Genomic DNA, 72089 nt, shown 5'->3' with positions numbered 1-72089 from the left:
CACTTGACTCATGAGCAGGTAAGTCAGGACTGTGGCCACAAAGAATTGAATAAAGTAAGATAGTGGACAAACAAAGCAGTTTTGCTGAAGCAGTGTATTTAGGAAAAGTCTTACATTCACATTAACAAGCAGTATAGATAGGATCCTTGTGATGGGACAACCCCTTTAACATCATATATAACTTGCCACATAGGGGTTGTTAATCTGTCTTGGGTGTGGACATAGTATGTGACAATCAAAGGTCACCAACCTAAGGTTGCTCAATGGAGAAGTTGGCTTTCACCCCTCTACAGTTGTGGCAGTACATACATTTATTGCTCTAGAAAATTTGCCAAACTGTGTACCTAATAGAGTTAGACACAAAAATTACTGTTGGTTCTATAGTAAATATGTCTAGAAGAAAGACAAGCGATGGCCTTCCCCACTTTGAGATGGAAAATCAAAAGTGTTGAGTGTGTCAGACAGGATTTACTACTGTTGTGCATGATTTAGTGTTAGACATGTTTATTAATGGTTTGTGCCAAAAAGAATCTCATCGAAGAACTTGACACTTTTGGTTTACCATCTCGAAAGTGGGCATGGTCATCACTTGTCTATCTTTTACCATTGGTTAAGCTCCTGCAGAATATGGACACAAACACTATGCTTTTTTTGTAATCATTTTTGCATTGGAATCATTTTCAACACTGCAATCTGCTATGTCAAAACTTAGAAGTTTATATAGAAAAATAAAGCTCATCATATCAGTACATTAAAGAAGACTATCCCATTTAGAACTGAAGCTTACATGGCTCGAATGATCCTTCCTGAATCCTCACCATAGCTGTTGTCTCCATGGGAAGATACTTTTGGCCTGATAAAGTACCCTTAAATGACAGTCAGTCAAATGAATAGTGGTTTATGTAATTTATGGAGAAGCCAATGAGGGATCCCCGTCTATCATGTCCATACGCAGTAATGGGGCACATAGGCCAGGGCTATCTTCATGGGAAAACCACTGTTAACGTCTCAGTATTCAGCGCCATAATTGTAAGTTATTATTATACATTTCTATTCTTGGTTGCACACTTGGACAATCAATTAGCATAACAAAGAACAAACAAGAGCTAACTGTAAGTAATTACAGGGCACACCTACCTTAAGTATACTATACCTGCATATATTAGACAGGAGTTGACTTTGATGTCTATCTTATTGGATTGGATCACCAGTTATTCCAGTTTTATGCCTCTTACACATGGCCATATTACAGCTCCTTACAAACTCCAAGATCTGTAATATATCAACTGAAGAGGTCTATGGGGATGATGTGGCCCTTCATATGACCTTCACACACAAAAAATATGACTTGTTCTGTTGGATTCAGTATTATGGAAATACAATATGAAATCACTCTTGTTTCTAGGGTTGGGTATCCCCACAATACAGTAATTAAGGTAATAGGGTTGTGACAAATCAGATTTCCACCAATCTAATATCAGTTACCAATCTTAAGGAGAGCTCATCATTATAAAAGTCCTAGAAAACTGCTTTAAAGGGGGTCTATTCACTATATGATGGGCTTAAAAATAAGATTCCCTGCACCGTGAAATGGGAACTACACAAGCTTTCTGACCCAGTCTTTCCCACAAGATGAAGGTGTCAACAGAGCTGGCAACGTAGTTGTGTCTTATTGGCAATGATTTTAGACAAAGTGAGACCCTTGGCAAACTTGAAAGTGGGGCTCCAAATTGTAAAAACAGGGCACCTACAGTAAAATTCACAAGTCAGTGTACAAAGCTTTGCAGCGCTGACCTCTAGCACTTCCAGGTGTTGTTCTAGTACTAAAAGAATAATGCTAGTATTATCAATAATACCATTATACTATACCCAAATGATGGCACCACACCATGACCACTACCACCACCAAAAAAACAATATTACCAATAACACCACTATACACAACCCGAAACAATCACCACATTGTGACCAGTGACTTTAACCAGTCAATAGTGACTCAATAATATTACCTCCATACTATTACTGAATAAAAACCAAAATATGAGGCTAGGTTCACACCTACCGTGGGCTGTCCATCATTCGAGTTTGCAGGGGAACCTAAACAATGGAGATCCAACCCTCTATAACAGTGGTCACCCGTGGACACCAGTGGACCTTATAGACTATAATGGGGTCTGCAGGGTGTCCGTCGGGTTTCCTCTGTTTTAATACTGACACCGGCAGAGAGAAAAGTCCTCTGTGAAGGTCCTTTCTCTTTTCCAATTCTTGGCGGTTTCTGGGGAAGATATGAACCTAACCTTACCCTACAGTGACAATACAGGCTTCAACTATATCAGTATGTGGAGGAAGATGAAAAAGTTGAATATGGTGGAGCATTACTTATCGTGTGTGGGGCCAGTCAGGGAACATTATACTATGTGGTCGGGATTTGACAGGAATGGGCAGAGTTAAAGGGTCCATTGAAAGTAAGGAGGTAATGTCTAGATAGTGGTGACGGGGGTAGAGCTCTTTATAGGAGGTCTGAGCTTTATGGTGTATATAGTCTTCCTCCTCATCATCTTGACTGCTGAGCAGTATTACATTGCACAGCAGCTGCTTCCATTGGTAGCAAACAACTGACAAAGGACTTTTTGGGGGAGGGGGCTCTGGTCAGTTTCCTCATTTGTACATAAGGCTTATTTTAGTCTGCTTATATTGTATATATGTCTTATAAGATACCATGGGTTATTGGAGTCTGATCACAATTGGTACCTGGCTATTACAGACATACTCCACAGGATTAGCTCATTGTTTTATCTCAATAGGTCTGTGACAACGGCATCAATAAAATGGACCGTGAAAAAAGTGTACGTGAATAGACGCATTGAGTTCACTGTGTTCTCAAAATGGCCTTGTGACGGACCTTGCAAAAATAGCCTTCACATAGCCCAATCATAGACCTCATCTGTGACCCAAGGATGAGTGACATTACCCAGGATGCCAGAAGTGCCCGTGGAAGGACCGCCAGGAGGATTCCCAGCAGAAGTGAGGCAAGGTGAGGATAGGTGTCTGTAATGTTGCAAAACCTCTCCTGGGCCTCCACTTATTATATTCTGGAGCCTGAAAAGATGACAGCATATAAAAGCAGTTCATGAGAGATGAACCCCAAAAGTTTCCACTTTGGGTCACGCCCTAGAAAATCAGGGTTAAATCTAAGTTGATCCAAAGCAGCTTGCTCAACTCTATCAAGCACATGCAGGCTACCAGTGACTAAGGGCCGCATTGTGCAAATGCTGCATTTTTGGCTGCTGCAAAAATGTGGTGGAAAAAAAAAGAAGTGCTTTTTATAGTATCAACAATGTGAATGAGATTTAATTTGATCTCATGCACACAGTGCAGAAAAACTAAGAGATTCCACATGTAAAAGTAACATACTGTGTTTTTCAAAAACTTTTCTCCAGCATCTTTTCCAGCAGTGTGTGCATGAAATTAAATGAAATCTAATTCGCTTTGCTGCTATTTTTCCACTATGTTTCTGCAACAGCCAAAAATGCAGCACTCCCACAATATGTGACCTCAGACTAGCACACTGACCCATTCATTACTATGGTCCCCATACACATGGCGGTGTATATTCACAGGGCCGTTTATGGGGCCTTGAGCTAGGGGTAAAACTCAGGATAGGTCCTGTTACTGTCCATTCTGCAGGTTACACCAGCTTACACAGTAAACTGGTATAAGCGGCCATTTTCTTTTGGGCATGCACAGTCGGCTCTGCCCGAGGCCTAGATAATTGAAAACCCAGGACGGAAGAGGATGCACAGAGAGGCGGGTTCCCGAAAAAGATGGAGGCGTCGCTGGAGAGTTCTCTCGCAGCATTGGAGACGCCCCCAGTGCTGCGAGAGAACTCATTTGCATACTGAAGAAAACCTGGTTTTCTACTGAACAGCGACGCCTAGAAGACATCTAAAGGTAGGAGAAGAATAGCCTTTCTTAAGGCTATTCCGACGTGTTATCGAGAAAAAAAGAGTATGCAATGATAGGATCCATTTAATAACCCTATTTAGGGAGAAACTATCGCCTGTGAGAAGTTCCCAATTCATGATATATGGCTTTGATGGGAAAGGGGTAAAAGCTACCTAGATTGTAAGCTCTCACTCATCACTCCTATTCTGTGCATTGATTTATTACTCTGTAATGTGTCATTTTGTCTGTACTTTAACCCTATGATTTGTAAAGTGCTGCGGAATATGTTGGCACCACATAAATAAAATGTATTATTATTATTATTATTATTATTATAGAATTACTGCATGTTCCTTGGCCAAAAACGAGACCACAATTTTTTACCCTGTTACCTGTTACTATAGGAGGTGATATGTAACATCTGGTGATATGTAACATATGAACTAAATTGCTGGTTTATTGCCTGGTTTTATTGTCCTCCTTGCAGAGGTGTTCCAGTTCATATCCCCTTTTTATCCCCTGTTCAGCAGATAGTAAATCATTATTGAACTCCTTCCATGAAGACATGCCTGCCTTACTGGTAAAGATCGCTGTGTGACATAATGATTTTACACATCACCTGACATTTCATTGCTTTGGTGAGTCATTGACAGCAGATCACCAGAGGCACAGTAGGTTTTCAGCATCAGTCATACGTGTTAGCAGGAAACAGAGCATTGCATGTGACAATGTAACAATGACCTCTACGCTGCTACTTTGTATCACATAAGGCGATATAAGAGTAAATCATTCTGTATTACATAGTAATTCTCTAACCAGTTTAAATATGTAAAGCAGGATTCCCCATTCGGTGGCCCTGGAGTCTGGTCACTGTATCTGCCGGGCTCTGTGCAGTTGTAGAGGTCGGTACGGTGAACGTAGGAGATTACAAACAGAAAAAAACGCGGCAATAATGATATTTTGCAATCTCACCTTATAAAAAATGCTATAAAACGTGATTAAAAAGTCATATGTTCCCCAAAACAGTACTAAAAAATGCATTTTACACCCACATGTGGGGTATTTCTGTGCCCGGGAGAAATTGCATAACAAACCGTGAGCTGCATTTTCTCCTTTAACCCTTTGTGAATGTGTATAATTTTAGGGATAAATGAATAATGGATAAAAATGAAACGTCTACATTTCACCTCCATATTCTTTAAACTCCTGTGAAATGCTTAAAGAGTTAACAAACTTCCCAAATGATGTTTTGAATTATATGAGGGGTGCAGTTTTGAAATGTGGTGCTTTATGGGGGTTTCTAATATATAGGCCTTTATAATCCTCTTCAGAACTGAAGTGGTCCCTAAAAAATGAGATTGGGAAATTTTCTTGTAAATCTGGAAAATTGCTCTTACCCTTCGTTCACATCTGCATTTGGTATTCCGTTTGGGGAGTCTGCATGGGGACCCCCCGAACAGAAAACAGAATGCAACTGCAAGTGGTGTGCAGTGAAAGTACATGGACCCCATAAACTATAATGATAATGGGGTCCGTGTTGTGCTGCCCGCACACTGCCTACATGAGTCATGTGGGCAGGAAAGTAGATTGCAAACTACTTTCCTGTCCGCACGATCCCTGAGGAGATCTGGCGGCAAGTACACAGACCCCATTATAGTCTATGGGGTCCATTTGCTTTCACTGGCACACCTCTTGCAGTTGCATTTGGTATTCCATTCGGGGGGGTTCTCAGGCGGACTCCCCGGATGGAATACCAACGCAGATGTTAACAGGGCACAACACTTCAAAGCCTTCTAACATCCCAAAAAAATTAAAGGACAATTAAAAGATGATGCCAATATAAAGCAGAGATATGGGAGATAATATTTATTCATGTATTTGAGAGGCATGACTATTTGCCTGAAAAGCAGAGCATTTCATATTTTGAAAATCAATTTTTTTTTCCAAATTTCCATTAGATTTCAAAATTTTTATAAATAAATACAAAAATTTTGATCAATGTTTACCACTAACATGAAGTACAATGTGTCATGAAAAAACAATCTCAAAATCACTTGTGTAAGTTATAGCGTCTCAAAGTTATTGCTGTATATAGTGACATATGTCACATTTGAAACATGAGGTCTGGTCCTTAAAGGGATCCTATCTTTTAAACACAATTTTTTCTCCCTAACATGTTGGAATAGACTTTAGAAAAACTATTCGTCTCCTCCCTTTCCTTTTCTTCTCCGCGCCGCTGTTTGCCTTCAATCCCGTTTTTTCTCGGTATGTAAATGAGCTCTCTTGCAGCAATGGGGGAGGGCCCCAGCGCTCAACCAGCCCTGGGGGCATCCTCAATGCTGCCAGAGAGCTCTCCAGCGCCGCCTCCATCTTCTTCTGCAACAAGGTCTTCACCGCATCTACTTCTGGCGGCGTTGTCTTACTTCTAGGCCTTGGGCCTTGGTCAAACTGACTGCACATGCCCGCCGGCCACGAGAAAATGGCTGCTTGCAATACTGTGGAAGCGGCCAATTTTCTTGTGGCAGTCAGCTTACCCTAAGCCCGAGGCCTAGAAGTAAGAAGACGCTGCCGGAAGAAGACACGGTGAAGACCTCTTGGCAGAAGAAGATGGAGGTGGCGCTGGAGAGTTCTCCGGCAGCATTGGGGACGCCCCCAGTGCTGTTTGAGCCCTGGGGCCCTCCCCCAGTGCTGCGAGAGAGCTCATTTACATACCGAGGAAAACCGGGATTGAAGGCAAACGGCGGCGCAGAGAAGAAAAGGAAAGGGAGGAGACGAATAGCCTTTCTTAAGGCTATTCCGACATGTTAGGGAGAAAAAAATTGTGTTTAAAAGATAGTATCCATTTAATGCTCTTTTAGACCTGGTCCTTAACTGGTTAAATGTTAAGTTTAATTTTGCTACATCGGTAATTGTGTCTCTTAAATGGCAGATTGGTCTGTATAGCAGTCTACCATTAAAGACATCAGACGGACAGGGAGTTATGATCAGCTCCCTCTCAAAGTGCCCAAAGTGGGTCCTGTTATTTGCAATGGGACTACATTTGTCGGATTTGGGATGTTGCCTTGGAAATCTGTGAGTATTCAGGGGCCTTCAGCTGTAACATAGAGGAGATGTGCATTCTGGGAGGACAAGATCTGTGTCCTCTCAGGATCTAACCAGCATTGCAGTCACTATAACCATTGTCTGTATACAGTTCTGTTAACTTTATGCTAGACACAACATGGACACATATAATAATATGTCCGTATCACATACTGTTTGTACCTGTAACCAGTTTTGGTTGCTCTAGCTCTGCCCCTACTTCGTCTTGTGCCTGTAATAAAAATTTCTGTACGTGGGAACTTTGCACTGACGTACAGATCCCATATACCAGTTAATGGCAGGAGGCATACTAGAAATGGTGACCTTTGTTCTTGGACGATATAGCATTGATGTAGGATGAGCAAAGTGCGATCATTAGGTATTCTTACACATGGGAAAGTGCGGGGACTATACTGTAACTTCAGTGTATTTGGTTAAACTAAACCTGTTAAATGATCATTTCGGTACCTAAAATTGAGTTTCTAAAAAAGTTTAAAAGTGACACCAACTATGGATGGGATTTAGATTTGCTTTTTCTTCATTCACTTTTTCCAGATTGACAAAAATAAACTCGTAACACTTTTATTTGTGAAAGGATTCTCACTTTGCAGCATTTTTCCACACTTGGTCTTGAAAGGGTTACGATTTATGATATGACTTGATGACCCGCGCTTATAAACCTTTACATAGTTCTACATAAGCCGTTTTTATTTTACACGTAGTAAAGTTGGGCGGACACTATAAAAATGTATCCGATGTTATATTATAGATGTAGATTTAGTGACCTCTAGTGGTTGTGGGAATTACAGCGAATCTTTAGAGAAGACGACATTGGCCTTGGCTGCTGTTGAACGCAGTGGTTAGTCAGCTCAGGCGCAGGCATCTTTTGCCAGGTGAAGAGGAGGCGGCGTGGGAGCAGTGGTGGCAAGGGATTGCAAAGGTACGTAAGTAAATACCTGCTCATGGCTGCCCCCAGCTTCGCCTTGCTGCTATAGGACGTGTGGGGCGGCTGTGAACAGGCCCGGGCCGGGATCCCCTAACTACTGCATTATTATACTGAGTGGTCTTTTCAGACACTGGAGTATAATAATCGCAACTCCAGGGGAGGTGTGGGAACATAATAAATACTGTTACTCACCTCTCGTGTTAATCCTAGCAGGCTTTGGGCCTGTATGGTAATGTCCCAGATCACGTGCCTTCTGGGAAATGACCATACAGGCCCGAAGCCTGTGCTAGTAGTAACCATATCTCATCCTAAGTCTGGGGAAGGGGGGTATCTATTGATTGTTCGCCTCAGGCAGCAGAGGGGCTATGTTCACCACTGCAGACACTATAAACACAAGTGCTGGAAGATCCCTTTAATAAAGCCCAAATACCACCTTAATTAAATTAATTGTCCCCTTATATTATGCCCTTGAATACCCTGACATAAATACTGTGCCCCTAATGACCCCTTACATAAATGATGCTCACTTCTATTCATAATGCCCCCTAATAAACCCGTATAGAAATGATTGCCCCCTTATGTTCAAAATGCTCCCTAATGCCACTTATATAAATGACACCCCTTTTGTACATAATGTCCCCTAATGGCCCTTTATATAAATGACTGCCTTCCATATGCTCATAATGCTCCTTAATGGCCCCTTATATAAATTCAATCCGCAATATGTTTTATAAAATTACATTTTCGTGTATGTTTTATAAATATTTTAATATTTTCATTTATTATGAATGGTAACAATATAGGAATATTCAACTTTTACTGTAAATGTTCTGTAAACTGTCAGTAAGATGGTCAACTTTAATTTGTATATACATTAAGTATACTTTAATGAGATTTTTTTTTATTTTCTTGATTTCTTTGTCAGTGTTAGTCAAGATGTTCATATAGGGAAGACACAATCTGCGCCTGTCTTGCATTTCCTTATTTGCAGACCAATGGCTAACTTCCATAGAACTGCCAGCTATTCGTACGTAATGGAGGGAAAGTGAGATACAAATCATGTTCTCCCCGCATGGAAAGATAATAAATAGGTGATATAAAATTGATTCAAAGTCTCTACACATAAAGAATATTTGGTCTCATATTTGGCCAAACAGAAAACAACATTTATTTTCGCACCGCAGAAACACAAACTGAGGTCTGATGGTTACTGAAGGGAAGATATATCAACGTATCCCTTAATAAAAGTGCTTCTTATGCAGCACCCTGTAATTTTTTTGTTCAGTTCAATAAATAAAATGGTGGGTAAAAATAAAAACTTCTAAAAATAAAAATTAAAACCTGGAAACTGGACTAGAAACCTGGCAGTCAGTTTTCAAAGCCATTTACTTGATTGGGTTTGCAGAGGTGACTTTCTTAATCGTCCGACTTCGTGTCCAGTTACAAAAAACGGTTTCACCGTGTAAAGGCACAAGACGCTCACGGACGGTCACTTTGCAAACCCATTCAAGTGAATGGCTTTGAAAACTGATTGCCGGGTTTCCGTCCCCTGTCCAGTTTCTCGGGGCAGAAGACGGAAACCTGAAAGTGGAGATTGGGTGCAGGTGTAAACCCGCCCTCACAGAGTATGCCTAGAGAGCTCTTCCATAGAAGTCAATGGTCTCTGCAGCTCCATAGGCTGCCATATAGTGCTCTGTGTGCCTTCTGTATCATGGTGATATAGTTGGTCTATAATACCTTGTCTAATGGAGCATTCAATGATTTTTCGCTATCTGGTTATTCATGGTATTCCAGCTCTACCAATTCATCTTTTATTTGCATAAAATAAATCCTGAACATCAGACATCAGTACATTATATTCTTTTTCACAGAAAACTTAGCATCTATACAATCTTATTCTGCTTCTTTAATTCAAACATTCTTAAATCAGAATATATATACATGTAAATGAAAGGAAATGGCTAGTAGTTTGCATAAATTTGTAAAAAAAATGATAACTACTGTACAAGGGACTGAACATACTCATAGGAAATGATGGAGACACTTTGAGGTTATTCTCATTTCCATGATTGCCTGGTGCTAGTAAAAGACACTTAAGAAGAGGGCTCGGAATTTAGTTCATACCAGGTGATTGCTAGTTAAGTTATACTTGTCTTATTTATCTCCACTTTTCCATCTGGCGATGGCACATACAGTGTTGGCCAAAAGTATTGGCACCCCTGCAATTCTGTCAGATAATACTCATTTTCTTCCAAAAAATGATTGCAATCACAAATTCTTTGGTATTATTATCTTCATTTCATTCTTCAATGGAAAACCACAAAAAGAATTCTCAAAAAGCCAAATTGGATATAATTCCACACCAAACATAAAAAAGGGGGTGGACAAAAGTGTTAGCACTGTTTGAAAAATCATGTGATGCTACTCTAATTTGTGTAATTAACAGCACCTGTTACTGACCTGAGGCACCTAACAGGTGGTGGCAATAACTAAATCACACTTTCAGCCAGTTGAAATGGATTAAAGTTGACTCATCCTCTGTCCTGTGTCCTTGTGTGTACCACATTGAGCATGGAGAAAAGAAAGAAGACCAAAGAACTGTCTGAGGACTTGAGAAGCAAAATTGTGAGGAAGTATGAGCAATCTCAAGGCTACAAGTCCATCTCCAAAGACCTAAATGTTCCTGTGTCTACCGTGTCATCAAGAAGTGTAAAGCCCAGAGCACTGTGGCTAACCTCCCTAGATGTGGACAGAAAAGAAAAATTGATGAGAGATTTCAATGCAAGATTGTCTGGATGGTGAATAAAGAACCTCGACTAACATCCAAACAAGTTCAAGCTGCCCTGCAATCCGAGGGTACAACAGTGTCAACCCGTACTATCCGTCGGTGTCTGAATGAAAAGGGACTGAATGGTAGGAGACCCAGGAAGACAACACTTCTTACCCAGAGACATAAAAAAGCCAGGCTAGAGTTTGCCAAAACTTACTTGAGAAAGCCAAAAACGTTTTGGAAGAATGTTCTCTGGTCAGATGAGACAAAAGTAGGAAAAGGCATCAACATAGAGTTTACAGGAAAAAAAGAGGCCTTCAAAGAAAAGAACACGGCCCCTACAGTCAAACATGGCGGAGGTTCCCTGATGTTTTGGGGTTGCTTTGCTGCCTCTGGCACTGGAATGCTTGACCGTGTGCATGGCATTATGAACTCTGAAGACGACCAACACATTGTGCAGCATAATGTAGGGCCCAGTGTGAGAAAGCTGGGTCTCCCTCAGAGGTCATGGGTCTTCCAGCAGGACAATGACCCAAAACACACTTCAAAAAGCACTAGAAAATGGTTTGAGAGAAAGCACTGGAGACTTGTAAAGTGGCAGCAATGAGTCCAGACCTGAATCCCATAGAAAACCTGTGGAGAGATCTCTTGATGGCAGTTTGGAGAAGGCCCCCTTCACATCTCAGGGACCTGGAGCAGTTTGCCAAAGTAGAATGGTCTAAAATTCCAGCAGAGCCTTGTAAGAAACTCATTAATAGTTACCGGAAGTGGTTGTGCGCAGTTATTGTGTCTAAAGGTTGTGCTACCAAGTATTAGGCTGAGGGCGCCAATACTTCTGTCCGGCCCATTTTTGGAGTTTTGTGTAAAATGATCAATGATTTGACTTTTTTTTTCATTCTCTTTTGTGTTTTTTCATTGCAAGCAAAATAAATGAAGATATTAATACCAAAGAGTTTGTGCTTGCTATCGTTTTCTGGGAGTGATACGAGAGGAGGAGGAGGAGGAGAAGTGTAAGTGTATTTCTGCAGAGTCTGTGTTATCCCTGGCAACCCTCCTATGTCCAAGGCATTGGGAATTGAACTGTGTCTGTAACCAATCTGCAAGCTGCTGGTGAAACTGTTGATGCTTTTAATAAAAAGTTCTTTGGTTTACCCTGCAACACTGGACTCCTGAATCGTTTGCTGCACCACCACACCAGCTCAGCTCGGAGAGGTCCCCTATTCCAACTAGGAGTGCCCCGTGGGGAATAATGCCACTACCATTGGGTATTGCTGTAGGACCCCCCTCAGCTGTGTACAGCCCTAGAGTGGGATTGGAGTGTGTGAGGAGTGGCCCCAGCCTAGCAGGTGACACAGACAGTGTCACCACGACTCCAATCCTCCGATCTCCTCCACTGGGTTGATGCACCTTTACTGGCCTCCACACAGTATTTTGCTCCCCATACTGCATTTTGCATACTTTTTTGGCCCCTATACAGTATATTGCCCCCTTTTTACTCTCCACACACGCTATATCCCCTGTTTTGGCCTCTACAACCTTTCTTATGACTCCACACTGTGACATTTTGATCATCATCGGGATGTATTGTGCTGTGCCCCTTGGGATGAGTAAAATATTGGCACTACCAGTTGGAATAATCCAAGAGGAAGTGGCCAATTAGAAAAAAAGGCAATAACGCAACCCATCTAATTTTTACTTAATGGCAGTTCACAAGTGAGCCTGCGCAGTAGCACTGCGGAGGGAAGCGCTACTACGCAGGCGTGGAATTTGAAGACAAGAAGACGGAAGAAGACACTGAACCAGAGGGAGTCACTACAAGAAGACAGAAGAGGTAGGCGTACCAGAAGCTGACGTTTCACCGTGCATCCCCGCCCATGGTGCACTTTCAGGTACGATTAGCATATATGTTTTAATACTTTTATTTAAAAACGGGACTGGGGTTTAATATAACATTTACGGTGCCTGAATAGCCTTTTTAAAGGCTATTCACGCATATGTGGGGCTCTATTAGTATAATTTTGCTGATAGAGCCCCTTTCAGTGATTCCAACTGAGCTTTTTTCTTCTTAAATATGAATTCATAGGATGACCTCTTTAAAGGGGTTGTCCCATAGCAAGGATCCTATCTATACTGCTAGTTTATCTGGATTTAAGACTTTTCCTAAATACATTGCTTTATCAAAACTGCTTTGTTTGGCCGCTATTTTAATTTATTCACTTCATTGTTGACACTGCGTTTCTATGGCCACTGGGCTTATCTGCTCATTTTCCAAGTGACATAGCTGCCTGCTCTCAGGGGGGGAGGGAGAGGCAGAGTGCTGCTTCTGTCTAACAAGTAACAGAGCTCCTTAGATAGGGTAGGGGGAGGTGAGAGCTCCAGGATTTCTTAACTCTATCTTCAGCTCTTCCACTTATCAGCCGCTTTAATTGAATTTGGCTGATAAGGGCTGAGATAGGGAGTTCGGTACCTCTGTATGTAATGCAAGTTGACTCAAATCCAGCTCTGCTACATCAGCCTCTACATCAGCTTCATACCGTGGTAATGCATTTACAACCAATCCCTCATTACTAACTCATTGCAAACATAGCAGATAGCAGAGCAAGTGAAACCCCACCCACCAATGTGCCCAGAAAACCAGGAAGTGAACAGAGCACAGAGCCTGCAGGTTGGTGAACAAGAGTTATGGGAATACCCCTTTAAGCATAAATTACTTTTATTATAGGCATATGTGTTGGCTGACAAGAGACTTGTGTTGCGCTTGACTTTCTCTTTTATCCTCTTAGATGTGAGCACTATTGTTGTCTTGTTGCTGTTTTTCTCGATTTGTCAGCTCTCTTTGTTCACCGTGTCATGACTTCATCAGTGGATCGAGTCTATAACATTCATTAGTTGTACTTGTTACTGTAGCAACTTTAGTGACATGTCATGTATGTGAGCCGCCTACTGCAATGTGAATTTACAATGGCAAAAGTCAATGTGCAAAATGATTTTTTATAATATAATATTTATACTATGCAATAATAGTTCAGTGTGTAGCTGCTCAGTATTCTGTCTTCTGTCTACTTAATTATACTTTTTGGCAACTAGTGTGGATAAAACTTTATTACAATGTGAAATGTTAGCGTATGTTCACGTCAAGTGTCCTTTAACTCATACAGTACCTTATCACTAGCAAAAATGATGCAATGTATTATTATTATTATGGTGTGACCTGGAGGAGGCCAACTACACCTAAATCCAAGTCTATGCAAAAGAACAATATTTTATAACCATTGAAATGGAACCTACCATCCAATTGTAATGTAAACCTAGTCTAAGTGTATTTTTTGGGGGGATTTATTGGTAAAGTATCAAGGATTAACAGAGTTTTTCAGGACTATGATATTGATGACATGTAATTAGAATAGACCATCAATATGAGTTCAATATGGGACATCCGCCAGGAGACAGCCACTAATTCCTTTCTTAGGTGGGAATGCCATCATCTCACATCTTTAAAGAAGGGAATTCTTAAAGGTCAAGTCTTGCGTGTACACGTGTACACAGGAATTGTTCCTCTGAGACTGATTTCCTGAGTCAGAGCCAGACATTAGAATCTCGCTTTTTCAAATGTGGATATCCCAGAGAGATCTTGAGGACATCTAGAGTTCCACGTACCAGGGGGAATCAGGATAATTTGGTTACACTCATTGGTACGTATGATCAACATTCAGATGCCATTTATCAGTTGGTACGGATTTTTGGGATATTCTAAAACAGAATCCAGATATAGGTGCAAATAGTTTTTACAATCCGTCCAACAAGACTTAGTTATCTGCATCCTATAAGATAAAATGTCAAGATCTCCTGGCTAGGGAGATCCTTACCGATGGGCACCTTCAATTGTGGATCATATTGGGCTTGCGCGTATATTAAGAAAGGGAGGGACTTTAGATCGGCCTCTACTTGCTTTGTCTATTCTACATGCAACTTCATTAACTGCCTGAAGGAATGGGTGGTATACTTGGCATCATGTCCCTGTCCGTTCAATTATGTAGGGAAGACCAAGAAACAGTTTAGGAGAGGTGCGTTGGAACACGTAGGCTATATCAGCTGTCGGGAAGATAGACGACTATCTACACATGTCTGGCAATGCCATGGTGGTGATCCTTTTGCTATTTCTTTTCTCTAGTGTTATGCAAAAATCTGAGCGGAGAAGACTGGGATAGTGCCATCTTACAGAAAGACACCTAGTGGATGGATGACTGCACTTTAATCATAACCTAGAGGGTTAAAACTCTATTATGGTTGTCCGTGGGTGTGTCAGTGGGTGCGGCTAGTGTTATATATAGCCGGGATTTTCCAGTGTGCAGCGTTGGCCATTGCAAGTATCAGAGCCCACCATCAGGGTACAAGAGCTGCAGTTTTTACTGCATATATTTGCATTGGGATTTATTTATTATGTACATACACTTGAGAAACCCCTGGTGGTGACACAGGGGTAAAACGCGTAGAGTAGGAGTCCCTTTTATGAGCAGTGATTGGTATATGCCATATAGGCTGTATGTGCTGTTTTTTCACACTCAGCAGTGAAGTTTTAGTTGCACCTTGATACAGTGGATGGACTATGCTATAATAGCGTTTCCTACATTAAGTGCAGATTTTGTACAGGATACACCTTGATTTGCAAATGATATTTCTCACAGCACAGGGGGCGTCCACAATGCTGCTTGAAAAATCTCCAGTGCCGCCTCAACTTCTTCAGGAACACCTCTCCGCCACATCTTCTTCCTGACTGGTCTTTAAAATCCTAGGCATGCACAGTCAGCTCTTCCATCGGGCTGTGTATGTCTGCGGCCTTTTTGTTTGTGGTCGCTTACACGAGCGTACTATGAGAGCTGCTATCATTTTGACAGACTTGAACTGTCTTTGTATTACATAGACGGCAGCTATATATTATTGCATTTTTCTTGCTACTGCAGTAGAAATATCTGCCAACCTGTGGTTTCTCCTGGCCAGGTCAGCTGTTGTTGGGGATGCTGGGCACGGAACTTCAAGGTGCCTTTGTTTTGAAGGGGTTGAGCCTCCTAAGCCTTTATATTCAGGTTTTTTTGTCTCACCCATTACAGTTGAGTCTCGAATAGGGTTGAGCGATCGGGATCGGAAAAGATCGGATTACGATCGGCGATCGAGTAAATTTCACGATCGAGATCGGAATTCCGACCCGATCTTTTCCAGTGGGATCGAGATCGGAGGTTATCTCAAGATCGGCTCAACCCTAAAAGTGACTTTTCCCATAGAAAAGCATTGACTAGGGTTGAAGATGGGGATCGGAAAAGATCGGATTCCAATCGGCGATCACGATCGAGATCGGATGGAAAATGATCGGAAATCGGATTTTATAATCTCAAGATCAGCTCAACCCGAGTCTCGAACAGTTTTTCGAGGATTGGTACATCTACTGGGCGATCTAAAGGTATGATTTGATATTGAATTTCCTGGTAAAAGACCTTTAAAGTCTATAAATTTAGGCGCAACAATAGCAGAAGTACCAAGTATTAAAATAGAGTACAACAAGTGCCTGGTTCATTGAGTTACAGTAGTGGTGTGACTTACCGACACCAGTACCAGCTTCTATGGACGTCATATTAGTGTGAGTACATGTAGCCTTGGGAGATGTTGGAACTTAGATGACCTAGATCAGCTGTTATTGTACAACATAAATCACTTTCTGCAAGATGCAGCAGAGCAGAAAAGAAATGGTAGTAGAAGAAACATTTATTGTGTGTTATTGTGTCTATTCTGACCTTTTGGGGACTCATTTAGAAATATAGAGACTTCATAAAAAAAGAGCATTCTTAAAAGAAATAACATGTGAAAGTCATGTTACCATAAGGTGCCAAAAATGTAATTTTATAGCCTTACTATAACTAAATATAAAGTGTTCCTTCAATTATACAAGAACTTCCCATAAATGTATAGTCCAGGTAAATCTAAGAAACTTTGTAATATGCTTGTTCCTCCAAAGAGCTCATTTGCATATTGACAAAAAGAGCAATATCCTGGCAATAGTCATCGATCCACAAGGTAAGACACTGATTCATATGAATAACAATATATCTGGGGACTGAGTTGATATACTGGTTCCCTTTAAAGGGGTTGTTTAGTTTCAGAAAAAAGTGGCTACAGGCCAGGGATTTGTTCAAATAACAAACCAAGTGGTTCCACCTGAATCCCCCAACACTTCCATGACCCATACTGGTGTTTGTTGATGAGGCGGCAGTGGTGCCTGCTGTAGCTGATCATTGCTGTTTATCATCCAGTGCAAAGAGAAAAATGGAAACTAAGCTACGGTGACTTGGCCACTACACAGAGAATGGAGCTGTGCTTCTGGCTTCATTCTCTATTTTAGTTCCAATGGTTGCTATGAACACATAAAAACTGGCATACAAAGCATGATAAATTTCCTCCATTGTGTGCATCAGAGGAGCAGAGACAAGGTCAATGCTCCAGAAGAGAGCACATAACTTAACAATAAAGTTTTCAGTAAGTTATTCAGTGACATTGCACTACACATAAGGTTATTATTAAATTAAAGAAACCAAAATAACCTTTTATTGTAGTTCTTCTTTTCGTTGTTTATTCTCCCATTCATACAATATGATAACTCTTGACATTTGGTTTTATTAACAATACATGTTTTTCAACACCATTATACAAACACAAATTCTTGAAAAATATTGACTTTATTGAGGGAAAACATGACAATTCACAAAACACAGTTGGAGTGTTCAGATATTGTGTATTTACAGTGTTTTCAATGGCAATTTTGTTTTCTTAAGATAAAGAGCTGAATATAAAAACTATACATTGGGAGGCTCCACAGTAGTGGTGACGGTGAACACAGCATCAAGTACTAAGCTCAAGCATCAAGTTCTATATTAGTTTCATCATAAACTACTGTACGATTTGTTCTGCCATGGCGGGAATGCTTTACATTTAGAACATCACCCATTTTATCCAGCTCGTCCACAACCTAGAAAGTATGTAGAGAGCAAAACACCAAATAAGCTCACATAGGTATTAAATTCACATAGTAGTAAAATGCCCTTTGGTTAAAGGTAGAGATGAGCGAGTAGTACTCGATCGAGTAGGTATTCGATCAAATACTATGGTATTCGAAATACTCGTACTCGATCGAGTACCACTTGCTATACGAATGGAAAAGTTTGATGCAGAACCAGCTTTGATTGGCCGAATGCTATACAGTCGGCCAATCAACGCTGGTTCTTCTCCTACCTTTAGAAGTCTTCTCCATGGCGTCTTCCGGCTCTTCATTCACTCTGCCAGGCATCGGGCCTGGGCAGAGCCGACTGCGCATGTCCGCTTGTAGTGCGGGCATGTGCAGTCAGCTCTGCCCAGGCCCGATACCTGGCAGAGTGAATTCAGAGCTGGAAGATGCCGCGGGGACGCTGCACGGAGAAGACTTCTCGGAGGATCCAGCCTGACCCTCACTTGTGGACTTGGTAAGTATAATTTGGTCGAATGTTGCCTACCCCTGAAACGAGCATTTTCCCCCCATAGAGTATAACAGGGTTCGATAATCGATTTGAGTAGTCGAATATTGAGGGGCTACTCGAAACGAATATCGAACCTCGAACATTTTACTGTTCGCTCATCTCTATTTAAAGGGTGTCTGTCTCCAGAACCCAACATTTCAACCAAGCCGAGCAGATAGATAAGTTATCACGTCATCACATTGACCCCATGCGACTGCTGCGACCAATAATCTTAACAAATCATGCAATACAAGGAGAAAAATGGAAACTCAGCTACCGTGTCTGGGCTTGGCTGACTACATACTAAACAACTGCTTCATTTTAGCATTGAAAGGTTACTTTTCTCCTTTCTGACAGTGAAAGTCTGTGTATTGTAAATTCTCCCTGCCCCACTCCAGTGCACCAGAGAGCAGGAGTATAAGTTGCTGATCAGTGGGTGTCCTACCACTGGGACTCCCACCAATCTCAAAAACTGGGGTTGTTTTGCACCTCGGTTTTTAATGGAGTGGCTGCTCGCCCAATGGGTGCTGCTCCATTCATTTGAAAGGGGACCACCAGGGAGGTAGCCGAGTGCTTACTCAGCTGTCTCTGGCAGTCTCCATTCAAATGAATGTAGAGGCACAAGCTGTGCAACCAGCTGCTTCACGGAGATGCAACATCCCTCTTTTCAAGATTGGTGGGAGTCACACTGTTGGAACTCCTGCTGATCAGCAAGTTACCCCCTATCCTTTGTATAGGGGGTAATTTGTTTAACTGGAATACGCCTTTACGCATCAATAGTGTGGTAAGGATGACCAGTAGGCCCCCCTCTCGCCTTTGGGCCCTGTCCTAGCTGCAACTATTGCAACCCCTATAGATAAACCAGTGTTTCCTGTCCTTCTTTTTTCACAATTTTTTTTAAACATAGTAACTCCAGTTACTACCTCCAATATGAGGACTGACTGCAATTCATTTTAATCCCCCACTTCAAGGATCTCCAACTGAGCCCTGATGTACCAATTTTATACTCAAAGGTTTGTATTATGGATTCTGCAATGGTAATAAATAACTACTGTGGCATGCTTTGTATCATGCTCTATTACAGATATATATTCCTCTAAAGGTATTGCTTCCATATGGTGTCTTACTAAGGCATGATACATGGCAGCCGCAGGTCTGTGCGTCATACGGGTTCCGGCTCACAGCATAAAGGTGAAATAAAATTGCAGAAAATAGTATCAAATATGAGAATGAAATAACACACCTTGTCCAACATCTCTTTCGTATGTGCGGCTGACATGCAGAATCTCACTCTAGCCTCAGCCATAGGAGTTGCTGGGAAACCAACTATAACAACACCAATTTTCTTCTTCAGCATATGCCGTGAAAAAGCCCTATGGATAGAAAACAGGAACTGAAATTTCAGATGTCAGTGCTGTCAGAAGAACAATTCGTTCTTCTCTTGCATCATTATTAAATGTAATAAGGAGGCCAAATTTCGCTTACTGAACCTTCTGTAGTACAGATATTACCCCTTGTAATTCAATACTGAACATGACAGCCAAAGCGCAATTCTAAAGATGCCAATGGTAGTCAGAATGCACAGACAGAAATATAAGAAAAATAACCTTAAAAATGGGGTAATACAGCAAGCTGGGGGTATAATGCATGGGGGAAATGGGCCACTTGACTGGGGGAATTGTTTTGGTCTATAAGAGGCCATGAACATGAAAAGTGGACGTTTGTTAGACGTTATTTTCATAACATGTTTGTTTTGAGGACAATAAAAGTCAATGGGAACATATACCTGTCTATTTGATTTATAAAGGCCACACGTAGCAGGTTGCAGCAAAAAAAAGCGCTGCGGGAAAAAGAGTGGCGGCAATGCATCACGCCTTTTTCCTGCTGAGCTTTACACAGAAAGTCGGCTGTAGCGATTTTGTAGCCGAGTGTTCGTGGCATATCCAAGGACCACAAATTATGAAACGTGTCCTATGTCTGCCCACATTTGTGGCACAGGCAAGTATAGTGGATCATACAAGTCTTTTTGCATATCTGGGTTTGTGGATGACATACTGACATGTTCTTTTGCAGACTTCGGATCTTTATTTGCAAATGTAAAAGCTAGAGATGAGCGAGTAGGTATTCGATCGAATACTACGGTATTCGAAATACTCGTACTCGATCGAGTACCACTCGCTGTTCGAATGTAAAAGTTCGATGCAGAACCAGCATTGATTGGCCGAATGCTATACAGTCGGCCAATCAATGCTGGTTCTTCTCCTACCTTTAGAAGTCTTCTCCGTGCAGCGTCCCCGCGGTGTCTTCCGGCTCTGAATTCACTCTGCCAGGCATCGGGCCTGGGCAGAGCCGACTGCGCATGTCCACTTGTAATGCGGACATGCGCAGTCGGCTCTGCCCAGGCCCGATGCCTGGCAGAGTGAATGAAGAGCCGGAAGACGCCGCGGGGACGCTGCAAGAAGTCTTCTCGGAGGATCCAGCCCGACCCTCACTTGTGGACTTGGTAAGTATAATTTGATCGAATGTTGCCTACCCCTGAAACGAGCATTTTCCCCCCATAGACTATAATAGGTTTCGATATTCGATTCGAGTAGTCGAATATTGAGGGGCTACTCGAAACGAATATCGAACCTCGAACATTTTACTGTTCGCTCATCTCTAGTAAAAACCAATACAGTCATAGGTAGGAGGCCTTAGGCTAAAGCCCCATTTTACATTGCGTTTTTACTGTGTTTTTCTTCCCTTATCAATTTTATCTGTGTTTCCGCATCTAAAGTTAAGATGCTATATTCTAAAGAAAAACACATGCATTTTTGAAGACACAGTTTTTCCGTAGAATTTGTCTTCTGCAATGTGTGGACGACAGTAACCAAAATTGAGACTATGACTAAGGAATGGAAAGGTACCAAAACGCGGCAGTCTAACCCATTGACTGTTTTTTGAACAGGCAAATAACCTTGTTTTTTCATGCATCAACATTAATAGTTAAGTTTTAACCCTTAATGGATTCCTCCTTGATTGCTGAACCCGGTGTTTTGCTTTTTTCCTTACAACATTGCCCGAGCCGAGGGGTTAGGATCCTGCACAAGAGGGTTTCCAGGAACAATTGAAGATTGTTGTCCATATATGTGAGTTGAGTTGTGTTCACATTTAGCTTATTTTTATCCAAAATCTAATTGACTTTGCAGCTACTGTAAAATGCAGCATTTATTTCCACTGCATTTCCACAACGTGGAGCCTTTGGGGTTATATATGTTACCATTGTTAATGTCTGTTGCTGTCTTCCATCATAGGATGACAACAACGGACATTAAACTGTTGCAGAGAACGGTCACAGGCTGATTCTCTGTCCCTGCCATTGTCACTAATGCAAACAACACGATGGAAGCGATCTTGTGTCATGTTTGCTTTATCTTTGTAAAAGTCTTGTATGCACAACTTTATCTTCCGTTACAAAAGTAAACCAACATGACGGAAGACAGCTTTAATAGTGACATGTTGTGTAGTTAATAAGTTTACAGTGAACCTGACATGATGAAAGTGCAAGGCAGCCAGCGGGCATCATAGAGTACATGGATATATAGATTTATCAGAAAAGATTGTGTATTATTTGTATGCTATTTATTTCTATTTAACGTCAGTTTGGGCTTATCATTCCAGCAGGGGGCGTTATTAGTCATTGACAGCCTTCTTTGTATAACTGTGTATAGCGATAGCTTCAACCACTGAGTAAGAGACTCCAAATGGCTCCTAATATATTGCTCATTTTTCTCTATATCATTACATCTGCAAATTAGACTGTATTTTCACCAAGCTAAATGTGTTATACAGTGCCTACAAGTAGTATTCAACCCCCTGCAGATTTAGCAGGTTTACACATTCGGAAGTAACTTGGCATTGTGACATTTGGACTGTAGATCAGCCTGGAAGTGTGAAATGCTCTGCAGCAAAAAAGAATGTTATTTCTTTGTTTAATTTTTTTTAAAATTGTGAAAAGTTTATTCAGAGGGTCATTTATTATTCAACCCCTCAAACCACCAGAATTCTGTTTGGTTCCCCTAAAGTATTAAGAAGTAGTTCAGGCACAAAGAACAATGAGCTTCACATGTTTGGATTAATTATCTCTTTTTCCAGCCTTTTCTGACTATTTAAGACCCTCCCCAAACTTGTGAACAGCACTCATACATGGGCAACATGGGAAAGACAAAGGAGCATTCCAAGGCCATCAGAGACAAGATCGTGGAGGGTCACAAGGCTGGCAAGGGGTACAAAACCCTTTCCAAGGAGTTGGGCCTACCTGTCTCCACTGTTGGAAGCATCATCCGGAAGTGGCAGGCTTATGGAACTACTGTTAGCCTTCCACGGCCTGGACAGCCTTTGAAAGTTTCCTCCCGTGCCGAGGCCAGGCTTGTCCGAAGAGTCAAGGCTAACCCAAGGACAACAAGGAAGAAGCTCTGGGAAGATCTCATGGCAGTGGGGACATTGGTTTCAGTCAATACCATAAGTAACGTACTCCACCGCAATGGTCTCCGTTCCAGACGAGCCCGTAAGGTACCTTTACTTTCAAAGCGTCATGTCAAGGCTTGTCTACAGTTTGCTCATGATCACTTGGAGGACTCTGAGACAGACTGGTTCAAGGTTCTCTGGTCTGATGAGACCAAGATCGAGATCTTTGGTGCCAACCACACACGTGACGTTTGGAGACTGGATGACACTGCATACGACCCCAAGAATACCATCCCTACAGTCAAGCATGGTGGTTGCAGCATCATGCTGTGGGGCTGCTTCTCAGCCAAGGGGCCTGGCCATCTGGTCCGCATCCATGGGAAGATGGATAGCACGGCCTACCTGGAGATTTTGGCCAAGAACCTCCGCTCCTCCATCAAGGATCTTAAGATGGGTTGTCATTCCATCTTCCAACAAGACAACGACCCAAAGCACACAGCCAAGAAAACCAAGGCCTGGTTCAAGAGGGAAAAAATCAAGGTGTTGCAGTGGCCTAGTCAGTCTCCTGACCATAACCCAATTGAAAACTTGTGGAAGGAGCTCAAGATTAAGGTCCACATGAGACACCCAAAGAACCTAGATAACCTGGAGAAGATCTGCATGGAGGAGTGGGCCAAGATAACTCCAGAGACCTGTGCCGGCCTGATCAGGTCTTATAAAAGACGATTATTAGCTGTAATTGCAAACAAGGGTTATTCCACAAAATATTAAACCTAGGGGTTGAATAATAATTGACCCACACTTTTATGTTTAAAATTTATTAAAATTTAACTGAGCAACATAACTTTTTGGTTTGTAAGATTTATGCATCTGTTAATAAATCCTGCTCTTGTTTGAAGTTTGAAGGCTCTAACTTATTTGCATCTTATCAAAGCTGCTAAATCGTCAGGGAGTTGAATACTACTTGTAGGCACTGTATATTACTGCAATATGAATTCATGTAATGCTAATCTCCATATCCTGGTGGGAAAATGCCTATAGCCCTGAATTACTTAGTGCACACAATATACAAGTGTCTTTGTAAGAGAACCATATAAATTATTCCTATACCAACATCATAACTACAGAAGAAAATGATAATTTTCTCCATCCCTACACCCCTCACTTGAATGTCTTTAACTGGATCAGCCTTCATTCGGTATCTCGTGATCTGTCTCACCCATCATAAGGAAAAGGCCTTAAAGGGATTGTCCGGGATAAAACTAGTCACACAGTCTTCTCGCATTCATGTGCGTGGGATGACAGAAATGAATGGGTCAGTGTGCTATCCGGGTGAGAACTCATATCATACTGAACTACCGTGTTTCCCCGAAAATAAGACAGTGTCTTATATTAAATTTTATGTTATATAAATATGTTATGTCTTATTTTCAGGGGATGTCTAATTTTATTTTTGTGTGCTGCTACCACCACTGCGCTACGCTGAGATGTGCTTGCTGCGCAAAGACTGGATGAAGAAAAACATTGCAGCCAGCTGAATGCTGTGTGCGGTGCTCCGTGTGCACAGGAAAGTCGGCTGCTGCTGTGATACCGTACGTTGTATCCACTGTTCCTGTTGCTGTGGGATGACCTGGGAGAGTGGACTCTCCACCGCATACGATACTTAGTGTATACACAGCGGGTATCTCCCAGCTCATCCTACAGCAGCAGGAATAGTGGATACAAATAGAGATGAGCGAGTACTGTTCGGATCAGCCGATCCGAACAGCACGCACGCATTGAAATGAATGGAAGCACCTGGTACTTCCGCTTTGACGCCGGCCGCTTAACTCCCCGCGTGCCGGCTACGTCCATTCATTTCAATGCATGTGTGCTGTTCGGATCGGCTGATCTGAACAGTACTCGCTCATCTCTAGAAACAACGTATCGCAGCGGCGTCAGCAGCCACCATACCTGTGCACACGGAACATCGCACACAGTGTTCAACCAGCTGCAATGTTTTTATTCATACAATTTTTGCGTAGAAAGATTATTATTATTGGGGGATGTCTTACTTTTGGGAGGTGCCTTGTATTAGGCAATTCAATAAAACTTCTGCTATGTCTTACTTTCGGGGTATGACATATTTTCGGGGAAACAGGGTAGCACATAGTTTTCTGCAAGCGGCCTTAGGGCAGGTTCATACCTGCATCCGATCTCCGCTTTCGGATTTCCGTCTTCTGCCGAGAGAAACTGGACAGGAGATGTAAACCCAACAGTCAGTTTTCAGACCCATTCACTTGAATAGGTCTGCAGAGTGACCTCCCTTGAGCGTTTTGTACCTCTCCGCGGGGAAACCATTTATTTTAACCGGACACAAAGTCGGACAAAAAAATGGAGAGGCAGAAGACGCTCACGGGCGGTCACTATGCAAACCCATTCAAGTGAATGGGTCTAAAAACTGACCGCCGTCCCCTGTCCAGTTTCTTTCGGCAGAAGACGGAAACCCAAAAGCGGAGACCAGGCACAGGTGTGAATCCACCCTTACTGGTAGATAAAAAATTCTGGAATGCTTCTTTAATCCTTAAATATTATGCCCAATATTATGTGAGCTGTTGCATTTCTACTTTCTCAAAGCCTACAATCCATGCAGCGCCGCTCTTCTCAGGGAGCCCTGGTTATGAGTTATTACGCCCCAGGAGGAGCCGGTCCTTGGAAGTTTAGCTTTATTATTATGTGAAGTACTTACGCTACTTTGCTTGGCATGTACATGAGCACAGGGACGACCGGAGAGTCTTCATTTCCATATGTAATTAAATTCAAGTCATACAATTTCTGTCTGAAGTATCTCGTGTTCTCTGCGAGTTGATTGACTCTTTGCTGGCCTAAGAGATTTATAGTCGGGAGGATTATATAAATAAATAAAAAATGAATAAAACAAGATGCCTTTTCTACTTACACTCTAATGGCTGACATGTTACTAACAGATTATTATGTTTTATAGCATATCTAATATATATATACTAAGTGTTACTTGCAATAAGCAGTGTTATCACGGACTGTCAAAATATAGGTCATGTCCTATTTTTGGCCATTTTCACAGATCCCTCCATACACTCAGATGTATAGGGGTCTGTGCAAACTGGTGCCTCTCGGGTGCAAAAGGGTTATGAAAAATTTAGAAAACTGTGAGGAATTGATACAGAAAATATATATGGAAATTGTATAACTTTTATCTACAAACAATAACATTTGTCTCACAATATGGGGCTGAAATTGGACAACCCCTGTAAGTAGGTTAGACTGACGCAGTCTGTCACTTATCACAGCATGTCGTTTATACTGACGGAATCGCCGATGGTTTCCGTATAAGTATGATTGAAGCAGAAAACTTCTATTGTGGTTTTTCCTGCAGTGCTTTTTTCGCTGCAGCCCAATACATGGGGTCTTAGCCTTAGTTTATGAGCCTCAGTAGAGACACATGCCGATATGATGGGGTTTTCCAGAATAATGCAGTACCGTACCCTTCAGTGTCCCGTCACGTCCCATGATGCACTTCATGACCTTTATGATCTGCTCAGCTACAGGTGGAGACATGGAGGCTGCGTAAAATGCGCTATGTGAGTGGTTTCTCAAATAATCCACAAGATCCTACAGATGAAATTCAATTCACAGAATACATATTTAGTATTAATGTTCCTGCCATTATAGTATGAATACGCAATAACATGCAGTACAGGCATCATCTACATCTAGGGGAGAAGAAGGATTATTCTACATCACCATCATCATCATCATCCCTGTAGAAGAGGATTCTTTACTGTAAGGGCTCGTTCACACGGAGTAAACGCGGCACGCAATGTGCCCCGTGTACGGGACGTTTGCACCGCGATTTTTACGGTGCAGGTTTGCGGTCGCGTTAGCAAACGTGCACCGTCAAAATCGCAGCGCAAACGTCCCGTACACGCGGCACATTGCGTGCCGCAATTACTCTGTGTGAACGAGCCCTAAGAGCAGTAAGACTCTGGAAGCCACAATATATTGTCGCAGATCATCAGCTCAGTTCTTAAGCATGTTTTTTGGTTCTTTTATTTTAGGTATCCCATTGAAATTTGAAGCATTTTTTTCTGCCTTAAGATTGGGCAGGACACTTCTTTTATAGTGCTAGCAGACTTCTAATGAAATCAATGGGAATTTTCATCTGGTTTTGAAGCTGTTTTCAGGAATAAGAGGCTTAAAAACAGATCTAAAAGAAGCAGCGTGAACTCACCCTTTAGTTCAAACTTTCGGCCCTATCTTGGGGCAGAAACAAATGCTCCAAACCCCCCCTTTTCCCATTACAAAACAGCCTTGAAAAATGGATGTTTTTCATGCCCATTTTGCACTTTGGGGGTATTCACACAATGTAACGCGGCGTTGATTCTGACACGATAACTCGTGTAAGAATCGGCGCTGCAAAACAGAATCCCATTGACTTTAATGAACATAACACATTGAAATCAATGGGTTAAAAGCCTCCCATTGATTTCAATGTGTTATGGGCGTTAAACAGAACCCATTGAAGTCAATGGGATTCTGTTTTGCAGCGCTGATTCTTACACAAGTTATTGTGCAAGAATCAGTGCCGCATTACATCGTGTGAATGCCCACTTAGGCTAGGTTCACATCTGCGTTCAGGTTTCCCCAAGCGGACCCCCCAAATGGAAACCTAATCCGCATAAAAAGTGGTTACTTTAGGAAACCCATGGACCCCATAGACTATAAAGGGGTCTGTGTGGTTTCCGCCCAAAAAGGGCAAAAAATGCGGAGAGGGGAACGGAATCTCCGAATGTAGTGTAAGCGCTGGTGTGACTCCACACGACAGGGAATAATGGCCATGCGGCTGCTGTTTTTGAAATTTCCATCACGTGGCCGTTATAGAACCCATAAATTTCAAAGGGTCAATTCACATGGCTCTATGTCCATTTGATGGACTAAGATAGAGCATTTCACGTTTTGGGTTTTTTACAGCTGTGAAAAACTAACGTAAAAGAAAACAAACCTGCCATGTGAATAGACATTGAATTCAATGTGTTCTCAAAAAATGGACTACCCTTAGGCGGCATTCACACGGAGTAACGCCGGGCGTGTATTACAGCCGTACACGCCGGCGCTACGGCAGGCTGCCGAACACTTCCCATTCACTTCAATGGGAGCGCTCATAACAGCGGCGTTTACGAGCACTCCCATTGAAGTGAATGGGAAGTGTTCGGCAGCCTGCCGTAGTGCTGGCATGTACGGCTGTGATACACACCCGGAGTTACTCCGTGTGTATGCCCCCTTAAAAGGATATTCCCATCTCTGAGTTTATGGCCATAAATGTACAGCCATTGAGGATGCTATAAATGTCTAAAATATATAGATTTTACCTCCTTGCACTGCTAGATGATACAATTGGGTCCCACCACCCAGTTTGACTATTTTTGGAGGTCTCATAGTAGTGAATACTCATTGCAGCTACAAGACAATGGTCAGGGCCTGCATTATTTAGATATATGTGGTTCCAGGGTATCCATATCCTGATTATCACTCTACAATGTTCCAGATATTCTAGAATACTAATCATGGGGTCTAACATTTTTTTATTATATAAGAAATCTCATTGATGAAAAGTACAGAAAACTCCTCTAAGCCCAATGGATTGTTACTGGTAAAAACAGACTATATTCCATTGGACAAGCACAGTAATGGACATGTAATACATGTTAGTTGAAGGGATCCTTGTAGTGCAAACAATGAAAAAAATGGGAGACACATTCAGGGGTGGTATCTGCCCCAAATCTGCAAATTTGTTACCATACCCTAATTTTGACAATTATACTAGATTTTTGCAATTTTTCAACCAACAAATCCACTTACCCTTTTTCCAGCAATATATCCTCCAATAGCGCCAAAGCTTTTGGTAAACGTTCCCATCATCACATCGACATCTGCAGGATCCATTCCAAAGTATTCCACCACGCCTCGTCCTGTAGACCCCACCGCTCCGATACTGTGCGCTTCATCCATATATAAGTAAGCTTTGTACTTCTTTTTTAATGCTATGATCTCTGGAAGGCGGACAATAGATCCTTCCATACTGGAACAATTGACTTTATTATGTTTATTATAACAGTCTAGAATGATCTTATAGTCATAGTACTATACATACTACAAATTATATAGTGGCCATACTATACTATCAAATATAATATCTATAATGGGTACGAGGATAACATACAGGATGTAACCACTGGGAAGAAGCTGTCCAAGCTTGCACAAATGAAAGGAGATTGGGGGCAACAAAAAATGTGTTGGATAACTTTCAGTTGGACTGTAATATAATGTGGAGGGGGCTTTAAGCAAGAATTTGGCATACAAAAGTTGCAAATTTTGGTTGAAGCCTAATTTCTTCATAAATTTGTGATTTTTGGATGCCTTTCTACTGCTCTAGACACTTGGTTTTAAAACCCCTCCGGGTTTTAAAACTGACCGCCGGGAAGACGTCTCCTACCCAGTTTCTCTGTGGAAGAGGACAGAGACCCAGTGGGCGGACATGGGCGCAAGTGTGAACGCCCCCTTATTCAGACATATACTGTAAACTACAAACATGATTTTTGCCAAATATTTTACCTGTAAATTCCTTCAACAAGAATGAGAATTTTTTTCCAGGCTCGGTGGGTACGCGGCTGACCTCTCACTACTGCATCTCGCAACAATTTTTCCAGGTTTCCCATATCTTAACATGTAAAAAAACAACAACATGTGATTGGAAAGGAAACAAAGACTGGTGGATCATCAAGGTCTCCCCATATTGAAATTATTTGTGTCCATCACATGACACACCAATCATAATGGGCTCTGTATACATCTTAATTTTCCGTAAAGTTACTCAATACTCATTAATAGGACTTCGACCAATGCAACCATTCTGTTAATAGTTCTTTCTGAAAGTGGGTTGTCCAAGACAGACAGTTACCCTCGATACAGCCCCAACCATATTGACTTAGGAAGCACTTTGATCACAATTATATACCCTAGTTTGGTATAATATTGGTCTCCATTAGAGATGAGCGAGTACTGTTCGGATCAGCCAATCCGAACAGCACGCTTGCATAGAAATGAATGGACGTAGCCGGCACGCGGGGGGTTAAGCGGCCGGCCGCCGTCAAAGCGGAAGTACCAGGTACATCCATTCATTTCTATGGAGCGTGCTGTTCGGATCGGCTGATCCCAACAGTACTCGCTCATCTCTAGTCTCCATATTCAACTGTTTGCGTATAATCCACTCAATGAAGAAAAAGCATTAGTTTTGATAGTAATCATGTTTTCTATTACTTTTGGCTAAATGTGGCCATATAGCTTCTATAGAATTAGTTCTTCCAACAGCTATTCGGTCTGATCCCCCCAATACACGTGCATGCTTGTTTTTTCTTGGCAATAGAGATAGGTGAACCACTCAGGATTCTTTTCGGTTTGGCAGCTTGGGTCCAAGATTTGTTTCGAGTCAAAATGGCTTAAAACATAAGTGTTTGACAATGCCAGATCTCCTAGGAGCCCATCTATCCAATGTCCAGCTCTGTAAGCCAAACACAGCCAAAGTTATGTCAATGTGAACGTTACATTATGATTTTCTGAGGTCTTTTCAGTCCTCAGAGTGTAATAGGTGGAGGTCCAGGTAAGGTGTAGAAAAAATGTAAAAAAAACCTCATTGATATTCATCTTCCATTACCTTTTTGGGCACTCTGTCTTTGTCTCTTTTTTGACGCCTGGTGCTCTGCTGTGATGTCATGCACTGGGGTCACCACTGAGGCCTGTGATTAGGCAGCCAGCGGTCACATGGGCTTGCTGAGTGTCATGACATCAAAACACATCAGAAGCGGTAAGGAAAGATGAGTATGAATGTTTTTTATTTTTGTCATCTACCCTAGTCTCTGATGAGACCCCAGTGTCTGATGTAATAGTCATTTTAGTTCGTCCGAGACAAATCTCCATCTTGGAACCCAGCTTGGTATGAGTTGGTTTGCCCATCTCTACTTACCATATATGTATTCCCAATAGGGATATGGAAATAGTCCTCTGCTAGACACCAATGGCAGTGGCTTATCTCTCTTGATAATAGCATGCCTGACCCTTCTTTCTACCTACATGAGGCATCAGGTGAGAGTCGGGGTCCCCCCCATACATATTAGACAGTTTGCCTACACTATTTTTCGTCTACCTTCAGACATCAGACAATTTTTGTAACCACTCGGTAACTAGTATACAGTGCAGAGCTCCACCATGAGAAAAGCTACTCACCGAGAAGACTTAGTGCAGGTCTCTCGGCACTGTACAGAAGTTACAGCTCTGACCTCTCCTCTGTCCTACACTTACTGTTGTGCTGGAATACTCGAATGGTAGCTCCAGAGAGTCTTGCTCCAAGAATCAGAGAAGTGTGGTTTAATTCATCACTAAGAATCAGACAGCCCTGTAAATATATAAATCATAATAGAAACAATTAATTCATCTCATTGGACTTAGAGGAGTTTCCAAGGGTTTCAAAATGGTTGTCTAGTTTCAGAAAATCTTAATGTTGGAAGAATGAAAAGTTTTACAATTTTCCAATATATTTTCTGTCTCAATTCTTGAGAATTCTTCTAGATTTCTGCTTGCTGTCATTCTTTGTTTACTTCCAATCTATAAAAATCAGTCTATGGTCATGTGACCAAGACCCTTACAAGGTCTAATTACTAGGCCGTAACGGTAACGAGCTGTGCGCTATTTATTGTACAAACAATTTGCTGAAACTGGAAAACCCCTTTAATATGAATGACCTATTTTTAGGGTAGGCCATCAATAGTATCAATGGCAGCAGGGTTCCACACCTTACATTCATCAGTTAGTAGGGTTGAGCCGATCTTGACTTTTCAGGATCGATTTTAAAATCCGATTTTCGATCATTTTTCATTCGAACCCGATCTCGATCCCAATTCCGATCCCAATGTAAGTCGATGGGATTTTTTTATTAATCGGAGATCGGATTTTAAAAGCAATCCTACCCCCTGGTGTCCACTTACCTCCAGAGATGGCTGCTCCTGTGTCCCGTGCCTTCATTCTTCGCCTTGCTGCTGCTCCACGCTGCTCTTCTCTCTTCGCTACCCCCTCCCTGCCAGGTTAGGAGAGTGTGGGCGGGTACTGGGAGGGGAGACGTCATGTCTCCCCGCCCTATACCCGCCCACACTCTAAGCCACAAGCCCCGCCTACCTAGCGCTTTAAACACTAACCTGGGAGGTGGGGCAGCGAGGCAAGAAGAAGGAGGGCACTGCAGCAGCCATCTCTAGAGGTAAGTAGCTGCTAGAGATTTACTTTAGCCTTCCATTCGAATGAATGGAGGCAGCCGGCGCGCAGGGGGTTAAGGCTGTGTGCCGGCTGCTTCCATTCATTCCTATGGAACTGCAGCGGAGCCTTCACACTGAATATACGTCGTATATTCAGTGTGAAGGCTAAGCAATGCATTGTGGGAAAAATCACCGATCTCGATCCCACATAAAAAGATCGTGTTCGGAATTCCGATGGCGATCGTGAAATTTTTTCGATCGCCGATCGGAATCCGATCTTTTCTGAACACGATCGCTCAACCCTACCAGTTAGCCAATAAGCTAAGCTTTCATTCACTTGAATATAAGCTACACTGTAGTAATCAGGAATGGCCACTACTGCGAAAGATCTGATATTGATGTAATCAATATTAAAATCCCAGAGCACCTGCTTAAAGGGGACCTTTCAAAACTTCCACCAACGCAATCTCTTCATTCTGTATTAGATACCCGTCCATTGATTCTGGCACAGTTGGAATTTTTTCTCTACCCCACCCCTTCCAGAGCAATCAGTGCAGTTACTTTTGGTGCCTGATAGGCTAACTAGACTAATGTCAAATGAGTGGTATCAGACAGAAGCAGGTAAGGGGGCAAGACTCAGAGCTCTTAGGGTAAGTTCACACAATGTAACGAGAGCGTAATCTGGCATGTATACACGCGCCGGCAGATGACGCGCTCAAAATGCTCCCATTCATTTCACTTGGAGTTAGGAGCGTATACGCCACGCTATTTTGCGCAAAAATAAAGAAAAATAAACATAAAAACAGAAGGCATTCCTATGTCATAATATGCCAACCAATCTATACAATATAAATTTATTTATCCCATCCAGTGAACTCCCAAGGGAGAAAACAAATTGAAAACCCTGAATCCTCATTATTTTACGGTTTTGCATCAAAATTTGAATAAAAAGTCATCTAAATGACAACCATTGCTCAATATGATCTGAATAAAAACGACATCTTGCCCTGCTAAATGCACATTATACAGCTCCTTAAACAAAAATAGAACAATCTTATGGGTATCACAATTTGTTGACAATTTTTTTTCTTTAAAGTTATTTTTTTTTTAAAAAACGTATCAAAATAAAAAAAAAAACTTAATAAATTTAGTATCATCGTGATCATGCTGATCCACAGAATATTGGAAACACCATTTTTACGGCATGATTAATTCTGGATTAAATCTGAATACTGTATACTATTAATGGACTTAGTAATAGCTAATCTGAATGTCGCAACCTTTCCAACTAGAGCTGGGATGTTTGTTGAATTTGTGGTAAAACCCATACTGCAAACCATTGCTGCTTCTACGTCAAGGAACTCCGCAACCAAATCTTCTAGTTCTTGGAGTTTATCTGTTTGTCCTGAAAAAGAACGAAAATTAATTCTCAATCACAAATACAGTCCTATGAAAAAGTTTGGGCACCCCTATTAATCTTAATCATTTTTAGTTCTAAATATTTTGGTGTTTGCAGCAGCCATTTCAGTTTGATATATCTAATAACTGATGGACACAGTAATATTTCAGGATTGAAATGAGGTTTATTGTACTAACAGAAAATGCGCAATATGCATTAAACCAAAATTTGACCGGTGCAAAAGTATGGGCACCCTTATCATTTTATTGATTTGAATACTCCTAACTACTTTTTACTGACTTACTGAAGCACAAAATTGGTTTTGTAACCTCAGTGAGCTTTGAACTTCATAGCCAGATGTATCCAATCATGAGAAAAGGTATTTAAGGTGGCCAATTGCAAGTTGATCTCCTATTTGAATCTCCTCTGAAGAGTGGCATCATGGGCTACTCAAAACGACTCTCAAATGATCTGAAAACAAAGATTGTTCAACATAGTTGTTCAGCGGAAGGATACAAAAAGCTGTCTCAGAGATTTAACCTGTCAGTTTCCACTGTGAGGAACATAGTAAGGAAATGGAAGACCACAGGGACAGTTCTTGTTAAGCCCAGAAGTGGCAGGCCAAGAAAAATATCAGAAAGGCAGAGAAGAAGAATGGTGAGAACAGTCAAGGACAATCCACAGACCACCTCCAAAGAGCTGCAGCATCATCTTGCTGCAGATGGTGTCACTGTGCATCGGTCAACTATACAGCGCACTTTGCACAAATAGAAGCTGTATGGGAGAGTGATGAGAAAGAAGCCGTTTCTGCACATACGCCACAAATAGAGTTGCCTGAGGTATGAAAAAGCACATTTGGACAAGGCAGCTTCATTTTGGAAACAAAAATTGAGTTGTTTGGTTATAAAAAAAGGCGTTATGCATGGCGTCCAAAAAGAAACAGCATTCCAAGAAAAACACATGCTACCCACTGTAAAATTTGGTGGAGGTTCCATCATGCTTTGGGGCTGTGTGGCCAATGCCGGCATCGGGAATCTTGTTAAAGTTGAGGGTCGCATGGATTCCACTCAGTATCAGCAGATTCTTGAGAATAATGTTCAAGAATCAGTGACGAAGTTGAAGTTACGACGGGGATGGATATTTCAGCAAGACAATGATCCAAAACACCGCTCCAAATCCTCAGGCATTCATGCAGAGGAACAATTACAATGCTCGGCGACCATCTAACTTAACTGAACTTGAATTGTTTGTCCAAAATACCTTTATCCAGGATCCAGGAACTGATTAAAAGCTACAGGAAGCGACTAGAGGCTGTTATCTTTGCAAAAGGAGGATGTACTAAATATTAATGTCACTTTTCTGTTGAGGTGCCCATACTTTTGCACCGGTCAAATTTTGGTTTAATGCATATTGCGCATTTTCTGTTAGTACAATAAACCTCATTTCAATCCTGAAATATTACTGTGTCCATCAGTTATTAGATATATCAAACTGTTGCAAATACCAAAATATTTAGAACTAAAAATGATTAAGATTAATAGGGGTGCCCAAACTTTTTCATAGGACTGTATAAAGAAGTGTGTATGTAAAAAAAGTAAAATACTGATTCCTCTGGTCTAGTATCTGCATTTAGCCTTAAATCACATCTGCGTTTGGTAATCCGTTCGGGGAGTCCGCATGGGGACCCCCGAACGGACTACCAAGCGCACTGGCAAGTGGTGTGCAGTGAAAGCACACGGACCCCATAAACTATAATGGTATCTGTGTGTTTTCCATACGAATCATGACATGAAGTAGATCACGAAGTACTTTTCTGTCTGCATGTTCCGTGCGGAGAGCACACAGACCCCATTATAGTCTATGGAGGTCCGTGCGCTTTCACTGTACACCACTTGGCAGTGCGTTTGGTATTCTACATGGGGACCCCCCGAACAGATTACCAACACCAGATGTGAACGAGGCCTTACTACATTTAAGTCAAGTAAATACTTGACAAAAATCAAGGTCCTCCAACCAAAACAAGAAAGAGTACAGCTTCTTCTTAACAAATCTGGATGATAGTCAGGGACTGGTGAAGATTTCTGGTGTATCTCAGGAGAAGTTGCAATTTTTGCAAAAAAAACTTTATACATTTACTCATAAAAAAGTTGAAACTTTTCATGCCTTGACAAAAAAAAATAACAGAAAATTGGCACCCATGGAATGATGTCCTATTGAGTTTTTGGTGAAGATTTTTCTGTGTTTTTTTCAAGCCCAAGCCAGGAATGGATTCAGTAGGAATCCTTCCTTTTTATCTCCCATTCCTTTATAGGCTACTGCTGATTTTGTTTCAAAAAAATCTGTCCAACAGACTCATGACGTGTTTTAAGCCTCAGGGGTGTTGGCATTTAAATGTATAATTACATGTGTCATCGGTACAAAGAATGAAGACATATAATTTATTCTTTCTTAAGACTACACGGGATCAGGGGATCATTCAGTTTAGACATGAATATGGGAAAGGCTTCTTCGAGAGCAGCATGGTGCTTCAGGGGTTAGCACTGTCGTTTTGCAGAGCTGGAGTTCAAGAATCAAGGACAACATCTGCAAAGAGTTTGTACAGTATGTTCTCCCTGTGTCTGCTTCGGTTTTCTCCAGGTACACTGGTTTCCTACCACTTGCCAAAAATATACCAGTAAATCGGTTCCCTGGAAAACTGACCCTTGTGGGCATTGGAGATGACCGTCTCTATGGCTATACCACTAACTCCTCTACTCCACATTGTTCCCTGTACTTTGAGTCTTAAGAAAATTGTTATTCATTGAAGTTGTATCTAAACTACACTAAGGGTCAATTCACATGGATGAAAATGGCGCTTAATTTTCAGTGCAGAAAAAACCTCCCATTGATACCATTTTCTTCCGTGTGAATGGAACCTAAGAGGTAGTAATGGTACATGCTAAGGCCAGCATCTCTAAAAGTACCCTGCGCTTACCTGATAACAATTGGCATTGAGGATTATAATACATTTAAAGAGGACCTTTCATCACCTCCATCAACTCCAATTCTTTGCTTACTGATTCTAACGCAATTGGAATTTTATATGGTTCCAACGCAATCCTTTCTAAGGCCGGGACCCCATGGGCCGCGATTTGCCCGTGGCGAAAATGCCGCAGTACTTGCAAAGTGGATGGGATTCATGCGAATCCCATTCCCACTTTGCAGTAAAAACCGCAGTGCGGACACGCTGCGATTTACAAAACTGGTTTTGGAAATCGCAGCCGGTCAATTATATCTACGGAAACGCTGGTGGCTTTCCTGTAGATATAATGGTAACAGAAAGTCCGTGGCCCTTTAGCGCTGTAGATTGTCCCATGGGGATTAACACAATTACGATCTCTATTGTCAGGCGAGTGGTTCCCAGACTATTTTCTCCAGCCTACCTGACAGTAAAAAGTCTAATGAACATTGGGTGCTGAAACTAGCGGCACTGATTGATATGTGACAAAATGTTGAGAAAAAGACATGGACATTATATAGAGGTCATGATGGAATGGTTAGTGGGCTTATACGCCTTGATCAATATGTATACTAAGAGCCTTGTGTTCTGCTTTGTAGATTTTGCTTAGAAGCATAAGATCAATGTATAATGCCGGGACTATGCGCGGTCCATGTCTTTTTTCCAAAATTTTGGTGGACAGTAGTTCTGTTTTTTCCATGTTTTTGTTTTTCCATGGTACCAGCACTCCTTCCATTTGGCCTAAGGGAGCTTTCTACTGGTTGAGTCCTCTGACTTAGACCATATGGGAGGTGATTATTTTAAGATCTGTTCGCATAGTGTGGTTCTGTGTAGTGTATGCCGTAGCTGTGGTGTGATGTGGCCCAGACCCTGGGGGCTTAGCCTGGCAACAGTGGTTTTGGTGGGCGGCTAGGTTCATCTCACTGTGAGCATTGTGCACCCATTAGAGTAGTTTTGTAGATTTTGCTGATAAGCATAAGATCAATGTATAATGCAGGGTAGTGTGGCCCACTTTTTTTCTAAAATTTTGGTGCGTAACTAAACCGATTTCTCAGGAATGGTAGGTGCTTGCAGAAAAAAAATCCAACTGCATCAGAATCAGTGGAGAAGCATCTATTGAAGGTTGGTGGAGGTGGCAAAAGGTCCTTTTTATAATTAATGATGAATAATTGACCAGGAAAGTGGAATTTGATGAACTGACTTTTTTCATCCTAAATAATGAAAGAACCCCCCCCACCACCATCAAAGAACCTGCTGTAACTAGGGTTGAGCGATCGGGATCGGAAAAGATCGGATTACGATCGGTGATTGAGTAAATTTCACGATCGCGATCGGAATTCCGACCCGATCTTTTCCAGTGGGATCAAGATCGGAGGTTATCTCAAGATCGGCTCAACCCCAAAAGTGACTTTTCCCATAGAAAAGCATTGACTAGGGTTGAGGATCGGGATCGGAAAGGATCGGATTCCGATCGGCGATCGAGCAAATTTCACAATCGAGATCGGCTGGAAAATGATCGGAAATCGGATTTTAAAATCGATCTTGAAATCTCAAGATCGGCTCAACCCTAGCTGTAACCATCAACATTTCCAGCATGATAGCTCTTCAACTTGACTCTACTTACCCATTTCATGCCTGGTACTGCACACTCCAACACCATATCTCTCCAAAACCTTCTTCACTTTCTGCAAAGATTCTTCATTATTCTCTGCAAACCCCAAATAGTTGTATGAGCCCATATTTATCACATCCTTAATGACTTTTCCAGTGTGCCTGTAAGCAAACCAGAAGACAACGTTCAGTCGAGCTCACCTCTTGGTTGGACAAACGTTCTCACTGGTACGTTAACTACATTTCCATAAACTTTTAATGGCGTATTACAAACATGTAAATCCATCAAGCATGTACAGATTTCAGGGTCACCGCTAAAACCTTAGTCATAGCATAGTGATACGAAATCTATGATCGGCATGATAGGAGTTCAGCACTGCAATGGTCGGCCACTTTGGACCTGCATGCTCTGTCCTTACAACTTTGGGTTGCCAGTTGAGTGTAGAAAGTAATAGAAACTAAATGTTTTTTTTTTGTTTTTTTTCGTATTTATTTTTTAGTAGTCATTTTTGGGATCTACAAGGAGAGGAGAGAAATGGAAGGAGAACCAGAAGCTTCTGCCACTTATTACTGGGAGAAATATTAGAATTGTCACCTGTAAGTCCAGTTGTAGTCATCAGTCATTCGTTCCATCAGATCAAAGAGCGGTCCTGGTACACTGCATATGGGTCTATTGAAATTATCACGGATGCGCATGTAAATATTTCTGGTGTAGAAATTTTCAAAGTCTTGGTAAAGGGGCACAAAATCCTTCAAAACATGAGGATGACGGAATGTTTAAACATTTTATACGTCAGAACTTTTTAAAACTTTGTTGAAAGGACAGTCCAAAAGGTTTTTTTTTCACTCTATGACATTACATGATCTATCCAAGTACATTCAGTGATGGTGCTGGATCATCCCAATTTTATAGTAACTAAGAACAATATGCTCTCAACACTACTGATATAGGGAGTGTGGGTGGTCTGCAAAAACATCATATATTCTTAATGGGGTTGTCTAGTTTTTAAAAAAAATATGGGCCAAATAACAGGATGCATCTATATAAAACAGTTACTAATATATATCCTGTATAAATTCAGCACCGTTTATCTGGTATATTTTTGGGTCATTGACCACAGCTGTGACGTTTCCTTTGCAAGCTCAATGACTCTCCCTGTGAGCAGTTCAGCCAGCAAATGAAACATCACAGTAGTACAGTATGTGTCCTCTTTGCCCCTTGAAGGCACAAAAAGACCTTATAGCAAGGGGGACATTTGTACACAGGGAAGAGTGGAGAATGAAGAGGTACATGGAGTGAGAGCAGGCAGATGAATCATGGGAAATGTAGTTTTTCTACAGATTCGATGCATGTAAATAACACTGAAAGTAAAATAAAGTCAAGCAAAGGTTGTAGAAGGTAGTAGTGAGTATTTAGCACTACTATGGATGTATTTGCAGTTAATTTTTGGTAGCTGGATAACCCCTTAAAGGCTCATGGGACCTGGTGCAAAAGTTCAGCTCGGGCCTGCAATTTATCCTCATATCCGTTAGTCACATCCCATCTGTAGGTTTTAGCAGCATACATTTCCCTTTACTTCTATATCTGTGCCAAGACTGCAGTGAAGACTTTTTCACAAGTTCCTTTCATTCCCATCCCCTGGGATCTAAAACATTTATCCATCCTTAGTTTGTTGAAGGTGACCTGTGGGGTCCCCTGGTTTCTCTGCCAAATCACAGCTGCGACCCCTAGAATTACGCCAGTGATGTTCTTTAAGAGTGACATATTATAGGGTAAGAAAATGAAATGGCAGGGGCTCAGTGGAGTCCTGGGTTCAAATCCTACCAAGGACAACATCTGCATGGAGTTTGTACTGTATGTTCTCCTTGTGTTTATGTGGATTTCCTCCCATACCCCTATATAGGGCTCACAATCTATATTAAAAAGGATGAAATGGAAAAATTGGCTAAAGAATTGGAGAATTACATTTCAAGGTTTAGATCATCTATAGTTTATACATTTTCTATTATAGTTTCAATGTTCTTACTCTTTGCTCTTCTCTTTCTTCGGCAATGTGACACTTTTCTAGTCCCCACCTTCTCATGAAATCACGTAGGTAGCCAAATAAGATTAAGATTCCATAACCAAGGTAGGTAAGCACAGGGATGTACAATGGGGCTTCTTCAAAAGACTCCTTATATTCTCTCTTGTATAGGGTGCCATTGGCTGATCCATTTTGCTGTTTTAGGGTAAAAAATGCAGATATCATCCATTGAATTACATGAGAGAACATAGCAGCGTGCTTGTAATGTATCATTTATAAGAAGTAATGATATATCTTTCCTGACTGTAACAGCAAATAGCATACACAATGAAGTAGCAGGGTACCAGGAGCCTACAGAGACTCCAATGCTCTTGATTTTTTAATTGAATATTCTATGGCAATGGATAATACATGGCTTAGGTATGCTTCCTATAGAAAGCGTGAAATAAAGAAGATAATTTTGAGTTGTTGAGATGAGATGACAATAGTACTGCCCCATAGTGCGTAAAATATCAACTGCCATAAACATTAGAAATGAGTGAACAGTAAAATGTTCGAGGTTCGATATTCGTTTCGAGTAGCCCCTCAATATTCGACTACTCAAATCGAATATCAAACCCTATTATAGTCTATGGGGGGGAAAATGCTCGTTTCAGGGGTAGGCAATGTTCGATCAAATTATACTTACCAAGTCCACGAGTGAGGGTCGGGCTGGATCCTCCGAGAAGTCTTCTCCGTGCAGCTTCCCCGCGGCGTCTTCCGGCTCTGAATTCACTCTGCCAGGCATCGGGCCTGGGCAGAGCCGACTGCGCATGCCCGCACTACAAGCGGACATGCGCAGTCGGCTCTGCCCAGGCCCGATGCCTGGCAGAGTGAATGAAGAGCCGGAAGACACCGCGGGGAAGCTGCACGGAGAAGACTTCTAAAGGTAGGAGAAGAACCAGCGTTGATTGGCCGACTGTATAGCATTCGGCCAATCAATGCTGGTTCTGCATCGAACCTTTCCATTCGAATAGCGAGTGGTACTCGATCGAGTACGAGTATTTCGAATACCGTAGTATTCGATCGAATACCTACTCGATCGAGTACTACTCGCTCATCTCTAATAAACATATCTAAAGTACCTACATACCTTCAAGCTCTGGTCCAGCACTGCTGTCCTCAATGAAACTTATTACTTCAGTCTTAGGACAATAATGATATAGTTTGATATCCATGGTGACATCAAGCCTAAAATGCTCTGGGGCATTGCTTTATTATGGATATAGCTCACTACTCTCCTACAACCCTTGTAAAGTACACTGCACTTCTAGTGATAACATAGAACATCACAGTGTTCTTACATCCATCTACAATCATGGTCGTAAGTGTTGGCATCCCTGAAATGTTTCCATAAAAATAAGTATTTTTCCCAGAAAATGACTGCAATTACATATGTTTTCTTATACAACTGTTTATTTCCTGTGTGTGTATTGGAACAAACAAAAAAAAAAAACTGAGAAAAAAGGCAAATTGGACATAATTTCATGGAAAAATTCAAAAATGGGCTTGCTCATTCAAACTCACCTATGGCAAGTAACAGGTGTGGGCAATATAAAAATCAAACCTGAACCCAGATAAAAAGGAGAGAAGTTAACTCAGTCTTTGCATTGTGAGTCTGTGTGTATCACATTAAGCATGGAGAAGAGAAAAAGGAGAAGAGAGCTTTCTAAGAATGAATCCACAGATCTTGATGTTCCTTTGTCCAACAACTTTGTGCACAACAGAACCAAGAAATTTACAACCCATGGCACTGTAGCTAATGTCCCTGGACATGGATGGAAGAGTAAAATTGATGAAAGGTTGCAACGCAGGATAGTCCAGATGGTGAATAAGCAGCCCCAATCAAGTTCTTAAGAAATTTAGGCTGAACTGGAGGTTCAAGGTGCATCAGTGTCAGTGCCAACTATCCGTTGCCATTTTAATGAAATGAAATGCTATGGCAGGTTACCTTGGAAAACTCCACTGCTAACAAAGAAGTGTAGAAAAGCATACTTCAGTTATGTGAGCCAAAATCCTACTGGAAAAACATCTTGTGGACAGAACAGACCAAGATAGAGCTTTTAGATAAAACACATCATTCTACTGTTTACTGAAAATGGAATGAGGCCTACCAAGAAAACATCTCAGTACCAGCAGTCACCTATGGTGGAGGCTCAAAGATGTTTAGGGGTTGTTTTGTTGTTTCTGGCACTGGGTACCTTGACTGTGTGCAAGGCATCATGAAATCTGAAGATCATCAAAGGATTTTTGTTTCTCAATGGACGGCCCAGTGTCAGAAAGTTGGATTTGTGTTCTAAGTCATGGATCTTGCATATTGAGTTGAGAGTCCCAGGAATTTTGTCCAGCCCATTTTTGGAGTTTTGTGTAAAATTATATAATTTTTGGCTTTTTTTCCTCTGTTTTTTTTGTGTTGTTCCAATACACACAAAGGAGCTAAACATGAGTATAACAAAACATGTGCAATAATTTTCTGGGAAAAATACTTCATTTTTTGGAAAAATTGCAGCGGTGCCGACACTTACGGCCATGACTGTATGTGCTACCTGTATGAAAGTTTTCAAATAATTTCAGTGTTTAGTCATTTATGCTGTAAACATTTCCTCCTTCCTTATCACTAATAGAAAATCATCATCATAGGGATACAGTGGAGCTGCAACCCGGTCACAGTCACTTTTTATGGAAATCTGCTAACGTTCATTACTCTTCTTCTGCTACCCCTTCACAGCATAGAGAAGAGAAATTATCTCCTTGAGTTGATGCTGCTGTGATCACAGGACTTTAATAGCTACCAAATATCTCTAAGGCCTTGTTCACATCTGCGTTGGTAATCCGTTCGGGGAAGTCCGCATGGGGACCCCCCGAATGGAATACCAAACACATTGGCAAGCAGTGTGTGCAGTGAAAGCGCACAGACCCCATAGACTATAATGAGGTCCGTGTGCTCTCCGTGCGCTGCCCTCACAGAATGTACGGATAGAAAAGTAGATTGTGATCAATTTTCCTGTCCCCATGATTCGTGCGGGCAACGCACAGAAAGCAAACGGACTCCATTCGGGGGTATCATAGTTATTGTACTGGCGAAAACACTTTGTTTTGCTCACAGACTTATACCAGGAAGACAAAATGTGCAAATCACAGCGGAAAAGCAGCTGTGTTTTTTTTTTTTCTGCTGTGTTTGCGCTTGTGTTTTTTCTGAAGAGTTGTTTTATTAGGTGTGAGTCACTACATGGAGTCACATCTGCACTGTCGACTCTTCCGCAGAAACTGCCATAAATCGGCAGAGACAAAAGTCTTGAACGGAGGTTTCGATATAAAAACGGTGGACACCTGATGGACATTATAGTCTATGGGGTCCGCCGGGGTCCATGGGTAAACCGCTGTTTTGGAGATTTGGCTCTCTGTTGTTCCGGTGGACCCGAACGATGGAGAACCTTGCACAGATGGTAACTTAACCTTAACCTTAAGGTATTTTAGTGTCAGGAAAACATTCTTTTTTTTTTTAACTTCTCTGTGTTGATATTGGATTGAACTATCATTGTAACAGCCCAGTCATGCCAAGGCTTCATGTGCAGGAGCGTACGTTGCCATTGATGGCAGCACGAGTATTAACAAGCTTCCGATGCAGGGTCTATGCCATAGCCTTGACAATTTAGATAGAGTAGGTGGAAAGGGTTAAAGGTCCGTGCCTCGCATTTCGCTTGGATGGGGTAGGCACACCCATGTATGACTTTTTTCCACAGCTGTAATTGCCAGTTTCTTCACAGCAGAAAAAAAAAAATAAATTCTAAAACAGGTCTTATGACATCTGTTATTTTTGGCAAACGTAGACCACAAGTATAAAAAGTGTATAGTGAGTAGCTCCTGTGTTAGGTAAAGCGCTGAGTGTACAGGAGCGCTCAGGATGATCTTTATCCTGGGGTATTCGCCTCCCCCTGTGGACCGCACAGAGAACACACACAGCCCACGCGTCAATCCCGGAACCTTGAAGGTTCAGATGCAGTCGTGTTTAACTTGACTTTCTGCACCGTGATAGAAGCCAATGAAACCAACTGAAAGAGTGGAGTTAATACCGTGCCGGAGTGTTAACGCGTTATGTTACGTTACATTTTGCTACATTGTACATATAGTTTAGTACATACTGATGACAATACTACATTATGACTACAGGACGATGGAGAATTTAAGGAAATGCCCTGGTCTTACGAATCATTATAAATCATTGTTATTTATTAACATGACAAATCTTCCCTGAAAGCTGCAGAATTAGTTTAAGAATACGTCTTACCTTGCATACATTTCGATGTGACCTGGCCATCCTCTTGCCCTGTGCGCCCGGTATGCCTGCTTGCTCGTACGCCCTGGGTTAGACTGTCCGCATAGCTGTCTTTGCTTTACATAGCTCTACTAATCTCAAGACTTGTCACAACTGTCTTCACTAGTAGTGAACCAGCAACTGCCATCCGTAGCTCAACAAATCAGCATTCAGCTTGTTTGCCTGAGCTGCGCAGTACCTGGCACTGCTATTAACAAATATTAGCCTGGCATCCGGCCCAGTCATAAGGAAGTGGAACTCTGGAACCATAACTGGCAGAAAGACTCCCACTCAGCACAACATATACATGACACATGGACAAACTATCTAGTGGCACTGGTTATTCTGTTATACACCATACCCCTCACCAGAGTAAGAGCTGAAGGCACATATCTGTATATACCGTATACTCATCAGAAGAATAGAGATCTCTGACGTTGTGGTACACACCCTTCTTGATAGTTTATTTGAATGAAATACATTGGCTCCGTTCCCTTAGTCTGTGTATAGTTGGCATTACACACATTTGCAACATCTTTGTCAGTTTATCGTCTTACGGTTCCCGTTGTGTTTTCTGCAGGTCGCAGTATTTGACTTCCTCTGTGGGTGACCACAATTTCTTTACATGTACACATCTTATCTCTTGTACAATTCTTTGCTTAGTCCAAGACTACTGGCATAAAACCATAAGCCCAGGCTATTGCCAAGTGATGCCAGGGCTGAAGAGGAGGTGACAAAGGGAATCTGCTCCTACTGCATGAACTGTGATCATCATGATGGCAAAACAACCAGGATCACAGATTTACCCACTGATGGCATTGACGTAGAATCCGCTTCAAAATCCGCCTGAAATAATGCCGCCCATTAATTTCAATGACAGTCAGCAGCAGTTTTTCCTCCCGCGGATTTTTTCAGCTAGCGACATGACCTATCTTCAGGAGGATTCCACCTTGAAAAACCCATTGAAGTCAATAGGATGCAGAAAAAATGCGACACTTTTTTTGATACGGTTTTGGACATGGTTTTTGCAAAAACCGCTAACGTTTTTTTAACCCCTTAAGGACACAGCCCAAAAGTGCCTTAAGCACCAGGCCTTGTTTTTCAAAACTGACATGTGTCACTTTATATGGCAATAACTTTGAGACGCTTTAAGCTACACAAGTGACTTTGAGATTGTTTTCTCGTGACACATTGTACTTCATGTTAGTGTTAAAATCGAATCAATATTTGTGTATTTATTATAAAAAAAATAGGAAATTTGATGGAAATTTGCAAAAAAATTCGCAATTTTTTAAAATGTGAGCTGCTCTATTTTTAAAACAGATAGTCATATCACACAAATACATTAATAAATATTATCTCCCATATCTCTGCTTTATATCGACATCATCGTTTGATTGTCTTTTAATGTATTTTGGATGTTGGAAGGCTTTGAAGTGTAACAGCGATTTTCCAGATTTACAAGAAAATTCCCCAAACCAATTTTTTAGGGACCACTTCAGTTCTGAAAGGAATTATAAAGGCTTGTATAATAGAAACCCCCATAAATCACCCCATTTTCAAAACTTCACCCCTCAAATAATTCAAAACAGCATTTAGGAAGTTTGTTAACCCTTTAAGTATTTTATGGAAATTAAAACAATATGGAGACGAAATTTAGACATTTCATTTTTTTTCTATAATACATTCATATAGCCCTAAAATTAACACATTCCCAAAGGGTTAAAGGAAAAAATGCATCTCACATTTTGTTCTGTAATTTCTCCCGAGCACAGAAATCCCCCACATGTGGGTGTACACTGATTTTTGGGCAGACGGCAGCGCATGGAAGGGAAGGAGTGACACAGGATGTTTGAAAAGCAGATTTTGCTGGAATAATTTTAAGGCACCATGTCTCATTTGCAGAGCCTCTAGAGTGGCAAACTCTAGAGGCTCTGCAAATGGAAATCCCCCAAATGGAAACCTTCCAAAAAAGTCCCCATTTTGGAAACTACACCCCTCACAGAATTTATCAAGGGGTATAGTGAGCATTTAGACCCCACAGCCTTTTCACAGATTTTATTAACATTGGGATGTGTAAATGAAAAATTACGAAAATGTCCCTTTATCCCCAAAGTTTTTATTTTCACAAGAGGTTAAAAGAGAAAAAGCCCCCGTCAGATTGTTACACAATTTCTCCTGAACATGGTAATACCCCATATGTGGTTGTAATCTGCTGTATGGGTACATGGTGGGGCACGGAATGGAAAGAGCGCTATTTGGTTTTTGGAGAGCAAATTTTGCTGGAATAGTTTACAGGTGCCATGTCGCATTTGTAGGGCCCCTAGCGTACCAAAACAGTGGAAACACCCCAAACTGACCCTATTTTGTAAACTGCACCCCTCAAAAAATTTATCAGGGGTCTAATGAGCATTAGTATCCCAGACATGACTGCACAGCGGATAGTGGAAAGTGACTATATAAGCTGTGCAGAGTGCATTGAGAACACCAAATTCCCCTCTATATCCCCAGTATTGGGGGTCAGTTCTGGTATATTTTTCCTCGTAATCTCTAAATCTGGGGTGTCCCCTGATATACGCTTATACACAGCTTATACATTCCCTTCCTGCCACAGTCAGTTGTGTTCTAATGATTTGGTTTGGATTTTTGTCTTTACATTGTACAAGCTATATTTTTTTTATTTTTCTGGTGATGTGGCCATATAAGGGTTTGTTTTTTGCGGGATGAAATGTATTTTGTAATGACAACATTTCTGGGTGCCTATAAACTATAGAATAAATTTTATTAACTCTTTCTTGGTGGATTAAAAACCTCCCCAGCAATTCTGGCATTGCTTTTTGACTTTTATTTTTTTTCCACCCAGCGTAGCGTATACGTAACACGTGACCTTTATTCTGCGGATCGGTACGTTTATGGCGATACCTCATTTATATTGTTTTTTTTATGCGTTACTAGTTTTGCAGAACAAAAAACAATTTTGGGAAAAATCAATTATTTTTGCATCGCCATCTTCTGAGATGTGAAGCATTTTTTTTCAGTTGACAGAGTTGGTTGAGGGCTTATTTTTTGCGGGACGATCTGTGCTTTTTATTGGTACTGTTTTGGGGTATGTGTGACTTTTAGATCACTTTTTATAGCATTTTAATAAGGCGAGATGGCAAAAAAATAATTATTTCTTTGCTTGATTAATTATTTATTTTTCATAGACTTTAATTCTTTTTTTAAAAAACTTTTTATTGATGTCCCACTAGGGGATCTGAACCTGTGATCCACTGGATTGCTGATTCAGCATTATAGACGTGCAATACACTTGTATTGCAGTCTATAGAAGAAGCTAGTCTATGCAGACGCATAAGTGTAACAAAAACATTCTAGAATGGAGGCCAAGACTGCAGAAAGTAATAATATTTAATATTGTACAGATTTTATGAAATTATTCATCCTCCAATGTTGCTGAAAAACCATTTTACTTCCGACATGGAAAGAAATAAGAAAATGTTTAACTAGACAAGATATAATCCTGGCTCACATAAGCAGAACTGTATTAAATCAGCAGAAATGTCTGCACTTTTTGCTATGATAAGAAACCATATCAAACTCTATTACTTTACACAGGGTAATGACTAGGTCAGTTTAGTTGTACGGCTCAATTACCACGCTATAAGGGAAGCTTCACCTTGGAGACACTTTAAGAGGGTTGTCTAAGATTAATGAAATGGTCCATTTGTTATGAAGCAACAGCTCCCCTTCTGCCCACAGTCTGCGTCTGGTATTGCAGCTTAGACTTCCTGAACTACAATACTAAACATAGACAATGGACTGTTTTGGGGTCTCGGGCAACACCTTTATGTCTAAATATATAATGCATGCTATATCTATTAGTAGAACAACTGGCAGCAGAAACAGGAGCGCTCATACAGTACTAGGCAGAAGTTTTAGGCGGGTGTGAAAATGCTGCAAAGTAAGAATGCTTTTGGAAATAGAGGGGTTAATAGTTCATTGTTGTCCATTAACAAAGTTAAGTGAATGAAGAAAAGAAAAATCTAAGTCCCATCAATATTTAATATGACCTTTGCCCTACGGAGGAGGAGGAGTCCTGGAAGTGATGATATGGCCCCCACAGAGACCTGAACATCACCCAGTCTGTCTGCGATGACATGGAGAGACAGAAGGATTGGAGCAAGCCTACATCCACAGAAGATCTGTGCTTAGTTCTTCAAGATGTCAGGAACAACCTCCCTGCCGAGTTCTTTTAAAAACTGTCGGCAAATGAAGAATTGATGTTGTTTTGATGGGTGCAGGACCCAGCTTTAGGACATGCACCCATCTCCATCTGCTGAGAGACTAATCCATGCTGCTAGTAGGGGGCCCCATATCATATCGCTGTCAGCGATGTCCTGATACTGTTCATCATACAGCATCACTGAGGGAATGTAGGACACACAGGCCCCCTGGAGGGCAGAAGGGGAAGTGGAGGTGGCTGTGAGCAGGAGTAGGGATCGGAAAGTAAATAGGGCCCGTTACCTGCTGGGATCGCTACTGGTCCTTTCACATGGAAAGATTTCTGTCTGGAACGCACATAAGTGAAGATATAACAAGTTGCTAACCCCTAACCTTAACCCACTTATACACTCTTGTACAGTCGGTTCTTGACATAGTGAACATACCTTTCTTGTATCAAAGTGCATTCTTACTGCTGAGAAAACAACTTTTCTTTCATATGCAAAGGAACTGTTGTGTGCACTCTGGACAGGGCTACTAAGACTGGATTTTTTGTTACTATGATTCTTTGCTACAATGACTGTAAACCATATTGCACCATATAAAAAACTCAGGCACTGCAGGGTACAACTAAATTACAGGAAACCACAAGGGCATTCAACTGCAACCTACTACCCCTACACTGATCTCAGTGATCGACAACGATCAGTACGGGAGAGAAACTTGACATTTGGTTGGGGGGCAGCGTCACTGGTGTGTGTGTGTGTGTGTGTGGGGGGGCTTCTTTTTGGATCCATTGCTGATAAGTAAAATAATAATGTGGGAATAACATAAATTTATTTAGGGGAATTGTATTCCTCTTTAGCTAAGAACACACAATCAAATTTTCTTTTTTTTAATGTAGATTATGAGCCCCATATAGGGATCACAATGTATATTTGCAAATCAGTATGTCTTTGTAGAATTGGGGGAAATCCAAACAAACATGGGGAGAACATACAAACTCCTTGCAGATGTTGTTCCTGGCGAGATTCGAGCCCAGGACTCCAGCACTGCAAGGCTGCAGTACTAACCACTGAGCCACCGTGTTGCCCCTACACAATCCAATTTTCTGATGCAGCTTGTGGATCATAAATGGTGAACCCCTACACAATGGATGACGTATGTCCATACCGTTGAGGAGATATCGTCACTCCATAGGGAGAGAACCACCATTTAGGTGTGTGGAGTCTTATTAAGCCATGAGCGCTCCACTGTGCAAAGGAACATGGGAAGAATATGCAAATCTGACTTCCATGATGTAATTAGGATGCCAGTGCCTCAAGTATGCACACCAATAGAGGGCGCTGACTGAGAATGTGCAAGTATATCTTCCATGATGTAATTAGGAAGACAGAGTCTCAGTCAAACAAACCTATAGAGGGCGCTCCCTTTACCCTCATACTTCCTACATGACATATAAAGTGCAGTTTACAAGCGTAACCTTATCACGTGAATGAATATTTTATACTACACTTTATTGCGCTGTCTAACAATAACTTCCTTTAAACATATTTTATCATCACTGCCAACATTGTACATTAGCCATAGAGCTTATGAAAGGTGCAGGTTACAGCTAAATGTGCTGTTAATATAGGCCGCCGTAATCTATAATTGTCTGACCTTCTTGGAACAGATCAATAAAACATTATGACTTAAGAAAATGTTTCTCATTTATTATACTTCATATTCAATCATTAATCTACGATAAGCCATGAAACACTATACGGTATAATCCTTCATTCTCACTGGACTTTAATCTGTCACAGTCAGCAGTGCCGGATTCATCTACTAATACTTTATCCTACAAGCTTCTATCTCTTTGGTATAATCTTGCAGATCTTGATAAAGGATAGTGGAAACGAATAAAATCGCAAGGAGGGGTCGAAGGGGTGCAAATAAACTATTACTTTTGTTACAGGCAGTATGTTAGGCTAAGGCCCCATGTGGCAGCCCCATGTGTTTGTTATTGGATTGGTGCACTGTAAAAGTGTCGCACTAGCTGGGTCAGTACCAGGAGGTCACGCAGTACCAAAGGATTATTATTATTGCTTATTTATATAGCACCATTAATTCCATGGTGCTTTACATTTGGAGGTTTACATACAGTACACAAAATACACAAACAGATATACTAAAAATGACCGACTGGCACAGTGGGGTAGGGGGCCCTGCCCACGAGGGCTTACAATCTATGAGGGGAAAAGTAGTCAGACAAGCCGGGTGGTACACTGGTCATGTAGTACATAAGGACAAGACATATGGGTAGTCAGGCAAGCTGGGTCAAACACTGGAGATAATGTAGCACAGAAATGCAGGTCAAGGAGAAGTGGTCTAGAAAGGCAAGCAGGGTCACAACAGGAGGCAAATACGGAGGTACAAAAACATCAGGCAGGAGTTAAATGGCAGTTCAGACAGCTGGAGACCAGAAGAACGCAGGGAGGACCTGACAGACAGGATTAACTGAATAGCCACCAGCGAGCCAGAACCAGAGCCTAACTTATATAGACCTCAGCCCGCCGCATGACCCCCTACCCTGGAAGTCCACTGTCTAGTAGAGTGGAGGAGGCCGGCAACCCACACAGACTGCTGTGGAGGTTTCCGATCCTCCTCCCAACGAAACCAGAAGTAGCAGACTGGGGACCACAAGACGAGAGGGCCAGCAACCTCCGTGCATTGCCGCAGAGGGTCCGGCCTGGCTCCTGACAGTATTCTACTCATCCTTCTGGCTACTAACTTCGCATTTCCAGCCCCGGTAAGGAGCAGAACTGTGGATCCTTACATTTCTGAAGATACTCACTATCACACACCCTTACCAAAGTTTTGTTTGTTTCACACAACTCTCTGTCTATATTTATTCATCCGTTTCATTTTACTTTATATCTCATATCTGTTTATCTAGTTACCTATTATCTATCTATCTATCTATCTATCTATCTATCTATCTATCTATCTGATATGTGTTGCTCTATCGGATCTACAGTGTGTATATATATATATATATATATATACTGTTATATATGCAGGACATGTACTGCATAGCTATCACATTTAGGCCTTTCCAACATCAGCACATATTGATTGAAAGTAAGGTTTCTACTGTACGACATATTAATTAGAGCCCATGTCCTTGAATGACACTGTAATACACTTTGTGTTCTTTGTGTTGACAGATGAAAGATCAATTCTGTAACTATGTCTGATGCTCTCACGGTGACATGGGAAAAATAACACCGTGGACATTCATTTTAGTTTAGAAAACTGACAATAAAATGACAAAAGTCAGACCACATGACTGTAAGTATTTCTTCTGCCATGTGAGCAATGCATCGGAAAAATAAAAATAATCTGCTCAGTTAAGAAGTCACAAAAAGTTGGCAAGGACATCACATTCAGAAATGTAATGTGTGGAATCCTATTGTTACTTGTTACTTTTGTGTCTGATGATTATATAAGGGATATTGTGTCCCTAGATATTAGAAGTTATTGAGAATTTCAATGATTATCTGAAAGGGAAAAGAAATATGTACCTAGAACCGTTTCTCAACAAAATGGCATCATCGCTACAAAGAGGTTGGCTGGGTTCACATCTGCACTTGGTGCCTGTGTAAAATCGTTGGATGATAAAGTCCTCAAAGCCCGACTTTATAGACTTGAATTTTCAGTTAAAAAAAAAGGACACTGACACATCCTATTATAGTCATGGGATACCTCGGACTCCATAGGTGTCTGTTTGTCTGTTTTTCTGGTCGGACCAAAAGAATGGACATCCGTCTCTAGTGTAAACCTAGCGTACGATGCCTCTAATCCTAGCTAATGGCAGTGTGACCTCTTTATAGATATCTTCCTCCTTTCCTGTGGGCTTTAGCAATGAGGTCCATTTGTCCTTTGTTATCTGCAAAGGAGTTTGTTCCTGCTTTCTCTGTGTTAAATATCTTGTATTTGCCGGTGAGACTTGTGTCCACTGTTAAATATCCGGACCTGGCCTTGTCCACGATAGGAAGAAGTCAGCTTGTTATAAATCAGTGTAGAGGTTTATTAATATCTTGAAGGAAAACACAGGAACAGGGAAAATGTCCAAATAACACAAATATCAGTCAATTGTCAATAGCTTACATCTTCAGAGAAGTTAAATCATCTGGATATCTTGTAGTTACAGCTTGTTCATGCTTGTCATCTGGTTGGTGGACTTGGGCTGGTTACGACGTTCATGGATGTCCATCTGCCTGGACCACCCACCCTGGTGTTCCCAAAGACAGACCTCCTGGTCTTCCCCTGGTCTTCCCAAAGACAGACCCAGACATGTGTATTTCTTACTCATTTATATTCATGAGAGTGGGTGTTACCTTCCATCTTGTAGCTATGTAAGGAGATTTCTAAAATGGTCTACTCTAACCGCACCCATGCACCCAAAATATAAGACTATGATGTCAGTAGAGTGTTAACCCCATGTCTGCTAGAGAATATTGTAAATATATAATATTTAACATTTCCCCCTTTTGAGAGTGAAATATCTGTTTGAACTCTCAAGATATACCATACAACAATATTCATTCAATTAGATTATATCTTCTTTCTTCTTTGCTGAATACTGGAACTTAATTTTCATTAATTGTCCATATAATAATTTCATCAATTTGCGATACATTTTGACATTAGTAAACGTTATGGTATGTTATGGTAAACTGTGATCAAAGATGGAAACAATTTGATCCACTATCTAACCTACACCTGATGAAGGCTCTTCTTTCATCGTCTGGTCTTCTGGTCATCTCTTCTTCCGTCATAATAGAAGGCTTATTACCACAAATGTAGTTCTTGACTTAAAGTCCTTTAGATTTCCTCCGTGTTGTGCAGATATTATAACATTGTCCATTAAAGTTCATATTGAGAAGATATTGATATAACAACAAAGTCCATATGTTATGTTTCACTTTACCAAGACATAGACTGTAGAGGAGTTTCCTTTGGTAATTACCTTGACCACCTGTCACTGTAGAATCATGTGACACTTCTGGAGCAATACTGCAAAAGCAAGGCAAGTGTGAATTCTGACATCATCCCTGCTGCTTGTCAGTAAGGTTCAGTCCTGGAATCTCAGTCTCTTGGATACACAATATCTGTATTCGGGTTTTATCATTCACAACCCTTTTGCTCACCAAACAACTTGAAGTCTTGAAATAGAGAGGATTCCACCAAACATTGATGAGGACGTCTTTATATCTGTCCAATCATCCGCTGATCAAAGGTTCCAAACTCCAGTAATAGTTTTTAAACACAGTCCTTGGCATAAGCTTAAGTATATAGCATCATACCTTCAGATTTTGTCTTTTCCCGCACATCTTCTTCTTGTAACTGTTAAAGTCTTTTTATTAACATTTGATATCAAACTTTATCATAATCTTGGACTTGATTGAAGAAAAGTTTTCTTTCCCTAATAGCTAAGCCAAACTAGGCAATTAACTAAACTATAATATCACAGTGTACCATACCACTCATTTATATATCATACTTCTCTTTACATTGTATCAATATTTATATTTGACTTATTAAAATATTGATATTCAATACATTTATCAAACTATCAGATAATAGTACTTTGGATACAATAATCTATATAAACATCATATATCAACATATATATCTTTATATCTATATGTATGAATATATATGTGTAATTTACTTGTGATGACAAATTGCAACATAACTCTGAAATATAATGTGATTATTAATTACCATTCTATAGACAATCACAATATTTATTCTTTAGTTAGAACTTTTCACCAATTATACTAAACATATGTTCCTATATGAATGTGTTATATTATACTTAATCATACATTTTCTAAAGTTTATTTCCTTTTTAATAAGATATTATTTTATTTTAAACATTCATTTATTAAATATCATTGTGTTCTTTATCTGAGACACAATATTAACCTTTATTCATAAAAACGTATGTGCCTAAAGTTTCCTCTTAACACCTCGTCTCTTCACAGATTCCTGTGACCTTCTTAACCTTTCAGATACCTCCAATACCAAGAATAGAGACAACACTTGTGCCAACACACTCTTGTCTCTGTCTTAAACTTAACTGTATATATTCTTGTGTACTGGCTGTATATGAATACCATATATATGAAATAAGTATATAAACATAAACTTTTCAAAATATGTCACATCCTATAATCAGAAGTTTGAAGAATAAACCAGAGACTATCTCTCTTGATATCCCATATCCTTTGATGATATTATGCTTCTCCTTTCATGAAGATGATTAGCTTATCTCATTTGCATATAAGACATATTTTTCCCAATGTTTGTTTTCCCAATGTTTGTTTTCCCAATGTTTGTAGATGTTGATGTGTGTAAGTGTATGCAAGTGTGTGTGTACATGTAAGAATACATAATGAATAATAATACAATAAATCAATACTGCAATACTGGCTATAGCTAACTAGATTTTCCCACCATAACTAATATATTTATTATCCCATGATCCAATTACCACAATAAACCTTTATTATTTGTCAGGTTTGAACAAATATATTGAAGATTATCTGTATCTTCTCAAAAGCTACTTTTTCCTACAGAATGTTCACCTAAAATAACCTTGCTTTGTAGTGCAGCTGTCACCTTTTCTCTCAGCTCATGTGACTTAAACACTTGGTTTTCCTGTAGGTATAAACATATGAGGTTCCTTTCAATGGATTTCACATATATTTGCTAATTTCCCAATTTAATATAGAGGATCATATAAGATAAAAAATAGAAAGAAATAGAAAAAGAAAATAGAAATAGAAAATAGAAAGAAAATAGACGTCTCTTTGTTGGATATATTTTCCTTTTTTCCTTGTTGGATGCATCCTGATTTTCTTAGGCCTATTTGTGATGTCACAGATCTGTTGTATACACCAGTGGACACATAACACACATAACACTTATACTGACCAGCCCATCAGGGTCACAGGTCACAGTGTGTTGCTGTCAATCAACTGACCACATGAACGAACACTTATTCTCACAGTAAGTAAGAGCTCCATGCCTAGTTGCATGCCTTCATACATAATGGATTATAACTTGAAAATACTTTACATGAAACTATTGACAAACATGCTTAAGGTAAGTTAGGACTTATATCACTTTATCATGCATTATCAGTCACATCATGTTAATTTGTTTACTCATTAATAGTTAGACACTCCATGCATTCTTTTGGCTAGAAGGAATGAATGATGAATGAATGGACATCACTGATTGAACTGATCCATTTTTCCATATATCTATATCTGAAGAGAAAAAAATAGATAAACTTTAGCAAAAAAACTAATTAATACAATAATGATTTTAACCAATGGACAGTTTAATAACTTTATGGATTCCTAATACTATTTGATCATATTCATATATTGTACATATATTCATATACATGTCATATATTCATATATTGTACATAACATGTTCCTCCTCTCCCTGCTTCCAGAGAGTGGGCTATGACAAAAAGTCTTCACCACACATCAGGCTCTCCTCCTGTGTGTAAATATATATATAATGATATGATCCATAGTATTATTCACAATAGCATAATTAGGATTATTTTACAAACATTATCACATAATCATGTGGATTATACCTGATCATTGGACTTCTCCTCATATAAAAGGGATTTCTCTTTACATAGCCAAATAGTACATAAGTAAATACTCAATAGACAGTCATTCCTTCAGAGATACTTTTAAACTCGACCCCTGACCTTCCTGTCAATCACATCCCACAATAACTCCACCAGGTCATTAGAGAATGCCAAGCTTGCCCTTTTCCTAAAAATATTAGACAGGTCAGATGCCATTGGGTTACTGAAAAGATCTGACATTTTGGAGACAACTGGTACATTCCCAGATACAATCTTTTGACTATCAATAGATTTGGTTGGCTGCAATTCTTTAATTTCAGTTAATACTGGAATTTCAATTTGTGGATTTTCCTGCATGGCATATGGTTTATATGCAACATGTAATTTCCTACGTTTCTCATAGATTTTGTCACTTTCCCTCCTATAAATAGGGGACACTTTAACATGATTTGACAGATGTCTCTTAATAGGCTTTGCTTTTTGCTTTGGACATACTCGATTTACATTTGACATATGTTTCTGATGTCTTCTGGCCATGTCCAATAAACTAGCAGCTTCAAATAAAGTCTTCTTATCTGAGGCACTGGCAAGGGTGACTGCATCCAAGAATTTGAACTTTTTAACAAAACTTTTCACCATAGATGAAGAGTTCACCTTTTGAATGACAGTTTTGTATGTTCTCTCAAATTTAGACATGAATGCAAATGTACATTCTTTTCTGCCAATCTTTATCTCATTCAGTATATCAGGTGTTGGCATGCTGTCACCTCTAGTGCACCAGATTAGTTTCTTTAATCTCTCCACATCACTGTCTTTTAACCATTCATTTGACTCATTATCATAAGACATTTTTGCAGACAAACGTTCTGTAAAATCAATAGGAAGCCATAATTTAAACAGTTTATTTCTCTGTTCAATATTTAGATCAAATTTCTCTGCATGGCTTTCAAAAATTTCTGAGTTTCTACACACATGGATCTTTACATCATATGTGGGAATGGCTTTACTCAGATTGATCAAATATTCCTGAGATTTTAATTTCAATTTAGTTTCTTGTATCATTTGTTCCTCACCATCTATGGCCATTACTGCCACGTGGTGCTCTTTGTCAACATATTGAGATTTCTCATTATCTGTCTGAACAGATTTATGCATACTATTACTTAATTTCTTCTCTGTTACCACGTCATTAAAAATCTTTACCATAGAAGCTATATTCCTAAATACCTGCTTCTCTTTTGTAGAACAAATTCTATTTTCAATCTTAGAATTTGCCTGCTCACATTGTGTATATAAATCTTGCCATATACTCTCTAAACTGTCACTAGGCACAACTTTAAACTCAACGTTACATTTCTTAGACAATGACTCTAATTTTTCCATACTTTAAAAGTAAAATCTTTACTCACCACTGTAGAAAGCTTCACCTTTAGCTTGTCCTTGGAACAGTTGGTCCCTGTCATCAGAACGTCTCAGTACGTCTGGCACTTGTGGTCCTTCTGTATTTCCTCACAGGCTTTCCTCACACAGGCTTCCGTATCATATAACACGTGCAACAGTCATCTGTATCTCACCAATATAAGTTCTTTTTCAAAGTCTTCCTGAATCTTGCAATTCATACAACTTGCAAAATACTCCTCTCATCCCCCTTAATTGCAAGTGAACGGAACAAGAAAAACAGGAAAAAAAACGACCGTGCTGGCTCGCCACTGTTAAATAGCCATGAATTAACGGAGGAAGGCTGGCTCGCCACTGTTAAATATCTTGTATTTGCCGGTGAGACTTGTGTCCACTGTTAAATATCCGGACCTGGCCTTGTCCACGATAGGAAGAAGTCAGCTTGTTATAAATCAGTGTAGAGGTTTATTAATATCTTGAAGGAAAACACAGGAACAGGGAAAATGTCCAAATAACACAAATATCAGTCAATTGTCAATAGCTTACATCTTCAGAGAAGTTAAATCATCTGGATATCTTGTAGTTACAGCTTGTTCATGCTTGTCATCTGGTTGGTGGACTTGGGCTGGTTACGACGTTCATGGATGTCCATCTGCCTGGACCACCCACCCTGGTGTTCCCAAAGACAGACCTCCTGGTCTTCCCCTGGTCTTCCCAAAGACAGACCCAGACATGTGTATTTCTTACTCATTTATATTCATGAGAGTGGGTGTTACCTTCCATCTTGTAGCTATGTAAGGAGATTTCTAAAATGGTCTACTCTAACCGCACCCATGCACCCAAAATATAAGACTATGATGTCAGTAGAGTGTTAACCCCATGTCTGCTAGAGAATATTGTAAATATATAATATTTAACACTCTGTTCCTGATCTGGCTTGTATTTAACTACCTCTACCCATCTGCTGTCCATCCTGATCCCTGCCTCTCTTCACTTATGACCAAACTCCACCTGCCTCAACCCTGCCTAGCTGTAAGAGAATTGCCAGTTTAGCAATTCCCCAGTGCTGTTGCTGAAACCTGGAAGGGAGGGAATGATAGAGACAGTGAGTCCTAAACTTGACCCAGCCCCTGTCTACTTGAATGAACTGTCTTAGGCAACAGTCGACACCTTGGCAGCGATCCCTTCTGTGAATAAGTGACAGCAAGAAATGCAGTCAGGCCAAACAACACGGAAGAGGAGTCAGCAAGGCAAGGTTTAAAGCCAGAGAGAGAGGAAGCATTCCAAAATTGTAATCCAAAAGAGTAGTCTTAATAGAAACCAAAGATCAGAGGTCAGTAATACAACAGTAAGGGCAGGTAGGAAGCTAGTGAAGACAAAGTCACGGGACAGGGTCAAAAGAGCCAGCAAACCTGTGTGGGCTGATGACCTGTATGTAGGAAGTCCAGGACCTCCCCAGACTTGATTGGTAGACAGGATGTCAATCACACAGAAAAGGCCAAGATTAACTATTAGATGGACAGAGGTAAACAAGGTGCAGGAGATGGGTGTGGTGGAAATTCTATTACAGAGGAGAGGTAATAGAGCAGTGGTCACACAAAGCAACAAAAAACTCTATTCAAGGAATCAAACTGAACACACCTCCTGCATCGCAGCGTGTAACCGGAGGGTGTTGCAGAGACCCGAACAGGCAGGGACGTTACACTAGTACTTTGGTGTTGCATCCTGATGTCTACTCTCCATTATGTTTCAGATGTGGTGCTCACTTCAGTGCTAGGGATGTGGAGATTCTCAGTGGGAACGTCCATGTTCTCACTTCTAATCAGTTTCCACTCCTTGCTGGATTTCTTCTACTCTTCAAACTGTTACTCTTAGGATGTCTTGGCTCATTTCGCCAGGCCATTGGACTTCAGCAGTGTCCAATGGCCTCACGGTCGCTCACGGCCGGACGGCTCAGACGGAAAGCCAAGCACTTACTCCGAGCGCTAGTGTGAACCTAGCATCAGAAAATGATTTCATACCCATTGGTCACATGGCAATACTGTAACTCAGTTCCATTAATTTTACACAAACCCTTTCATTGTTTTTCATGCACATGCCCTGTTCTTACACCCTACTCGCAATGGCTTAGCTGCCCCCGATGGCTATATACTCCATAATTTAAATGGGATAATGGTCATCCAGTAGGTCATCGCCCCAGCCTGTCAGCCGATGAGCTTTATTGTGACACGCACTGTATTCCACCTTTGCAAAAGCCTCAGGAACTGTATAGTATCGGTCAGTCTCCATTTTCTTTTGCACAAGCCACTTTCCAGTTGTTGCTGACATCCTCCATAGTTTGCTATAGTCCAACTGAGTGTTCGGGATCCACATTGCTCCTTTGCAGTGAAAGTTTTACCATGGTGGGGTGGAAGTTTCTTAAAAATGTCAGTAAGGTACAGATGACCCATAAATCCAGGCCATATATTCAGGGGATGAATACAGGCAGCAGGTATGGAGGTTTTCCAGGCAAAATTTCTGGGAATGATGTAAAGTTAATACACAAACGTGTTATCTTTTGCCCCTTCCTAACTGACCTCCCCCCACTGTTTCGCTGGTTAGGAGCTCATCCTCTCTGCCAGTCTTTAGCTTTGATGATCACTGACATGATTGCTGGAACCCTGGAGTCAGGGACCAAATAAACAGAGAGGACCTGGGACCCACTATTGGTATATAGGGGAGGCAGGAGAGGGGATAGCATTCTAGGCTGTCAAAAAAACGTTTGACTTTTCCTAGAAAACCCCTTTAAGGATGACACTGTCTGGGACATATGACATTCAGCCCAAAAGGTGTATAAAGGTATCATAGGTATAATAAATAAATGATTTAACGTGAATAAATAAGTGACCTCTAAAATCCACTAATAAATGTCCTCCTAGTGAACTCCAAACCCATTGTGTCCCTTCATATAATATATGATAAAGTTCTGTCTGCACGATGCCACCACTAGGGGGAGCTCAGTACATAGGACGTCATCCAGCTAATATATAGAGGCCAATAGTAGCTGTAAGAATCATTGGTGTTGGGGTCTGACCTAGTATCATCAATGAGACACTACTATCTCCTGTCAAATAATGAGCTAGTCAAATATATATATATATATATATATATATATATATATATATATACAGTATAGGCTATATAAAACATTATGACTCAATCTGCTACAAAGCAAGACCTCATAAGGCAATATCAGTTGTGATATATTCCCTATCCACCAATAAGAAAGCTTCATACAGTGATGTCTATGGAAAATATATAAATAGCCTTAATGCTGAATCAGTACTGTAACTTAAGGGTTAAATCCTGGGTTGTTTATGTCACCGTGGTAACCACCACCCACCAATCGGATTGCAGGATGTAATTTGAATAGAACAGTTGGCGTCTGTCAGTTGCTCCTCAGCGCTGCAGGAGATGGGCGGCTACACGATCGGCTCTGCTCAGCATAGTGGTGAAGACTGGTGAGAGCCCGGGGTCTGACCCTAATACTGACAGGACATATCACAGATCACAGCTAGGGGGCGACTGTTAGTAAATGTCCAGTATTAGTCTGCGTTCACATGGACTTCTCTCTGCTATTCTGCTGTTATTATTATCATTTGCAGAACAAACACAAAATTCACACTACCACTGTAATGTCCGCTGCCGGCATCTGCATGAAGGACTTTTCCTTCTCTTACATTAGTAATCACACTAGGCGGAGGATACATGGCAGCCATCATGTAGTTTACATGAATGTCAATGGGAACGGGCACAGACTCAGTCTATGTCTGTTCTCTGCCACAGTTAATGGCAGTTGTGGTCTCTGCACCCCCAGAGGACATTACTGTGACTGCCCCCCTCCATGTATACAGGATATATGTATGGCCACTATGACTTCTATCATACACTGTACTCATAGCTGACACGTATTAGTTTTATCATTCTATCTACCCAGGACGCATGTATGTGTACAGGATGTCCGTGTGTCATATATGTATGTGTACTGGATGTCCGTGTGTCATATATGTATGTGTACAGGATGTCATTATTAAAACAAGACCTGGACAGCTCCTTTAAGTAAAGCCATTTATGTAATCTCTCTATATAGTTTATGTATGTTGTATCTCTTGTATGTATATATACATTTGGCTGGCGTGAGACTAAGGTGTCCACACCCTGACCCATGTTATTGGCGAGCGGGTACAGCAAGAACAATGTGTTACATATTTAACAGATTATATGGTTGCACGCCAAAGGTGTGTCACATTTACACACATCTATGCCAAAAATCTGCTATACATGGGTTAATATATTTCTCCTATTTTATGTATATTTATATTGTGTGTATTTTATGTATATACTGTATACATAAATGTTTAGACATAGCTCAACGTTGTGCCAATTGTGTAATAATTACATGTAAATCTACTGTACATATGATCTATATATTTGACGAATATTCATGAGGTTCAGCTGTCCATTATGGTCAGGGCAAAACATGCTCGGCCCGAACCAGAAGTGTTATTATTATACTGTGGGTATATACCTCAGAATATAATAAGGGGAGACTCAGTGTAGGTGAGCGAATATAGCAGACGGTTATATCCACCTCACCTCACCTCTCCTGAGCCTACACTTGTTATATTCTGGGCTGAAGAGACCCAAAGTATAATAGTGTATGGTGTATGAGGAACCCCAAAAGATTCAGGTTGTGGCTGAGCCAAATCCGCTTGATCTGAACCAGTTCACTTATCTCTCATATCTGTGTAAATCATCTTTTAGATATATCTGTAAGTACTGTCACTTATATAATAAGTATATCTGTATACAGTATGTGTAGGGTGTGTTTACTGATAGACAGATAGATAGATAGATAGATAGATAGATAGATAGATAGATAGATAGGAGATAGATAGATAGATAGATAGATAGATATGAGATAGATAGATAGATAGATAGATAGGAGATAGATAGATAGATAGATAGATAGATAGATAGATAGATAGGAGTTAGATAGATAGATATGAGATAGATAGATAGATAGATAGATAGATAGATAGATAGGAGATAGATAGCTAGATAGATAGGAGATAGATAGATAGATAGATAGATAGATAGATAGATAGGAGTTAGATAGATAGATATGAGATAGATAGATAGATAGATAGATAGATAGGAGATAGATAGATAGATAGATAGATAGATAGGAGATAGATAGATAGATAGATAGATAGATAGGAGATAGATAGATATGTAAATAGATAGATAGATAGATAGGAGTTAGATAGATAGATAGGAGATAGATATGAGATAGATAGATAGATAGATAGATAGATAGATAGATAGGAGATAGATAGATAGATAGATAGATAGATAGATAGATAGATAGGAGATAGATAGATAGATAGATAGATATGAGATAGATAGATAGATAGATAGATAGATAGATAGATAGATAGATAGATAGGAGATAGATATGAGATAGATAGATAGATAGATAGATAGATAGATAGATAGATAGACATAGTTGTATTTTATATGTTTGTATGGGTAAGGCCTCAGGTAGCAAAACGCAGTAAAAAAAAAAGCTGCAGAAAAAACACTCAGATGAAACACATCACATTTTTTCCCCCTAAGCGTTATCCACTGCATAAATAAGCAAGTAAAAAAAATAATAATTGCATTTTCACAGTTTTCCTGTGCAGTCTCTCTGCCCCTATACGCCATAGTTTCTGCAGGTATAATTGATGCTTTTTTCGGCAATTAGCCAGAGTCCACTTTGCAGGTTCTGTATAATGCAGCATTTTTTTTTTATTGTGGGGCTTCAGCCTAAAGGCAGTAAAGGTGTGAGCATTGTATGTGTATATATATATAATTAGATTTGGAAAAAGTAAAACTCAGCAACAAGATGCATAAAATATACTTAATAAGTAGAGATGAGCGAACACTAAAATGTTCGAGGTTCGAAATTCGATTCGAACAGCCGCTCAATGTTCGTGTGTTCGAACGGGTTTCGAACCCCATTATAGTCTATGGGGAACATATACTCGTTAAGGGGGAAACCCAAATTCGTGTCTGGAGGGTCACCAAGTCCACTATGACACCCCAGGAAATGATACCAACACCCTGGAATGACACTGGGACAGCAGGGGAAGCATGTCTGGGGGCATAAAAGTCACTTTATTTCATGGAAATCCCTGTCAGTTTGCGATTTTCGCAAGCTAACTTTTCCCCATAGAAATGCATTGGCCAGTGCTGATTGGCCAGAGTACGGAACTCGACCAATCAGCGCTGGCTCTGCTGGAGGAGGCGGAGTCTAAGATCGCTCCACACCAGTCTCCATTCAGGTCCGACCTTAGACTCCGCCTCCTCCGGCAGAGCCAGCGCTGATTGGCCGAAGGCTGGCCAATGCATTCCTATGCGAATGCAGAGACTTAGCAGTGCTGAGTCAGTTTTGCTCAACTACACATCTGATGCACACTCGGCACTGCTACATCAGATGTAGCAATCTGATGTAGCAGAGCCGAGGGTGCACTAGAACCCCTGTGCAAACTCAGTTCACGCTAATAGAATGCATTGGCCAGCGCTGATTGGCCAATGCATTCTATTAGCCCGATGAAGTAGAGCTGAATGTGTGTGCTAAGCACACACATTCAGCTCTACTTCATCGGGCTAATAGAATGCATTGGCCAGCGCTGATTGGCCAGAGTACGGAACTCGACCAATCAGCGCTGGCTCTGCTGGAGGAGGCGGAGTCTAAGATCGCTCCACACCAGTCTCCATTCAGGTCCGACCTTAGACTCCGCCTCCTCCAGCAGAGCCAGCGCTGATTGGCCGAATTCCGTACTCTGGAACTACATCAGAGCCGAGGGTGCGCTTGAACCCTTGTGCAGCCTCGGCTCTGCTACATCAGAGCCGAGGGTGCGCTTGAACCCTTGTGCACACTCTGCTTCATCAAGCTAATAGAATGCATTGGCCAGCGCTGATTGGCCAATGCATTCTATTAGCCCGATGAAGTAGAGCTGAATGTGTGTGCTAAGCACACACATTCAGCACTGCTTCATCACGCCAATACAATGCATTAGCCAGTGCTGATTGGCCAGAGTACGGAATTCGGCCAATCAGCGCTGGCTCTGCTGGAGGAGGCGGAGTCTAAGGTCGGACCTGAATGGAGACTGGTGTGGTGCGATCTTAGACTCCGCCTCCTCCAGCAGAGCCAGCGCTGATTGGTCGAGTTCCGTACTCTGGCCAATCAGCGCTGGCCAATGCATCCCTATGGGAAAAAGTTTATCTCACAAAAATCACAATTACACACCCGATAGAGCCCCAAAAAGTTATTTTTAATAACATCCCCCCCTAAATAAAGGTTATCCCTAGCTATCCCTGCCTGTACAGCTATCCCTGTCTCATAGTCACAAAGTTCACATTCTCATATGACCCGGATTTGAAATCCACTATTCGTCTAAAATGGAGGTCACCTGATTTCGGCAGCCAATGACTTTTTCCAATTTTTTTCAATGCCCCCGGTGTCGTAGTTCCTGTCCCACCTCCCCTGCGCTGTTATTGGTGCAAAAAAGGCGCCAGGGAAGGTGGGAGGGGAATCGAATTTTGGCGCACTTTACCACGCGGTGTTCGATTCGATTCGAACATAGCGAACACCCTGATATCCGATCGAACATGTGTTCGATAGAACACTGTTCGCTCATCTCTATTAATAAGATATAACTTTTAATTCTATTGTAAAAAAGATTACATTGATCCATCGGTTCAGTGGTGGGTGAATTATCGTTTCGAGTCAATATGCCCCTTACTCATGGGACATATACCCTCTATTTGGGATGGATTTGTTAAGAATGACATTTTATACACCAGTCTCTATTCCCCATTTGTTGTGTATATGTTATAGTATATTACTAGGACAAGTCATATCTTGCTGCTCAGTGTTGCTGGGACTTCTTGTTCCCCACTTATCACTATAGTATATGAAGGAGCTGCAGCACTAGTGAAGCACAGCTGGAGGTTTTCTTCTTGCCCATCACTACTCCTGCCCCAGCACTATGAGCTGCCGCAGCTTCTTCTTTACTCACCTGAAGGGGGCGCTGTTGCAGTTCTCTGTACAGGGTCTGGTTGGGAGCAGCGATGTGCAAGGAAAAGTCAGAGGAGCTGTGGCTGTCAGTAATATACTAGTACTACGGTAGCTGTAGTGTATAAACCTATATAACATTAGTAAGAGCATGTTATATATTTAATGTTATATAATACAATATTTTATGTTATATACAATAGTAAATATAATATATAATATAGTATATAATAGTACTAGTTATAGTAATGAGAATTTAACCCTAACTGTGCCACCTTTTATATAAAACATAGTGGGGAATTTATCTAAGGCTGGGTTCACACTAGCGCTTGGTTTCCGTCCGGGGATTCTGTCTCCCATTCCACCTGAAAAATATGGAGAGAAAAGTCCCGTAAGCAGGAGTTTTCTTTCTGCATTTTTAGGAAACTCAGTGGCCCCCATATAGTCTATGGGGTCTGCAGGCTTACACGAGTAACCGCTTTGTAAGCGGATGGGATTTCTATATTCCAGGTCCTCAAGTGGATCCAAAGAATGGAAACCTGTGCAGGTGTGAACATAGCGTAAGACGGGAGTTGATGTATATTTCTGCTATACTTCACACCAGTTTATAGCTTACTACGAATTATAGTATAACTGTCAGGCTACGGGTGATCCCATCGCCTCTTAGATGATCCCGTTCATCACTGTTATGTAAAGTAATCATTAGCAAATGTATTTTATCATTAAAACATATTTTATATACAATAGTAGCATTAAAAGGGATTTCCAGGACATATATATGTATATACTGTATATCTCTATAACTATATATGGGCATAGCCTCTTCTCTGGGCCAATGATGTCATGTTCATTGGCCACATGGCATAGAAATAGCTCAGGCCCTTTCAAGTGAATGGGGCTGAGTTGCAATACAAAGCAGTCCCTATGATATATACGGTCTGTACAGTGGCGTAACTAGGAATGGCGGGGCCCCGTGGCGAACTTTTGACATGGGGCCCCCCCGACACCGAAGATCTCGACCGAGTCCCTCCTACGCATTCCTGCGCGCTCTATTATGTTCCATAGTGGCCCCTGCACACAGTATTATACCCAATAGTGGCCCCTGCACACAGTATTATACCCAATAGTGGCCCCTACAGGACTAAATACTGTCACGTCACCCGCTGACCGCTATACCAGGACAAATTGTGGATAAAAAATCTGGTCATGTGCATTACAATTTAGTAACTCCATGTGCCTCATATTAATAGCAGTTAACCCCATCATCTCCCTCACATTAACCCCTGTAAGCCTCACCATAAGAGTTACTGATATGTGAGAGACATGGAGGTAATAATAAAGTATCTTCATTATTATTACCCCCATATGTCTCACATATCAGTAACTCTTATGGTGAGGCAAACAGGGGTTAATGTGAGGGAGATGATGGGGTTAACTGCTATTAATATGAGGCACATGGAGTTACTAAAACACAAGTAATCCCCCCATATGCCTGACATTAATAAGTAACCCCAGTACGTACCTGTGTAGCTTTAGTTTCACTTTCCTTCTTCCTTTCTTCCTCCAGTGCAGGACGGCAGGAGCTCGGCAGGGATAAGCCCCGCCTCCTCCTCTCATTGGTGGGCAGAGGACAGGCAGAGAAAGGGAGGGGGGAGAGAGGGGGAGCATCCTGAAGCGCTGACAGGAGCCAGAGCTGCAGCTCCTGCGTCTCAGCCGTTGCTGCAGCTTCGGGGCCCCCTGTTGGTGGAAAGTATTCCACCACAGGGGGCCCCGATCATTATACTCGGGGGTCCGAAAAGACCTCCGAGAATAATGATAGCAGCGGTAGCAGCTGTCACCGGGCCCCTAATGTCCCGGGCCCTGTGGCAGCTGCTACCGCTGCTATGGTGGTAGTTACGCCACTGGGTCTGTACTTGGTATTCAGTGAAGAGGTCCCGGTCTCACCAGAATGCTGCAGCCAATTCAACCCGCTTATTAGTGGGGGTCCCGGGTGTCAGACCCGCAGAAATCATATATTGACAACCTATCCTAAGGATATAATATCAGTATATAAGTCATAGAAAACCCTTTTAATAGTGAAAATAAATAAGTTATGACTAACATTAAGTCGCTTCTCTTGGACAGGACGGCACAAGCTGTGGCCTGGGGGAAGGTAAAGAATAGGGCTAAGTTATAGTGTATACTGGTTATTGTAGACTGTTAATATAACATTATTATAGCGTTTTATGAACATAACCCCTTCCCTAAAGATACCTGTAGTCACATCAGCTCATAGGACACAAGTCACAGACCACTTTATATGCTACGATACATAAAGGCAGGGGTTATATTCATGGTATATTCCTTTAAGAAGGTTATTAAGATTTAGAGAATCCCCATAATAGAATAAACCTTTAAGAAATAAGTAAATATTCTAATACATTTATCTTCTCTGAGCCTTGTGTTGTGCTCCCATAGATCCTGTGTATAAACTAGGATCTATAGTGATCTTATATCACACGTTCTATGATGTTTTTCATCCCATCGACCACTTAGTGGCCTTATTCCGATGGGTCCCTACACTAACACTTTATATATAGGGCAGGAGATGAGCTTCTTATACTCAGTTAACTAAGAACTTGACCTCTAGGGTCTTGTCTATAGGGGGAGGAAAGTCTTAGTGTAGGGACCCATCTGAATGAGGTCGCCGTGACGTGGCAGATGGGCTCGCACAATTCATGAAACTGTGCGCTAAGAACCTCACATTTATATCTGTAGTCAGTGATACATGGAAGTGCAGGCCAGGGATGTTATCAAAGCTCCGCACTAAAAGTATAAACTCACTTGTCAGGCCTGGGTCTATGAGTGGCTTCTCCAAAAATTATTCTGGGAGCCTCAGTTCTTATTAAAGATGCGTGAAATTTGTTTTGGGTTAAACACAAAGATTTGTGCTGAAAAGGTTTGTCACGACCGGAAGTGAAATTATCATTATTATTATACTCTGGGGTCTCTTCTGGCCTCATAGGTGATGTTATGTATCCTGGGGTCACCGCTGAGGACCAATCACAGTGCTTACATGAGGTTTGTCAAAATCATGACACTTGGGGTAACCCATGACCTCGGGGCACATGATGTCAGCTAAGAGGACAGCAGAGGCCAGAAGAGGTAAGGGGAGGTGAGTATAACTGTTTATTACTTTTTTACACTCATTCTGGGCCTCCACCTATTAAATTCTGGAGTCTGAAGATACCCCTAAGTATAATAACATAACTTCCAGTTCGGGGTTTACCTCTACAGTTTTGAGTTTGAGTCAAACCTGAAACTTTTGGACAATTCAGGTCAACTCTGGTCTAATCTGAACCAATTTGCTCATCTCTAGTTCTTATATAATCTACCTAGTCTTTTACTTTCTTGTCATTGTTTTCCTATTAGCTTGACTTAAAGGGTGACTCTAGCAGGAAACATTTATCATCGGTCCACTGGGTATTTGGCAAATATTTGATTGGTTCTAGCAGTGACTATTTTCTGGGCTCACTTCTCTGCAGGTTTTGGTGAGTCTTCCCCATCATCTTCAGTAAGGTTTGCCTGAGAAAACAAGGTTGTACCAACAACCTTGATACAATGTTAGAGTAAGCAGGAGCTGTTGGCTCCTGCTTCAGCCCTGAGCTCCAGTTCCGGGCACGATGTGAGTGACGTCATCACATCGCACCCGGAGCTGGAGCTCAGCACTGAAGCAGAACAGACTGAGACTGCAGACAGAATGGCAGGGGATTGCGGAAAGGTGAGTATCAGTGTTATTATGTTAGACTGATGACAAATTGAGTAGGAACAGTAACCTAGGGGCAGAGATGGAAGGGGGACATTATACTGGGGGCAGAGATGGAAGGGGGACATTATACTGGGGGCAGAGATGGAAGAGGAACATTATACTAGGGGCAGAGATGGAGAGAGAACGTTATACTGGGGGCAGAGATGGAAGGGGAACATTATACTGGAGGCAAAGGTAGAGGGGGACATTATACTGGAGGCAGAGATGGAGGGGGGGCATTATACTGGGGGCAGAGATGAAAGGGGGACATTATACTGGGGGCAGAGATGGAAGAGGAACATTATACTAGGGGCAGAGATGGAGAGAGAACGTTATACTGGGGGCAGAGATGGAGGGGGGACATTATACTGGAGGCAAAGGTAGAGGGGGACATTATACTGGAGGCAGAGATGGAGGGGGGGCATTATACTGGGGGTCGAGATGGAGGGGGATATTATACTGGGGGCAGAGATGGAAGGGCAACGTTATACTGAGGGCAGAGATGGAAGGGGAATATTATATTAGAGGCAATGATGGAAGGGTAACATTATACTGGAGGCAAAGATGGAGGGAGACATTATACTGGAGGTAGAGATGGAGGGGGGACATTATGCTTGGGGCAGAGATGGAGGGGAGATATTATACTGGGGCAGAGATGGAGGGGGCACATGAAACTGGGGGCAGAGACAGAGGGGGGACATTAAACTGGGGACAGAGAAAGGGGGGACATTAAACTGAGGGCAGACGAAGGGGAGACATTAAACTGGGGGAAGTCATGGAGGGACATTAAACTGGGGGCAGACATGGGGGGACATTAAACTTGGGACAGATGAAGGGGGGATATTAAACAGGGGCAGATGAAAGGGGAATATTAAACTGGGGACAGATGAAGGTGGCAAGCATTAGTGAACTGTAAGAGGAAGGGGGGAGGAGGAGGACTCCTGCAGCGTGCACAGAGACACAGAGACAGAGAAGCATTTTCTTTGTCTCTGTGCACAACCTGTATGTGACCCCAGGAGGGGGGGGGGAGAAGGGGATTCAGTCCCTATTTCCCCTCCTGTCAATCAGAGAGCATACTGTACTTTTGAACTCTGATTGTCACATACAGATATAATATAATTCCCTCCTGAGCTTTACTAGAGGGGTATTCTTATGTTATACCCCCTGAACATAACCAGGAAGTTTATTGGGGCTGTGACGCAGACATTTACCATTGTCCAGGTCGCAGCGCAAAAAAAAGTCACACCAAACATTTACACAACATATACACAAAATCGTGAATAAAGTTTACATTTCACTAATCCCTGTCCTGTCTATACCTGAGCTTTCTACAGTAAAATATGCCTCTAGTGATATCCATTACACGCTAAAATAATAGTAATAACAATTATCACTAGAGATGAACCTATGGGTTGGAAGGAGATGGAAAATAATATTTTTATGTAAAGTTCTATTTAATTTGCATGCACAAAATGGGTTGGCACAGTTTTGCAATTTTGGCGTTTCTTTAACACCCGCCCCTGTAAATATATACATGTGTGGTATGTATGAAATCCTGAAGGTGGTTGTATATATGAAACATTAAGTTGTGTTTTTATATACGGTATGCTGTACAATCTCAAAAAAGTTAGATTTTGTTATCACAGTCACAGTCTGGTAGGTTAAGTATAGTTTTTTAACATATTAGTGAATAACAGAAAAATCCTGCTTGTCTTCTGTATTCATGTTTTTGGGAGTCCGAGCTCTTGTTCTAGTTGATGTTTGCGGTACATCCTACTGATATTATAAATGTGACAGTTTGTGTGTTTGGATGTTTGTGGGTTTGTGTGTTTGGCTGTTTGTTCCACTATCACAGCCAAACGGCTGAAGGGATTGGGCTCAAATTTTGCACACACTGACATAATTGTCAGGAAGGAAAGATAGGCTACTTTGCTAACCTCCCACACCGCCGATAAGCCCACCGCAATCGGCGAAACTGAACCCCTGCTCTGCGGGAGGACCCAAGATGACGTCATCCTGACTCTGGCAGTGGAGCTCCCATTGGTGTGCGCCAGGCGGAGGGTGGGCCTGTGGAGCAGTGGCGCGTTCTGATAGGGCCGCTCCAGGCGGAGGGTGGGGCCATGTCAGTTTTGCAAGCCGGCCAACATGGCGTTTGTTCGCTGCACAGGCGCACCGCAGCCAAGCCGCCTGGCTGTGCATGGCCCACCGACACCATCAACAGGAGCCAGTCTTAGGCACAGCATGCAGCCACGTGGAAATGCAGAGAAAATCTGCAGGGTCCACACCAGCGCTCGCCGGCTGAGGAAGTACCCCGCCAGTCTCCACAGTCCCAGGACGGCGGCCCACAGCCATGCCCACAGACAAGGGTGTACAGGGGGCCAGGGCAGCACCGCGGGACTCGCCTGTACCGGCCGGGTAAGCACCACGCCAGATTATAGGCTGCAGCTCCAGGCGAACGTGTGCAGGGGCCCTGGCCGG

The 72089-nt window shown here is 41.3% G+C and overlaps 1 protein-coding gene across 1 annotated transcript; it reads right to left on the bottom strand.

Annotated features, from left to right (window-relative positions):
* Window positions 1-17448: 17448 nt before the first annotated feature.
* LOC142196567 (serine palmitoyltransferase 3-like) lies at window positions 17449-44555 on the bottom strand. Its single transcript, XM_075266536.1, has 12 exons — window positions 44403-44555; window positions 40079-40270; window positions 38647-38801; window positions 38065-38213; window positions 33324-33448; window positions 31100-31193; window positions 29357-29462; window positions 28604-28823; window positions 26230-26356; window positions 25455-25590; window positions 19524-19653; window positions 17449-17757 (listed from the first exon to the last, which is right to left on the bottom strand). Exons 1-12 carry the CDS (start codon window positions 44430-44432, stop codon window positions 17644-17646), a joined length of 1578 nt encoding a protein of 525 aa, XP_075122637.1. The 5' UTR covers window positions 44433-44555; the 3' UTR covers window positions 17449-17643.
* Window positions 44556-72089: the final 27534 nt, after the last annotated feature.

Source organism: Leptodactylus fuscus, chromosome 3 (assembly GCF_031893055.1).
Source record: "Leptodactylus fuscus isolate aLepFus1 chromosome 3, aLepFus1.hap2, whole genome shotgun sequence".
Taxonomy (NCBI): domain Eukaryota; kingdom Metazoa; phylum Chordata; class Amphibia; order Anura; family Leptodactylidae; genus Leptodactylus; species Leptodactylus fuscus.
This window is presented reverse-complemented; position numbering and strand designations above follow the sequence as displayed.

Coding starts and splice junctions, on each gene's coding strand:
- LOC142196567 (XM_075266536.1), bottom strand. CDS start 44,432: ATGGCCAGGTCACATCGAAATGTATGCAAG. Junction 33,449..38,064: donor CAGTACCAGGCATGAAATGG/GTAAGTAGAGTC, acceptor GTTCTTTTTCAG/GACAAACAGATAAACTCCAA. Junction 25,591..26,229: donor ACGTGACGGGACACTGAAGG/GTACGGTACTGC, acceptor TAAATCTCTTAG/GCCAGCAAAGAGTCAATCAA.